The following is a 72,089-nucleotide window of genomic DNA, read 5'->3' on the forward strand; positions in this document are numbered from 1 at the left end:
ACTTTCACATTCGATATTGCTACTATAGGAACACGTTCAAGATATGAATACGTTATATATTTCATTTCAAACATATATTCTTTAGTATTTTTCTCTACACAATTTCAATTGTGCAATTTTAGGTGCATCAATCATAATGAGCTTTTGGGAGAATCACGGTCTTCTGATACACGTATCACTCATTTAAATTATCACACAAAATCAATAGATCTTTTATTGTAAGGTACTTAGTAAAATTATTGATTTAAGGCGATCCTTCATGAATACTTCATTTCTATTTCAAGATTCATTCATCAAGATTAACTTAATTATCATCAATAATTTATAATAAGTATAAAAAAATAAATAAAACTTGTTTGTAAACTATTTAAATAAAAATTAACCACAAATATGACTGGTATGTAAACTATGGGGATATTAATTCACCACAGATATAACTAGTATTAAATTATAAGAATAAACACAAAGTTTTATCAAGTAATAATACGTAATATAATCTTTCATATTCATCTTGGAGATTACAAATAATATATTGAAAAACTTACTTGAAGTAAAAGACCACTAGTTTCACAATCGATAGAGTCTTGTGCTGATAATGTGTTATAAAACTAAAGAGAAGTGACAAATGATTGAAAGATTGTAAGAGAGAAGTAGGAAGATTGAGAGATTGTAATATACTTGACTCTTCAAGTGCTCAATATCATTCACTAATCTTATATTCTTGTATGTTTACAAATGATCCTTAAGACATCCTTTTACTGGCAACTTCTATAGTGGTTTGTTGTGCCAACCAATTAACATGCATAACAACCAATTCACATGCACAATAATATTTAAAACATAATCATCCACCAAAAATACATGTATTTACAAAAGTTCACTCATAGAAGGTCATCTTTCCGCTATATTGTATGCTGGCCTAATCAAGGGCCCAAGCAACATTAGAAACCCGTCTTAATAACGAAAAGAAGAGAGAAAGGATAAGTGACCCGACATGTTAGTTGTAATTAAGAAGATACAAAGTAAAATTGTAGACTGACATACACACGATTCAAATATTAATTAAAGATAAATAATAAACACATTTCATTTTTCATAATATTTTACACAACAATATTTTAAAAGAAGAGATATTTATGTAAACTATCTTATAAAAGTAATATTATTTTATAATATGTATTGTAAAATATGTTGTGAAATACAGTGACAGAACTAGCAATTTTTCAGAGGGGGCCAAATTTTCTAATGTGTGATAAATTGAGATTCAAAAATAATAAAAGCATAACTATATATAAAATTAGATCTTGATAATTTGCATTATACACATAGAAATAAAATTATAAAAATACAACGTCTTAAGATATGTTTGATATTTTTTACGATAATGTTTCATGAAATAATATTAATTTATTATTATTTTTTTAAACATTTAGAATTTTATTTGCTTCAAAGAAACAATCAATTGATCTTTTAAAATCTCATCTTTCATTCTAGTACGTAAGCTAGTTTATTAAGTTTCATGTAAACTCTAGATATTTTCATATCACATTAAGCATAATGCTGTCTATAATTGAGACCTTCAATAAGTTTTTTATTGCTCAATAAAGTCTAGAGTGTAAAACCTCTTAACTATTTTTCATATAAATCTCCATCCTTAAATGATTTTTTTTGTATTTTCACTTTGATTTTTATATTAAGAAACATAATATTATATAACAGAAAACTTTGAGATCCATATTAATAAGTTTATTATTTCTCCTAAACTTAATTTTGAGAAGACTACACTCTTGAAAATAAATAATATATATAAATTATACAAAATTCTAGGACTACAGGAAAAAAATTGGAGAGACATTTCTAAGTACTATATTGAAATTTTATAAAATTTTGTAGAGTATTTAAGAATTATAAATTTTTTGGGGAGCCATTTTCTACATTTATAAAATTATGATTAAAATCTAAGATATATTTTCATTTTTCAAAAAATTTTGGAAAGGCCATGGCAAATGTAGGTCTGCTGCTAGTGAAATATGTTGTATGACTAGGGGTGTAAGAAATAAACTGACAAATCGAAAAATCGACCCGGACCAGACCAGACCGGTTGGTTTGGTCCTGTTTTCGACCAGTTCAGTTTGGAATCGGTTCTTTCATTTTAAAAATTGATCAAATCCAGTCCGAAATCGATTTTATGTTTTTCAACACCGAACTGAATTGAACCAGACCGGTTAACATATTATATATATTTTATTAATTTTTAATATTATATATAATATATTTTATATATAATATATATAATTATGTATAAAATAATATATTATAATTTATGGCATAACATTTTAATCTTAAACATGAATATTTATTTGATCATATGTTTTAAATATAAAATATATATATCAAATACATTTTTTTGGCTAATAAATTTTTAATATATTTCTTTTGATAAATATATTAGTAATACTAATATACTTAATATATTAAAATCGAAAAACCAGACCGGATCGGACCGAAACTGATAAAACCAGACATACCGATTTAGGGGAGTAACCATTACGTAATCGGTTTTTGAAAATACAAAATCGGTACATACCGATTCGGTCTTAAATTTTATTCAAAATCGAACCGAACCGGACCAATTATACTCCTATGTATGACTATCATTACTCGGGACTTCTTCATTTCTGCTCTACATTTCATTTTCAACCTCTCTTCCCTCAACTTTAACTTCTATAACTGAGAGTAAATTAAGTGAGAGGTTTTACAAATATCAAAACTAGCACTGGATTTTCTCTAAACCTAAAGACATACAACTCATGTTGAAGTACCATTTAAATTGCTGCATCTTCTCATATTTAAATTTTTGCACTTTATTTACTGTTTAAACTGGGCAGGAGCAACCGTACCGTGGATTATTCGATTCGATTATACTGTCGACATAAGACCTTGACCAAAACAAATGCATTGACAGTACTGTACGTGTATATAATCTATAAAATTCACAAAATAATAACTCAATATACATTGAAAGTCATGATAATCTGTTCCTCACCGTACGTGCAATATTAGAAAGAGCTAGATTTGACTCATCAGCTCTACGTTACACTTGTTTAGAGAAAAAATAAAAATAAAAGCAGATCATATATGATTATATAGGGCTGCTTAATATAATTTTTATTGCAAGTCTTGTGTTAATTACAATCGTACAGGAAAACAGTGGGATATATGCATCAACTACAACAAAAGCCACTTTTTGCCATGGTTGAGAGTTGTCGGAAAAGGTTACCATTAAGTCGCAATAACATTTATCCCACCAAATTACATTCGTGGGAGGTTGGTGGCATATAATAAGTGGGGAATATTATTTTGTCACGGATAAAAAATTTCATGGAAATAGATTGATATTTACCACGAAATGAGTTCGTGGGAAAATTAGTATGGTGTGGTGGCAAAAACTATTTGGATTTCTTTACCTGTGGTAAGTTAAATTATTTTGCCACACTTATGCTAGGTCGGGATACGTATGTTTCCCACGAGACCGTTCATGAAAAATATGGTGGCAAAAAGGTATATGTAATTATATCCTCTGGTTACAGTTACATAATTCCGACCAAGTTCGTGGTGCCTATTATGGCACAACTCGGGTTGTGATTGTGAAATTCTAACTTTTTCCACCACATGGTTTGATTGGTAATAGATGTTTAATGTCGGCTCGAGTAGTCGGAAAATGGTATGTGCTATGTATACAATCGTGGGATATAATATGGCAAACAATTTTTCCCCATTGGATGCTGTAATGACAAATATTTGTTTCGGACAACTAGTCCTGGTGGCAATAGATTAATACCCATTCTGTAATGTTCTGGCAAAATATTATTGCCCGTCACTTCGATTTATTGGAAATAAGTCCATTCCATTTAACCAAGTAGTCGGGAAAATGCTACATCCATACACCGTGGTGGTCGGAAAAGGTTTCTTCTGGCTATTGATTATTATCCATCCCAGTAAAAACTCGTGGCTATTGATTATTATCCATCTGGAATGTTGTACAAGTAAATCTTTTCACATCAATATTCCTAGTGGGAAAAACATAGTACAGATCCTTTTTTGCCATCCCTTGAAAGTAGTGGCAAAACCGAGTATTTGATAACCTACTTTTCCAGACGAAATGGGAATATGGGAATAACCTGTTTGCCATATTGAATATATAAATTTTACAGTTCATAATAACCATCACTTATTATGAAAACCTCATTCACAATGCTGGAGGTTACCCCATTCAGAATCCAAGTATTTGCCAATTTCTTGCAAAGAAACACATACAAATAATACACTTATCATTGAATTCCATAATAACCTGTCAATATACTATATCTGAGCACATTCCCAAGATATACAAGAAATGTAAACATCCATAGAGACACAAAAGGAGGCATGCAATCTCCCAACTGAATTACAGTACCAAATATGACGTCAACCTGAAACCATAATGTGTATTCATCACATGGAACATTCAATTCTCTGAAACCTACAGTTTTCATTACAACTGATATTCCAAGTACGAGGGAATTATATCTACTGGCAATTAAATGACTCTTTGAAGGATGGGATGAAGGACATATACACAGATTAGAAAGCATTAATCTGATCTGGGTTTCAATTTGTCATGAAGTCTACATGAGCTCAAAGGCCTGTTGCTCCAAAAATGCTGGATTTCTGTTGTTTCCTGAGAATGAAATAGATAAGCTTTCTACTGTCAATAGGTATTATATATACTGCATGCATATTTCATGACATATGTGTCAGAATCTACATAAACAAATATTCTCATTTCCCATATACATTATGAAAGCCTGCATCATTTATATATTCTCCCCATTCATACATAGATTGTTTTTGTGTATCATCTACCTATATTTTTTCATGAATGGTTGTCCAATATTATTAAGTTGCAAAATTGCCATACAACTGCCCCCTATATGACCATTATTAGCATTACCATTATGCTAATAGTGTATATACTGCAGTTGAATATTCTGCAGTATATACAGCTGCTATATCCAAATATTTATAGATATTTTAAGCTGTATATCAGTCATAAGTTTAAACCAATATTACTCAACACAGTTTGGGAATTAGAGTTATGTACTACGTGCAGGAAAACTGATCAATATATTCAACACATCTATAGGTATTCCCATCTACCATCTCGAAGATATTAGGATATGCAAGTACATCCTTATTTGTTTAGCTGATCAAACAACTTGAAAGGTCATCCCTAGGTTGCACCTTCAACAACTTCCTCTTCCCATAATTATGGATTACACTTTTTCCCCACAACCCAACTCTGAAATGTAGTGATTTCTCCCCACCCACAGGTTTTGCTCCCAATAATTATGACATACTGAATTAGTTGGCATAACTACTGGGGATTACCAAACAGTAAACTGCTTTCCAAGGTACAAGAGCCTCACATGTCCTATGAGTACTTCATTATGCCATGATCTGTAAACTGTCCAACTAGCATTTTCCACCTAGAAACTGATGACTCCATTGTTTGATAACTATATAAAATGTTTACTGACTCTCCTTATAACCCACACTGTTTCATGAATTGTAAAACCTGGGTTAACATTGATCATTTCTATTTTCCGAGACATTAAGATGCTATCTATTGATTTATGGTGTCCCTTCCAGGACTCTTGCTTTTTGTTAAATAATCTCCAACTATTAAGATAACCATATAGTAAAATGAGGCTGAATCCCAAGAAATTACCTTCCATCTGAAAATGTGTTAGAGCATGAACCATCCAGGTGCTCTACCATCTACAATCCATGAGGCTGAAATCCCTGCCTATCATCACTGCTTGATGACCCTGTAATTTGGAATGGAAGGGACAGCCAATCAGCATATATATATACTTATTCTGTTTTCCCTCCATTTATGCAAAGCAAAGAAAATGGATTACCTTTTGTGTATATTTGTTTCAGAACTGAACCCTTATACATATAGACAAAAGAAAAGCAAGTCAAACCAAGTTTACCCATCATCTTACCTTTCCTCTAACTATGTGTTAAGATAGCCAGCCTAACTAGTATGTTACAGACCAAAATAACAGTACCTACGGATGTCTTAGCTGGGAATTTAAGGTGTTACATTAATGTGTTCAAATCCCCCCACAAAAAAGACACCCCCCACAAAATAATCCCTCCACAAAAAACTTATTCATTAAAACCAGCTATTCATCCAGCTGAGTCTCTCTATGAGACTTAGTACCGGAGGGTAAATCAGTGTTTCGATAGCTCATCAATAGCTTCTCATGCTCTGAAAAATTCCTCCTCAATTCTACAATATCAGCCAGCATGCCATCCAGTTTGCTTTTGTACATTTCAGCATCGCTTTTGTTCCTTTGATTCTCCTCCGAGAGACGAATGAAAGCTCTACTCTTCTGCAGTGAAGGAGATGGTTCTGGAATCACCATGTGCCCCATACCAGACGTGTATCCAGATTTGTTGCCCAAGACTTCTTTGAAGATGGTGGAAGCCGCTTCTTCAAGATCCTCGTCTGACTCTTTCTCAGCTAACCTCTCCATCATTAAATTCTGTTAATAGCATGGTAAGAAGGAAACTTAGCAGCAATTGACACCTAATTTTTCTATTTGTCAATATACATGAATTTATAGAAGAACCATCAGCTTACATAATTGAGTTCAGTAGCTTCATTTATGAATTTTCCTTTCCGTGTTGACCAATGGGTATCCTTATAGAAGGCCACCATATTTTGTTGCGTCGGTCGCTGAAAACCAGATATGAGCAGTCAGTATTTCCTTTGGGATTTCTACACTATTAAGTACCTAAAACTTTATGGTTGAGTATCACAAACCTTCTCCTCTAATATTCGAATAAAGGATTTGCGACCACCGGTATGCGCAACCTTCAGCTTTTGCCTATTTGAAATGTTTCTTTTCGACTTCTCCTGCATGATGTTGTAAGAAATTAGTTTGCCCCCACAAAAGTACATCACTTTCCCCAAAATCAGAGGTAAGCAACCTTTAACTAAAGATGATTCCCTGAATGTAGCAACACGTGTGGCTAAGCTCATTTCTTATAATGTATTTGAAGATGCAATTATATTTATAATCTGAAAGTTAAACAAAAGTCCAATACCTTGAATGATGCACTTGCCCACCTTTCACATAGTTTTTCCCATACTTGTTTGTCCACCTTGTCTGTCCCACCACGTAGTGCCTCTTCATGTGAGGCATATTTATTATACACTTTGTGTAATGCATAATGAAATGCATTATACTTGTCGGCCAAATGGTTTACAACCATCTCCCGGTGGTTGTCTCTTGTCCAATCCTGTACAAAATCTGCCTGCATGAAAAAATGTAGCTTTTGTTACATGAGTTTGATATCAATTATTTGATAAGCTATCTAATGGAGTCAGCACCAACGAAACTTTCAGTTTATTAAAAATAAGGACTCATACCCTGACACGGTCAATCAGCTCTTGCTTTTCAGCTTCGGGTACATAACTCCACGATGCATGCCTCATGTCAGCATGTATTTTAATGATGTCTGTTAGCCGGCCAGTGAATATGGATGCATTCTCGCAAGATGGCCCTCGATGACCATCTTGAATTACCAAAGGTATCTTGCCCACTTTCCGCATTCTATCAAATAGTGCGCCCTTCGCAGGCCCTCGACCTCTTTTCTTCCTAGGTGGATCTACATCAAGACATCAATTGAATACGATAAATATTCGGTCAAAGTTTCATTGGATACCATGCAGCAACCAATAACTTGAATGTTAGTCATTAATGTATATGAATTTATAACACATTATTGCAGCTAATCGTTTATTTATTGATGACATACCTGTATTTGTTTGCCCCTCTCCAACGACATCTCCACCCATAGCCTCTTGTGCGGCAGTAGCTCCTATATCCTGAGTTGAATCATTCGACTCCGGCTCATCTCGCAACATGGTTTGAGGAGGCAAGGGCGCTTCTGGTATTGGACTACGACATATCTCTGCTCTACCTTGTCTGACTCGGCCCCCACGAAATTTGATACTTCTCACCATGGTTGCAGCTCTCTGCTAGGTGGAAATAGCAACTGTTATTTGAACCATGCAACCATACATATACACTTAAGTTACCATGATTTAATACTGTGACACAGCTCAAACAAGTTGTAACAAATCAATATTTCAGACTACCTTTTTGTATGTTGGAGGAAATTATTTTTGAGTACCATCTAGCCATAATGATTAATAGTATATGTGCCTAATCCCAGGTGTCTAAATAAATTAATTCCTACTAACTAGAGTATGTATTAACCCCTCCTTTGCAATGTGTAACACACATCTGAAATTATTTATTTGTATAACATTTTCAGCTTTCTGGACTTTTTTTAAAACAGCTGAACCAGGAGGTTATACTAAAGCTTTGGACATTGTGTTAGACATATACAACAACAAACATCTTACACGTATCCAACTATGTTATTTATATTACAATCCTAAAATCAAAACCCCCTAACTATCACATCCAACTTTCCATCACACTTTCTGCACAAACATATTTCTGGGAATTTTGGACCCAAACCAGTAATTGCTAATTGTTATTATTTGTGAAGTAAGTTCACAAATAATTTACCTTCTTAAAGTTTCTGCAGATTGATGGTAAGTGCCTTTAAGTACAGATCAGTTTTTGTCTTTGCTATACATAACAGTTTATCAAAAAAAGTCCTTGTAATATTAATGTTGGAAAGTGTAAAACACCTTGACACTTTTCACGTTTTCCTCCTTTGATAAACTGCTGTCCTAGGACAAAATTCTAGTACTAACAAACTGGTTGTCTGGCATCTACACTCACATCCATAACCAACTCTCAAGATGCCATGTACATTCCTCTAACATTAAATAGCAGACATGTATTTTATGAATGCCGTACACAGAAACTATATTTACTTTGCTTCTGACATGCTAGCCTTAAAACAAAACACACACTAACATATTTCCCTTTCAAACTCCCTCAGCCTAATATGGACAGAACATTTTCCCATGTCTTGACATGCTAGCCTTAAACCAAAACCCACTCTAAACAAAGCATACTTTTGAGAAAAGGGGAATGGTAATGTAGCAACAGGTTACTATGAGTGTGTAAAACAACCATTACAAGAAGTAAGTGTTGGCCTTTGTTAAAAGCCTTTAGAAGTAGTGGAATAAGTAATCTGAAACTTAAAGTACCTGGTTGCAGCTCAGATTTGTTGCGGGGCAGAGAATATTGTCCTTAAAGCACTCACTTGTACACTATGTGCTTCAATATTCAGCAGTTATCAGAGTTCTCAATATTTTGTGCAGACCTGGTTAGCAGCTCCACTGAAAAATGCTATCTTCCAACCTCAGTTTGACCATTTTACTTCTGGAAATCAGTTTGTTCTTTGCTGGGTGTGTTAAGATATGGGAGGGAAGGCGTACGCTGTGAAGTTTTAAGTATCTCTGTTTCCTCCTCAAAGCTGATACCCATCTACCAACTTTACCACGTGTCAACCCCAGGTTATTTTGTATTCTGCACAAACAGCCTAGCTGTGGACCCCAGCTACTCATCTCTGGCGCCATTTCCCACTCAAACTACTCCCCCCACCCAATTTTATCCCGCCCAAAAATTTCAGTGGATAATGCTAGAAAGTCACTACATCCAACTTTCCAACTTTACCATGTATCATGTGGGTACCACCTACTTGGTCAACTATCAAGTACGCTAGATATATATATATATATATAACATAGGGTATATACATGACAATTTACCATAATCAAATTAAAGCCACCTATTATTTAAAAAGTACGTTGTTTGTTGTGCAGTTACTAAAAGCTGGATATATGATATGAATGTTGACATATCATATATATATATATGGCAATATATATATATATATATATTTCATAAACCATATTTTCCATAAAACATATTATATCATAGCAAATTAAACTCCATGTAGCCATTTGGTAGGCTACCATCCCACTCAACAAATATTTTACACAAACGTATTGAAATGGATGCTTCCAGAGAATGCATCACCTAACTTGCCATTTACATATACAATCATTATTCCAATATATTGCATGTATCCATATTTACTCAATAGCTGTGAGTGGCCGACTTGGATTCCTTCTATTGGATTATGGTTTGGACTTTGTGGGAATTATTTTATGGAGCATTACAATTGGATAATTTGCACCCTCAATTGACATGCTGCATAACCAAAGGATTAAACCCGTAGCTTTGTGTTAGTGCCTACTAAAACAATCACTCAATATTGTCCTAAGCATTTTCTCAACAAATCAGTTGAGAATCCCAAAGCTCTGCATACTGTTATATATATATATAGGTATATATAGGTATATATATATATAACAATATGCATATTGGATAATGTTAGAAAATTACAAGCCTTACCATATGAATGCCCACGTAGGACTTCCAGTTCATGTATCATTCCTGCCCACTACTCATTATACAGCAAGAGATTTCTGAACTTACCCTTGAAGCCTACTTTAGACAAAACTGACACTCATAAATTAAACAAATTTATTCTAAATTCCAGCTTGTAGAGTGTTGCAGTGAACTAAAATCTTTTTAAGTTCAGCTGGTTGTGTTCCTAATATATAAAGTAGTCATCCCCATCAATCGACAAACATGGTTATACCCTACATGAGCTTACCATTCCATGTTGAATTTCCAGCTTTGCACCATATTTATACCCCTCATTATAACCCCACAGGTGATATAAATTAGCTTTCCCTTATACTACCCCATGCTAGTGCATTTCACCCATATGTGATCACACTAAAGTGCCTCTTGCATCAACTCTATCAAGTCATTCATATGCAGTCTTAGCATGCTATTTTGCCAACATGTTTATGCCATGGAAGTACAAGCCATGTACAAAATAAGTGTCACTAAGTCAGTTACACAAATTACACATTAAGGCCAATATTTAGATTGACCTGAATAACATAATGTTCTACAACTACATCTCCTTAAATCACCCCCCTTGCTGGTACTTCAAAGAAGATCCAACCTCATCTCACAGCATCAAACTCCTTCCATCAACAGTCGAGCAATGGTGTACAATTCTGAAATTTAATGCTTGAAGGTGCAACCAGCTAATCTGCACACAATGTTAAATTCGACTATGAGTATCTCTTTACTTCCATAGGAAAGCTAACAAATATACTTAAAATCTTATTAAGTATAAACCGCCACCCAAAAAGGCTACGAACTAAATACCATATTAAGGACTAAGTAGGTTATACCCACATGTATAATGTCCTAAATGTGCATTTCAACTGTATCGCTAGCCTTTTACGCAGGAATATTTACTAGCTGCACCAGCTTGTAACCTCAAGTCTAGGCTAACACACTTTTTGCCCACTATACAGTGCATTATAATTATAACGCCATAGACTTGATAAGTATACTAATTATCAAGTTTCAGTTTTATTCTTATTCCTATTTTACATACATTTTCTCAACTACGAACATTTTGTAATATAAAGTTAAAATATCGGGTTGTGAAATGCATGGCATATAGTTCGATATTTTTATGCAATCCTAACAAACTAACAAATATGGATTACCGTCATCATCATCTGTCCCCCCATTTAGATGATCCACGGTCTCGGTATCAGAGTTATCGTTGGCACTTAGGTCCATTGTTCCCATGTCTTCACGAATTGGGCTATGGTCATGCAAGACATCCTCGTCAACTGGTTCCCCAGGTTGAAGACGCGAGAGGTGTTCTACGTCTACGGGCAAAGTCTCTTCATCGACTCGGTTTAAGGGATCAAAGATGGCTTCATCGACATCAAGGATAGGGGGATAGTTGGAGTGAATATTGTGCTCCTCATCCTCAAAATCACCCATGTCTGAATCATCATCATCTGGGGCTACAACTACAGGAGGGATGTTGTAAACATTCCTACTTGTAACCTTTTGGACTACCTGCCAACTTCCACCCAAAATCGGATCAGGCAAATAAAAGACTTGCGTCACTTGGCTCGCAAGGGCGAACGGCTCATCTTTATACCATTGCCTACCAGTATTCACTAAAGTTAGATGGTCCCTTACACGTATCCCCCTTCTCGGGTCCCCAACATCATACCAGGTGCATTGAAACAGATAAACCTTACGCCAACCCATGTAACGTATTTCTATAATATCATGCAACAAACCGTAGAATTCAACTGGGGACCCCTGATGCTCGCCATGAACAACAACCCCACAGTTTTGAGTGCGCCGATGCCTTTCACGCTCTTGAGTATGAAATCGGACACCATTCATTATGCATCCGGCATAAGACGCGACACACGGATCTGGACCACATGCTAATGCATATATCTCATCGGTTACCTCAGTTGGGCTAACTGCACGCAGCTCTCGAATCTACCACAGAAAAGATTCGAATATGATCAGATTACTTCTATAATAGACAATTTTTTTTAAGTTCATTTAGTGTAACAAAATGTATTAGGAATATATAAATTATCTTACGAGTGATCTAAACCACGATGGAAACTGACTCTGGTGCCTACGGTCGATGTTATCAGGGTCCTCTTCTTTCATCTTATTATAGTGCGTCCTGCTAATACAAGGTAATGGTTATAAGGCATGGGTAGATTATATATAAATAAACGCTGAACTTAACAATTTGAGCATATAGTACTTACTCAATGTATTGATCAACCTCTGGGCAATTATTAAGTACATACCATCGGGCCTTGCTCAAAAGTGAGTCGGGTAATATGTGCGAGTGCGGTGTCCCCAATGGTCTAACCTTTTGTGAGAAAACAGATAAGCTTTCAGCATTTCCCGTCTCAACTTCTCCAATAAGTACATCACTATTGCGTTCGTCCCGATTAAATTTCGTTTCTATATCATGGAGGTACATTGAGCAAAATGTTAGGCACTCGAGATGCACATATGCCTCAGCAATTGAGCCTTCAGGACGTGCTCTATTGCGGACGTAACGCTTGAATTTCCCTAGATACCTCTCAAAGGGATACATCCATCTGTATTGCACGGGTCCTGCTAGTAGAGCCTCCTCTGGCAAGTGAATAGAAAGGTGCAGCATTATATCAAAAAAAGCTGGAGGGAATATCATTTCTAGTTTGCATAGAATGATGGGGATATTAGCTTTAAGACGATCCAATACAGATATGTTCAAAGTCCGGGAACATAACTCTTTGAAGAAGCCACTCAACTCTATCAATGCTTGACGCACATCGGCTCGTAAGAACCCACCAATCACAACCGGCAGCAGTGCTTGCAAAAAGACATGACAGTCATGGCTCTTCATTCCACTGATCTTTCCGTCATTGGCATTTACACACCGGCCTATATTCGAGGCAAACCCATCAGGGAATTTAACTTTTGACAACCATGCACAAAAAGCCTTTCGCTCATTTCCATTTAACATGTAGCAACCAAGGCCCATAGTTACACGATCACCCTCATGTTGTAAGTGCAACTCTTTCCTTATTCCAAGGTTTGCCATATCCCTACGCGCATTGGCAGAGTCCTTAGTTTTCCCTTCAATATTCAATAATGTTCCCAAGATGTTATCGCATATGTTTTTCTCAATATGCATAACATCCAGGTTATGTCTCAAACCCAAGAATAACCAATAGGGAAGTTCAAAAAATATGGATTTTTTGGTCCAATTTAGCTGATTGGGCGTTCGTTTCCTCTTTGAAGTAGATTTACCAAACTCAACATGTGATATCAGACTTAGTTGTTCAAGCAATTCGTTTCCATCGACTCTTGATGGTTGGAGTCTGTGCTCTTCAAACCCATTAAATGCATTTTTTTTGCGTCTCCATGTGTGCCCTACGGGCAACCATCGTCGATGACCCATGTAGCAATGTTTGCGGCCATATACCAACCATTGTGAATTTGTGTCAGCTGTACAATATGGGCATGCCATCTTGCCTTTTGTGCTCCACCCGGAAAGATTGGCGTATGCAGGGAAGTCATTGATAGTCCAAAGTAGAGCTGCATGTAGTGTAAAGTTTTGCCCACTGTATGCATCATAGGTACGAACACCCTCTTCCCATAACTCCTTCAACTCATCGATGAGAGGACGCAAGAACACATCAATATTATTACCTGGTGACTTAGGCCCAGGGATTAGCAACGACAACATGGTGTATGGATCTTTCATGCATGACCATGGGGGCAAGTTGTAAGGTACAAGTAGTACGGGCCAAATGCTGTATGGTCTACTCATGTTGTTGAAAGGATTAAACCCATCACTGGCCAAACCAAGTCTAACATTCCGAGGATCTTGGGAAAACATATGATGTTTTATATCAAAGTCCTTCCAAACCCTAGAATCCGATGGATGTCGCATGCATGTTGGATCGTCAACACGTCCTTCTACATGCCATCTCATGGCCTGGGATGTCTTATTTGACATATATAGCCTCTGCAACCGAGGCTTCAGCGGAAAATATCGGAGGACTTTTTTCGGTATCCTTCGAGCGGGACTTGTGCTTTCCTCCCACCTAGAAGCTTGACATTTAGGGCATTCATTGTAGGTGGCATTTTCCTTCCAAAACAAAGCACAATCATTCGGGCACACATGTATCTTTTCGTAACTAAACCCCAAGCCACGCTCCAAGCGACGGGCATCGGCATATGAATCAGGGAATAGAGCTTCCGGAAATGCCTCTTGCAAAAGCTTTATGACCATATCGAAGCTCTTCACGGTCCAACTACCAATGCTCTTGATGTGAAGCAGCTTGACGATGAATGACAACTTCGAAAACTGTTTACATGAAGGATAAAGTGGACGTCGTGCATCAGCGACCAACTCCTCGAAAGTAAAGTTTGATTGAGAATTAGAGGTGGATGGTTGATCATCCATGTTTACATCTCCGTCCCGTTGCCAGTCACTTCCCATATACGAGCCATGACGAATGTCATCTAACATCTCGTCCAGATCATCTGGGTATTCACTGAAATCTCTGGTGTCATCTTGTTCTTCATCAGACAAAGGAGTGGAAAGGAAAGGATCATCTTCTCCATGGAATATCCAGGTTTGATAAGTTGGATCAAACCCTCTAAGGAACAAATGATCTTCGACAGTACGAATGGAGTGGAAAGCTCTATTCCGACATCTTCTACATGGACACCTAATCTGATCAGTGGTTGGAGTGTGTGCTACGGCCATAGCGAGGAATTGTCTAACACCTTCTTCATACTCACGGGAATGCAATCTATCATGAATATGCATCCAAGGCTTATCCATCTTATGCAGCTGACCAGGGAATGGTAAAAAGTGGAGTTAGGTGCATACTGAATTGTAAACCAATAACTAGGTTACGAAACATATATATATAGTGCAAAGTTTGCAACCTCTGAGACTAGTACCACCTTTCTAGCACGCAAGAAGTTGGAGCTAAATATCCAACATTAACCACGCTACTAGTTATTTTCAATTAGTGTATATAAGGTCTACGAACAAAGAGGCTAATTATGCCATAGATTAGGCCGACATCCGGCATCGAGGGAAGGGAACATGGGAAGAAGAAGATAATGTAGAACAAAAGTCAGGTCTAACAATTTCTGAACTGGGAAATAAATAAGTATAATGCCTTGTGCTGGAATTTTGAGGATAAAAGACAACCCAAGGGATAAAACAATGGGTTGGTAGGTCAAAGTGATAGGACACACGTAGCTTCAATACAGCCTAACTACTAAAAAGACAAAGTTGAGAAGATGCATTATGACTCTTTATGACCTTGCCTATTAGAATGTTAAGACAATTTACAGTATTGAACATGTTCTCCAACAATTTTGATCATTGTCTAACACTGGGCTAATATGTGTAAGTAGAGTATAGGCATTACACCACATAACTGTGCACTTCCTATAGCAGCAATTGGACATGTGTATGATCACATGTCCAAACCATACACGTACCCAATTCTATTAATGAGTAAGATTTTATTTGAAATCCTAAATGGCTAAACAAATTAAACCATCTACTTTAACCAATATTCAGTTATACAAGAGGTTTGTTAATGATAGTAAACATATGTCCTCCAACAAGGTGTCTTCAAATCCACCCTTGAAAAAATTAAACGATGGCTCTTCAAGATCAAGTCAACCCAAGAAGAGCACAACAATTTGAACTTCTAACATATGTAACATATGTAACACAAATAAGTTTAATGAAAAATTGCAATGCCAAAGAAGCCCCTCACCCAAAACCTCAAAAGAAAACACAAAAAAATCGGGTACGTGTTACAACAGGATGTTTAAACAGCCATATATAATTGCTTAACACCTATATATATTATGATTTAAAATAGCTACACATGGAACAAGGAACAAAACAGTTAAACAGATAGGCTGAATTAACAAAACTGATGGGTGAAAAAATCACTCAAAATAAGATACAAGTATGTAAGCATAAACAGATATGACACAAAAGAACTTCCAGTTTTGTGTGGCGGTTATATTATATACTCTCAAAATGTACAAATGATAGTAAAACCATACCATATCATATGCCTAGACTGCAGGGAGGTTTATTAAATTCTGTTTACTCCATCTTTTTTAGCAATGGTGTGAAATATACAGGTTGTTGCAGTAGGAATGCGTGGGAAAATTGTCACTCAAAATGATAACATAAAACAGATAAAAGAAGATACGGATGATTACCTTTTGCCCAATAGTAAGTTGAATACCTATCTACAGCAGAAAGATGAATACAATCTGAAGCCAAAATATAGGAGAATTATTTCTTTTGGGATTTTCATGATAAGATAAACATACAGCATATATATAAGAAGGCCATGGACAGGTAAAAATGCTAGGACAACCAGCTCAATATGTTCAATTCTCAGATAGCATGTATGTAACTGCCTTGCAAAAAATGGCCTATTTATATATATTTATATATATATATATATATAATGCAAGCCGGCTAAAACAATTTAATTAAGGTTTTAAGCCTATTTATTTAATTTATTCGACTGTGGTACTAGTAATTAAGCTTGCATGCATGGGAAAGTCCTCGATGGGTATTATATATATTTACATACATCTAATTTATATATATGCAGAGGGTAGACTTTTGTATTATGTCAAAGCTAGCTAAGCGTAGTTTATAATATAAACTATATATTATGCCATACCTATACATGATACATACATATAATATAGTTGACTTGACATGCATGCAGCAAGCACTATTAATATAATAATATCATGTACAAACCTCAAATAAATACGTTCCCTACAAGTCTTTTGGCAAAAAATAAAAAAATAGGTCACATTAAATTTTTTTTTTTTTTTTTTTTTTACACTTTCCAGTTAGAGACAACTTGATTACCTTTTTTTTTTTTTTATAGAATTGTTAAAGAAACATCTCTATTAATTGAGATTTGTACAAATGATTATTTATTTTATTAATAAGCATGGATGGGTCAGGAGAAAAGCGTATCATATGTTAAATCTACATTTCTAGGCTAGCTAGCTAGTTGTTCAAAAACAAATTAAAAAAATTGCTTTAATTAATTCTCATGTCAACCATGCATCTACTGGCTTTTAAGCCACTTGGTTTACCGTGTTAAGTCACGCTAGCATGTATATATATGGTGGCATTCATCATATCCCAAATCACCAGCTTGCACAACACAAAATCATATCCCAAATCAAGGCTAGATCTGGAAATTTTTGGAATTCATGAATACAATAAAGATTGCACCGAAAATACACACAATTTTAATTAACACGTGAATAGAGGTTGGGAAATTACTCAAAAATTGTTATGTACATGAGCAGACAGTACAAAAAGACCAACAAATAATTAAATATGTTTAAAAAAGTTCAATCCAACATGAGGGGAATATATCGCTGAAAGAATCTAATTGTATATTTTGATTGATGGAGTGTTCAAATGCAATTCGGGCAATATTTTCCTTTGATCATCCCCTACACTTAAGCTCAAAGGCTCCTATCCTTGTATTTTACAGTTACACACCAGCAGCTGATTATCGGCACATATCCATCCAAGTTCATGATCTCCAAATATTTATAAACGTTGGCAAACCCCTTCACAGTGCCTATTACATTACACAGATTTATATTGCAAAATATAGAAATTGCAAAATGCCAGAAGTACCAAACATGCATATATATATATATAACAAATTTACAGGAAAGAAAACGAAGGGAGAATATAGAGAGGCTTACCGTGGCAAACGAGCCTCTGCGAGACACCAAACCACTGTGGCCTGAGAAACTGGAACCTGGAGGCTAGGGCAAATCGTGGGAGAATGCCCGGCGAAGATGATGAGTCGGTGAGCTTCTATTTGGTTGGGGCTTCCGGGGATTAATCTGAGCGGCAAGTGTTGCAAAAAATTTCAACTCAAGATGCTGCTTTATGGTTCAATTTGCTTATCCAAAGTTTGGGGGAGGGGGCTGGGGAAGGGGGTAAACGGCTGGGTGAGAAACGAAACAAGAAGGGGAAAAAAAAAAGCTGAAAACAGAGAGTTCCAGAATCGTGCGTAAACCCGGTTTTATATCCTTTCTTTTTGCGGCGACATCTACTCGTGGGAAAAACCTGTAATTACTCGTGGCAAATGCCCATTTACTCATGGGATCATTTGCCTATCATCACGTGCAAAATAGCGAAATATTTGTTCTGACGTTAAAAGTTTTAAGCCACGAAGAATATTAATTATTGGATTCTTTTTCGTGTTAAAAGAATTTGGTGGCATTAAACTGCGTAATTCGTGGCAAATATGTAATTGCCAGTAAAATATTTGTCACCACTATGATCTCATGGTAAATGACCTGTTTCTCTCCCATGGCTTGCTCTGGTGACAATACCAGACTTATTGTCACCAGAGTAAGCTGTGGAACAAAAACTCATGGCAAAAAGCTGCTTTTGTTGTAGTGATATGCTTGCATGTTTAATTACTACGTTCGTTTCGTTCCCTACACGTGCAAACAACCAGAAGACAAACAATTTCGTTAAGTATCCCAGGATGGACCATTCTGATTAATTAATAAATAATAATATTAATATTGCTTGTGAAGTAATTAAGGTGGCCTTCTTGCACCTGAGAAACATCAAACATCATACAATATTAATTGCACGAACGACAAATAATGTTCAGTGGAGAGGACGAGCTATTGTACGTCTGAAAAGCTCCGAACGTTTTCTCTCTAGCGTTCTCCGTCCGGTCACCAGTATCCAGTCAGCCAGTCAGTCATAACTGCTCTGCCAGGGGTGGAGCTTCATCTCCTTCCCCTCTGCCTGTCCAATCTCGTCAGGCTGTATTTATACAGTCTTTTTCTATTTTTTTTTTAAAGTTTTTGCGTATAGCACAATAGTATCCTGATCTGTTGCTCGCCACTTCGAACACCAACATGCATCCTATCTTTAGATTAGGAGTGTCAAATCATGTTAACGGGTCATATTCGTATTATATCAAAGCATATATATTATACTATATAGATCAACTTTAACCCGATTCGTTAACATTATCGTGTCAAAATTTCAAACCCTAACACGACCCGTTAATATAATAAGTTGTATCGTGTCAACCCGTTTTAACCCATTAATGAATATTACGAAATATGTTAACACGACACAATACGACTTATTTGAAACTATTTATGTAAATGAGTTGAATATATTTGTAATTAACCCGTTTGACCTGATTAAATTTAGCATAATTTTATATAAATGTTAAAATCACAATATCTATAAAAATTATAAAACTAACTACAAGTCTAAAATTACAATTCAAATAATAAAAGTATCGAAATTAAAATTCTAACAATTTTACTTTTAAGTATTAGGGCATTCTTGTAACTTTAACTTTCTTAACCTGTCATAACGGGTTGACCCGTTATTTTGACGCGAACCCGTTAAGAATAAATCATAACCCGCTATTATCGTTTCGTGTTCGTCTTGGATTAACTAGTCGTATAACACATTGCCACCCCTACTCTGGACTCCCCAGCCGCCGATTTGTTGGAATGCAGGAGAAAATTGCCAATCTGTGTGGCTCGTTCTTCTCACGTGCGCTTGTCTCTATGCGTGAAACCCAAGTGCAGCCGTGAATGGGAGTGTCCCCTGCTGCCACGTGTGACTCCGTTTGGGCCAATGGCCCCAATTCTCTTAGAACTGGTTACCTTTTCTTTGCTTATGTGCCACCATCGCCGATGACGGTCTTTTGTTGGTGTATCGGCACATCAACTAGTTGTTATATTCCTATGTTTCAATTTTTTCTAACCAATGATCAAGATAAAGTGGTCGTAGAAATCTCCTTCAGTCGGACCAGATAAACAAAAAGCAACACATTGTTCTTAACTACGGCTTTAAGTTGTAGTTTAATAGTCTATTCATCGTACTATTTTAAAACTGCTTTAAGCGGCATATGTGATGACCCGGTTTTTTATGTATTTTCACTGAATGGGTATTTTTAATTTAATTAATATATTAGCTCTTTTATTTTAAATTATTGTATTTTAATTGGTTTTATTTTATTTGATATGGTGTTTAATTTATTTTAGTCGTTTTATATTTTTAAAATCATTTTCGGCGGATCAGTTTTTAGATTTCGGAGTGAGGACTGGACCTCATTTCTTTTCCCTCATCTTTTCTTTTTCTTTTCTTTTTTTCTTTTTTCTTTTTCCTTTTTCTTTATTTTCTTTATTTTCTTCTTCTTCTTTTTCCTTCTTCTCCTCCCGTGCGCCCGTTTCTCTCTCTTCCTCTCCCCTTCGCCTTCCAACTTCGGCCGCTTAGTTCGCCGCCGTGCAGTGCACCACCCCCACCAAAATCTTTCCCTCCGATCGGTGATCACCCCCACCAATTTTCAGGGCCATCCATAAAGCCGTTAACTGCCACGCACGACTGGAAGTCATGGCACTAGCTCTCCCTCCTCTCTCTATCGTCGGTTGCTTTCTCAGCCCAGAACCCCCGCTCATCGGCGACGTGGCCAACATCACCCACCCAATTTTCTTCCCCTCCCACCAGTGAACATCCCCACCAAGTTTCACCTCCATCCGAGCCACCGTTAGCCGCCATGAGCTCCTCCAAACCACATGGTTTTTGAGCTTTTCCGGCGCCATCGTTCCACTTTCGGCTACCACCTCTTCACAACTTCTTCTCCTACCTCTTGCCTAACTAACCCACCCAATTCTGGCCCTGATCCGTTGCCGGAGCAGCTCCCACGAGCTCAACTCCATTCAGCCCCTTTTGACACTTCCACCATCGTTTCCACCGCCACCCACGGCCAAAGCTCACTTCCTTTACCTTCATAAACAACTCAAGACCATTCCCTATCAATTTCGTGTCTTGGTTTGTCCCCGTTCGAAAGTGGGTAATTTATTACCCACGGCCACAGTGTAAAATACACTGTTATGTTGCTTTCCTCTATCGTTTGCAACGCCGCGAGCTTTCAAAAAATACCGTATAACGGTGTAAGTATTTTTCAAACTCTACTTTTAGATTTAAATATATTTTGCTCTTACAATAAATTATCTGATTGGTTGGTTGATTCCGGACTGAGTCCGAGGAGTTCGGAGGTTGGATGGATTGAGGACAGAGTTGATTGGTTTTGTTGGTTGTGATTGGTTGGTTATTTGTGCCTTGACGCGTGCGTTATATATTGCATTCATGTGCTTTTTATTTAAATTGAGAAAATCATGTTTTATTGGCGTAAATGGATTTTCGGGTGCGTGTGTATCATGACCCCAAGCCGGGATGTGGTATTATATCCTTAGTGGGATTGAGTGGAAGCTAAATTTTTTGCTCTAAAACCCGCTTTTTTATTTTATTTGATGTTACTTTTGTTTATTTTTAAATGATCGTTGGAAACTTCTACGCCTCTAAAATCTTGTATATTATAAACGCATAGTTTCATATATATATATATACTAGGTGGGAGTAACGTGCTTTGCACGTTTGTCTAATTTTATGAAATGATTATTTGTAAAAAATAATATATATTTTATAAAAATTATTGATGTCACTTAATAATTTAAGGCATATTGGAGAAAATAAAAAAATTAATTCAAAGTATCATATAATCCAATACATGTTTATAACATCTATAATTTTAGTAAAGATGTATATGAAAAATTTAATAAAAGTCTAACACAAACGGTAGTTCAAAATATGTGTCGTTTGATGTTTGTATTATATTTTATCAATTTATGTCATCCTGTAGACAATCAATAGAGATAACATTAAAATTCTTATTTTGTTGTTGGTTGAGTCGATCAGGGACAACGTAAAGTTAAAACATAATCTTTTTATAAAATTTGTGGTATAATATTTTCTATATATAGCATATATATAAATCATAAAATATATTTTGAAATTGTTGGCCGAATTTACTCTTTCTTGATTAGCTCAAGGATCACGGCCTTTGTCACGTGCCTATCATAGCAAGCCCACGTATGAAATATGACTTAGCGGAAGCTATGCCCTACTACCATGGAGAAAAAAAAAACACTTTGATTAAACACACTTATATTATATATTATATGAGATTTTTAAATTTGAAATACTCAATAATTTGAGTTAATGAAACGTATAATACACGTATATTATATTTAGGGATTCACTTCTTATCCACTTAATACACGTGTATATGTTAAGAAGAGAGAGAAAAATATAATAACTAATCTTTAATTACTTATTATTATATAAACTATTAATATTATAATTATTGAGATTAATAAATCATATAACAACATTGAATGCTATCTCTCTCAACATTTATGTCTTTATTTTATGTACCAAACCGTTAAAACAAACGGTGTTAACTTTAACAGAAAAATAAGATTTTCCGTTTCATACACACTTTTTATATATAGAAGATATATAAATATATATATACACACATTTGAAGACCGGAGAAGATCAACTTTGGCCATGGAGGAGCAACAATAAGATCTAATTAATTGGCAAGTTCGAGAAATAGCACGAGCTTTCTCTTTTCCAGCCGATTTATTTATTATTTATTTATTTTAGTATTTTAATTTCTTGTTCAAAGGTACTAAAGCAGTCAAAGTCAAAAAGGTTTGAATCCCAAACAGAGTTTCAAACGCTACGAGGATAGGATCTTTGGCTTACATAAAATCAAAGATGAATGAAAACCCCAAGAAAATTAAAAAGAAAGACAAGAATGAGCATTCCTAGGCTTGTTTGCTTATGAGAGGATCCTATTTGAGATCAAAGCTCTAAGGGACAAACACACAAGCACGAGGCAGGCATGCAATATTAATATTTAAAATTTATAATATTGGTCAAGTGGAGGCCCAAATCCCATCTCTCTTCTCACCTCTCATATTGATCATCAGGATTTTAATTAAAATAGGGTCAATGTGGGTCCACACCACAGCCATAAGCTTTTATTTGGAATTGGGGCAGCTTGGATTCGGGTTAAACGGGTGAGCATTAATGCTACATTTTTTTACCAAATTAGATGATCTAACGTAGAAAGATTGACACAACATTAAATAATTATTAAGGTCGGTCCACTCTCTTTTAAAATTTTATACAAACATTAATATCTATTCGATTATCCAATTCGATTAGTTGATTGAAAGACTAAATAATATCTATTCAAATTATTTTTAGAATAATATTATATACAATTATAAAATACACAAATGACATGCAGTCGTTTTAAAAAATAGTTAAGTTTATTATTTTAAAAAATAGTTACGTTTATTATTAAAAAATTAATTTTTTTTTATAAATTCTGTATTTATTTATTTTTTTTAGAATGATTATACGGTATTTATATATAATTATTATTTCTCACATATATATATATATAATTAAAAACTAAAGCAAATTGGAAAACCTAGACTAATTAACATGGAGACGAGGCATGCATGGGAGCAAAAAAGGGGCGCATGGACTGCGGAGTTTAGACCCATTAATTAATTAATTATATTAGTAGCTTTAAAAAAGGTCATACTTTTATTGGAAATCTCTTCTTGGTGCATGGAGAAGGGTGAAAAAATGGGGAATTACATACATAAATCACGTCCGTTTGTTTGGTAGTGGTATTGTTTCCAAGAAGGCACGGGCTCTCCGCTGATTTCTCCAATGCAAATCCCACTTCCCACCACACCCTTTGAATATTAATTGCCTCCACCTCGGTTTCCATGCATTTCTACTTATGACTTTACCCAATTAATTAATTATGTGCGCTTTAAATTCTACTACTTCCGGCCTATACACTTCAATTAATTTAGGGGAGGATTTAATTAGTATGAATACTTATAAGGCTTTTAATATTTAATTTTATATATATATATATATATATATATAAAGTGTTATTTTTTTTTTTTGCTATTTTATATGTATCTCATGTAAATTATTTATGATGTTTTCCTTAATTTACAAGGATGTAAGATTCTTTTTGCAGGAGTATTTTATGCTTTCATCATCACTTTAAACATTAATATTAAATTCTGCTAAGAAAAAAAGTATATTAAATCCATATTTTATGGCCGTTTTTAACTCAAAATTCTGCAGCTGGTTGACTCAACTAAACTAATTAATTGCTTATATTGGGTCTTGAAATAAGGAAACAAAATAATAAAGTATTAAAAAAAATTAATTAAATTAGGCCTGAAATTCCTGTTAGAAACCTAGCTATCTAGCTTTTACATCATGTGATTTTATGTCACAACCTACAAAAGTGCTGTTGGTCACCTATTGCATCTATATATATCTTCACGCCTTTCTTTAATTAATTTTGATCTTTTGTAAATAATTATTAATCTCGTTCGGACTTTCAAAATTTATTACAATAATCCTATTCCTATATATAATCTGCATTCGTTATCAATATTATCTTCTTTTTGCTAGCGTGTCCTTAAAAGCGTTTGTGTCACATGTTTAACAGGTGCCACGTCATGATCTCTAAAGGAAAAAAAAAAAAAGTATGACTCCTTGCATAGGGATTTTTGGGTAGTGAAGGCCGGAAAGGTCCCTACTCGGCCGCCACTTCAAGGGTGGTTGAGTGCGCGCAATACAGCTTGAGATGGATCGAGTTGGTTCAATAGTCTTTGGATTATTCCCAAGTGATGATAAGAGTACGTTGACTATCCTACACCATCTCGACCCATCTGCTTGTAAAATATAGATCAGTTGGAAATGTTTAACACATCAACTCGTGAATTTGACATGTTATATTATGCTCAAATGTAATGTGACACATTTTAATTGCTATATATATATATGTATATGTTTGTTTATCTGGATGAGTGTTATTTATTTTGATTATAAGAAGTTTTGATAAATGATGACAAATTGGATATGTTTTTTATAATGGTTATGGGTAACGAGTATTAAATTTATTTTGTCATGAGTTTAATTAGTTGTGAATATATATATACATGTATATAATTGATATAACTTATGCTTATAAGCATAAATTGTGTCAATGAAAACGGATCAATCATCTAGATCATGAATTCACCTTAATTATATTATACAATTCAAAATAATTAAGTTGAAATAAGTCGCGTTCAAGCCAAGCTAATACAGTCTATTGCTCTATCAAAGAAAAAAAGATACACAACTTCTTACTATTCACACAATTTCCACACACTTTATTTTTTTTTAATTTTTTTAATGTTTTACTTTTATCAAATATTTAATATATAGATAATGAATATAAGAATTTAATTAGTTTAAGAAAAATAAATTTAAAAAAATTGAAATTATTTTTTTAAAAATTAAAAAAATATAGTGTGTAAAGGTTGGAAGGTTTTGTAATATTGTTCATTATTAAAAGAATTGTACAAGAGACACAGCATGACCATGACCCATTTATTAGAGGGATTAACCATATAGTAATATACCTGTTTATTGGAGGAATTTGAACTATCTCACTTTTACTCGTGAATCTATTTTAATTTAGGATGGTTGAATTTATATTATGATAAATGAGTTGTTGCAGATACAAATGTACCTAACAAACTACCCTGACACAGTTTCACGTCATCACAATTTTTTTTTATTTTTTTTCGGTTTTTCATTTTTGTTGTTTTCCTAGGTCTCCTGCATTCCCCATCATTTCACCGCATCTTTTTTTTTTTTTTTTTTTTAGAAAAAAAAAAATTGATGGGACCAAAAACTAATTATTTCTAAGTTATTTTATTTAAAAACTGGCTAACAAGGAACCTAGGAGGGGCCATAAATAAATTGAGTCACGTCAAACTAGAGCTTAGCTAGCTAGCTAAAAGGGGCCTTTTAAAATTGAATAACAAGTGCCGGGGCCATGCATGGCCCTTTCAACCTCCCTTATAATAAGTTCATCAGTCCCTGTATGCATGGGTAGTAGGGTACTCATGTAGAGGCCGGGAAAGGAACAACCTCCCCCCTCCGCCACTAGCTACTACTACTCGATCCGATCCTGATCACTCCTTTTAATGTTATTATTATTCTGATATGTTGATTTTATCTATATACTTTTAAAAATTAAAAAAAAAAGAAAAAAAAATGGAAGAAGCTTTTAAGCTCGTTCCATTGTATCAAATATGGAGGAGATTCCTCCACAATAACAATTATATCATAAATAAATAAAGCTTCTTTTGCCAAGACATGTGCAATTACATTGACATTTGATCTTCTGATATGAAGATCATCCCATTTGAAAAAATTCTTTAAATTGTCCTTCGCAATGCAAGTCCAAATTAAAAGCAAATCGCAGAAAAACATCCTACATTGGCGTGGCTATATTCAAAAAGTTTGACATATTAGCTACAGTATATCTTAGGTCTCTTCATTTCTGGCGAACAACTGTACAAGGATCAAAATGTTATTTTAATATTTTTCTAACTGCCACTCGCTCCTTCGCTCAGTTTTTCTCTGTCTTCATCCTCAAATCACTCTGTTTCATCTTTCTTTTTCCTTCGTTCTCCCAAAACTCACTTCTCTGTCTTCATCGCCTTCTTTTCATCGCCATTTTCTTCTTCAACCCGTTGCTTTCCATCCCTTCTCTGTCTTCATTCCCTTTCCAGCCACCATCTGCAGGATGTATATTGAACCTCTGTTTTGCTGCTAAAAAACAGAGCTTCCGGGAGCCACTAGCTGCAGCCACCTCCTCCTTCGACCACCATTGCGCTGCCTACTCTTCCACCGCAGGGACTCCTCAGTCCAACGATGTCGCACGCCTTTTTCTCCTTCGGTAAGTACTACCGTCAACCTCTCAGTCAGTTTCTCTCTCTATCTCTCTCATCACTCACTCTCTCTCTATTTGTTTTCACCGTCCATATTTCAGCCAGTCGCACGCCACCTTCATCTCAGCTACATCGCCATAGTTCAGCTCCCAGTTGCGCCGCTTTATTTCTCTCGGTAAACTACACTGGAACTTGCCCCCTTGGCCTCCTCTTTCGGTAACATGCTACACACTTCTCCTTCTTTGTATGAATTGCTGCACAAACTGTTGTTCTTAGATGATGTTTGCTGCCAAGGGGAGGGGAGGGGAGAGGGGGCGTTGTGAGCTGTTGTGAAGTGTATTTGTAAAATATTAAAAAAAAATCAAATATTATTAAAATATATAATATTTTATTAGTATTTAGACTTCAAGATAGCTAGTCCAATGTAGACTAATCTATCTAAAAATCTATTTTAGATAGATTTGTTGACATTCTAGCTAAATTATGGACTTGGCAATGGCTAGGCCATTGCCAATGCTCTTAGCTTCATACACAAACATTCCTACACTAGTCCAAGCAACATCATCCTTCTCCAAGGCTGAATGATCTGAAGGGAGTTCCCTTCAAGTATGATCATTCTTAGTCCCAAGTTTAAGTCAAAAGTTGTTGCTTGCAATGCTCCATATGCTTTAGTGAGCAAAGGATTTAGAAAAAGACATTGTTTTTCCTCATAGGTGCAATAATCCTTCCTTCATAGTCTCCTACCACAACCCTAATTTCGATTCTAGAATGAATCTTGTCCATAGCTGCATCCCAATTTAATTTGTAAGTATGCATAGGAGGGTTTCCCACATGGTTTCAATACTGCTACTTGGACCCTGAGGTATGATTCTTTTGCTCCTCCACTTCATGTAGCAGCTGTAGAGTTTGATGAGTAGTACTCACTACTTTGTTAGGATGGTTGAACTCTTTATTGAATATGAGTTCATTTCGTCTTAACCAAATCCTTCATGCTACCACTGCAAACTCCTGCAACAATTCAATTTCCATTGTATACATAGCCTCTACTAGTTCCAACGGATTCTTGTGATAGAAATGATTTTTTTGGAGCCTTTATGAATATTGACACCAAACATTCTTAACAAATTCACATTCCCAAATAGCATGAATAACAATCTCTTCTTCATTAGAACAGATGGGACACTTTGAATGCTCTACTATTTTCCTTTTAAACAAATTAGCTTGATTAGGTAAGGCTTCTAAGCATGCTCTCCAAAGAAAGACCCTATCCCCTGGAGTGACCTTCAAACTCCAAATTAGCCGCCACACCTTTTGAAATATATTATTACTCGAGACCTGGCCTTTTGCAGCCAAAAGCAATTCCTGTTGCATATGGTAGGTATTCTTAACAGTGAAAAGACCAATAGATGTGCCTTTCCAAATTAGTTTATTAGGACTATTGAAGGAACTAAGAGATATTTGTGCTATCAATATTTATGCTTCTTCATTCTCAAAAAACTATTCCACCAGCTCAGTTAATCATTTCTTATCACCTTCCTCAATCAATTCCTGGACTTTGGCCTTGTTGTCTAGTATCAACACTGGATTGTGAACCTTTAATGGTGTGAGCTTTGAAAGCCATGCATTTATCATCCCAAATACTGACTATTTCACTTGTGCCTATTCTCCAATAAGTTCCAACTTCAATTAGATGCCTAGCTGCCATAATACTCCTCCAAATATAAGAAGGCTTTTGTCCCAACTTTTAATTTTTATTTCAACTCATCTTATCTTAACTCACTATCCAAACCTCACCTTACTAACTAATTTTTGCTCACCAGACATGATTTTCTCACAAAAGGATGATTTATTTTTCGGCAAATGCAGCAAGTGCCATTAGCCAAGTATTTGCCTCCAGCATAGATCTAGAAAAAAAAAAATCTTGGGAAATGGGCAAATATGTTATATGCGAACTGCTCATGAATCTCAGCAAGAAACCTTGTAAAAATTTGCATGCTTGATTGCAAGTTAGAACCCCACTTGCTGGGGGACCAAAATTAGTTAGGAGCCTATCTTCCCTAGCTAGCTTGGCCATTTAACTAAACATAGAATCAAGAAAAGAGAATGAAAAATGGAAATTAGGAAATCAGTAATGTGTAGTACTGTGTACAATAACCTTTTTTGCACCTAAAACATCCTTTACTTTTGGGTATCATTCCATACTGTGAAAGCTGGAGTTGCGTGGCAAACAGCCAAATTGCTTGACCTTGCCGCCGCGAGAGTTGGAACTGCAGTTGGCACCGGCCAATTGTTACATGTCGAACCCTGATCATATGCGCTAGCCTTAACCACACCCGCCGCCGATGCATGTTGTGAGAGATAATAAATGTTCCTGGCATGATAAGGATCTGGTGCGAAATTCACATTTTGATTATACGAAAGTGCCTTTACTACCTCGCTATCCCCGAAAGTACTTGCGTTGTTTCCTTGATTTTGGTTGCCATCGTTGGTGGCAATTACTGTACTCACAGGGATTGCATAGCCAGCACCATTGGCTCCATACCCGCCAATTTCAGTGCTGTTGTTGCCATCTCCGCCTCCTTGACTGCTATAAATGACAGAGTTAGAGCCAGAGCTATGTTCCATGGAGGCGGAGTCCATACCCATGAGGTTGTGCAGAACTGAAGAATTAGGCTGGAAGAAATTGTGGGTATTTCCAAGTTGTAAATGGTGATCAAAATCTTGAAAGCTGTTGGGGGGAAGATGATCAGAATCTTGCTCTTGCTTGCACCAAAGCCTTTGCCCATGATATGGGTAGTGAATGGTACTGTAAGGCTGAGGAGGTTGTTGGAATGCAATAGTAGGCCAGCTACCATGGTGTGCTGCTGCAGTCCCATAGCTGTTGATTCCATGGGTTAGCTGAGAACTAATGTTGTCATGATCAAGATGTGTTCTAATTATAATTTGTCCCTCAAGTAAAGTCATCTCAGCCTGCTCATGAGCATCTTTCAATCGCTTTGCAGCCCCACCAATGGGCAAAGTGCTGCTCTCGAGTATGCTTTTAACGTCATATCTGCTCATGTCAAAGTTCGTCACTGCATTCAGTCCTCGGAACTTAATGGCAGCAACGTCGTAAGCCTCTGCTGCTTCCTCTTGGGTGCCTACATTTTAATAAGAAAAATAATTTTTTTTTTTTGATAAGTATTTTAATAAGAAAAATAAATGATGTTAAAATTCTGAAGTACGCGATCGATCTGGTAATAAAAGAAGCTAATCAATCAGGGTGTTCTTTTGATGCACAAGTTTCTTTACTTTTTCATCGAATCTAATTGATTTACATGCACGCAGATCAATGTATAAGAACTCACTGAAAGTTCCCAAGTAAAGGTCTTTGTTCCCTGCAACTCTTCCAATTCTTGCTTGCCATCGTCCATGCTGGTGGTGTCTGTCACAAAACCAACACCAAGCTGGATAAGAACATGCATGCATATGATGCACCTACATCGATCATCATGCCCTCTCAAGATCATGAGCGTATCCTAAATTATCTTCTTCGTCTTTTTTTTTAGTAATTTCAAATGAATCCAAGGGAACATGAGAGGGTACTATATATGGACATATCAAACATTTATCGATAACATAAAACTGGATCAACTTAAAAGTTGTGAAAAGCTTCCAAACTTGCAGTAACTTAAATCGAGATATATATATATATATATATAGTATCATGTTACGCATTCAATCAATAGACTACCTTGTAACTCCTCTATAAATAGATGCACCCCGAGAAAACCCACTGCTTTTCCTGCACCAAGAAAAATCCAACAATTTTGATCCGCGCATCAATGAACTGTAGCGTAGCGTAGAGATCGAAGCGTTGTTGACATATATATAATACAATTAATATTAATGTACCTTCGCAGAGACGCAACATACTCTAGCCTGGTCATGTGCTTCATTTCTTCCAACTCTTTTTCGTAGTTACTAATCTGAAATTTTTCGTTAAAAAGGAAAGAAACATTGGATCAGAATTACCAATATTCTGAAGGCCTAATCAAACGTGATGAACAGCTTTAATTTATTGAAAAAGGGAAGTACTGGAAAGTACTTACTGGGAAATTTGTTGTGGTAGTGGTACCCCAATATTTCAGCGCCGCTAAATCATAAGCTCTAGCTGCCTTTTCTTCTTTGTCATAACCTCCTACGTAAAATCAAACCGGAGAGCCATAAAAGATTTTTTTTATTTTTTTATTTTTAAAAAATCTTTTAATTATACTAAAACTTTTCCAGAAAAGTGTAAAAACAAAAAAAAAAGAAGAAGAAAAAAGAAAAAAAAAAGAAAAAAAAAAGGGAAAAAAAAAAAAGAAGAACAAGGAAAAAACACAAATAAATTTAAAGGTATGATCGATCTGACGAGTAGTCCTTTTTATACTCACCCAAATAAACTGCGACCGGGGAAGGTTGAGGATGCCCCACAACAAGATTCAAGACATGAGAAAAAAAACCACATATATGAGGAAAGGATCCTGGATAATACAACGAAAAGAATATATAGGAAAGAGACCCTTTCTATTTTGAAGATACTTCTAGTAGAAAAGCTATACAAAATGCCTTACCTTGCCTGCCTTTACGAGTTTGTCCCTCTCTTCTGCAGCTATTATCCCATAGATGAGCCTCATATCTGCCCGTCCATCTGTGCCTGGAAAATCTTTAAAAAATTATAATTAAAATACCCATTCTGCCAAAAACTTGGTTACCAGTCCATAAGCAGCTAAGATCTAGCTATAACAAAAAATGGATCTAATTAGAAGTGAAGAAAAAATAAAGTAGAAACATGCAAAGATCATACAGACAAAGATATGTATAAAATCTAGTAGATTTTGTGAACAAACCTTGTTACACCACGGTATATAGAAGTTCTCTGTCCAAAGGTATCAATGGACTTTCTGGGCACTGTTGCTGCCTCAATAGCACTGGTACTTTGGGTATCATGCCCCGATGTTGTCTTCTGCTGCTTATTATCCGATGAGGAATTACTCTCTCCTCCACTGCCAGTACTCGCCGTAAGAAGTGGCAAATTCGAGCGAGACTGTGGCGGCCCCGTGCCCATTGAAAGCGACAAGGTTTGTGCGCTTGTCATGATGCAGCTTCCATTAATATTATTGCCGCTACTTGCACCACCACAACTATCGTTCTTGTCGTTCTCCGGCTGAGGCGGTGCCGGCGCCGGTTGGTTCCTCAACCATGTCTTGATCATGGACAGACCAATATTAGAGCTATTCTCGTGGATGCCGCCGCCGCCAGTACTTCCAGTACTATTTACCACGCCGTTTGCTGCTTCGGATGGAAGCTGTAATGAGCAATTGTTGAACATGTAGTCACCATTATTGTTATTGTATGCGGCATTTTCGTGATGACCGAAAGAGTGTCGGCCGAGGAAGTTCTCGAGCTTTGGTCGGTGTTGGTTTTGATCATGGTTTTGGCTATTGCACGAACTACCCATCAGCATAGAGAGGTCTGAGGTGGTCTTGTAGTTGGTGCTTGAGTTCATCCCTAAACCCTTCATATTCCAATCTGCAAAAAAGGAAAAACATCATAAAATCAATTAAAAATAAAAATAAAAAGGTTATACCTTTCTGCTTGTCTGATAACGTTTTTAGTTTTGGTTCTTAGACAACGTGAAAAAATACACAAGGAAAAAAAATGCTCCAACTACTTGGAGAACAGGATGCCATTTTTTTATGCCCTTTTCCACGGCCCATTTCTTGTACTTTCTGATTATAATCAAATAGAAGATCAACAGGTTTCTCGGACTTTTAACTTTCACTAAAACGAGAAAGAGTACAGTGTTTGGGGGGAAAAAAAAAAACCTTCAACTTGATCGTTTCTATTAAATGCTTCAAGTATTCCAAAAGGGGGAGGGAGGTAGAGTGATGGAGCGGTTGAGTCAGAAGCAATATCAAAGCACTGGACGGAGACGTCAGCGCCGGATATGTTGTCAGAGTTCGTGAAGCCAAGGCGAGAAGCTGTATTTTGAGAATGAGCATCTTGATCTGCAGTCTGCGATGGGAGTTCTTGAGGGGAAAGAGAGAAGCCCAACCAGTTCATGGGAGCCATATATAACTATTTTGGGACTTTGTGGATGAAAGTATGGAGTTTAGAAACGGGAGATGAGGGACTAGTACTTCATGCATGAACTAGAAAAGGTGAAGCAGAAAGAGAGGGAATCCAAGAGTTGAGAAGACAAGGACGAAGAGGAAAGGTCCAAAAAAAAAAAAAAGAAAAGAAAAAAGGAAAAGAAAACAAGAGGAGGAGAATATGTGAAATCCTAGTTCCGAAGCAAAATAAAGATTTATATCCCTCTCTCTCTCTCTCTCGCAAACACACACATATTAATCCTATAGGGGGGCGCCTCTCATTAGGGCACTTGGGCTTTTATTAAACTGAAACTTGCAGTGTCATAAGTGAGAACAGGACATGGTTGGCTGTTGGGAGTCATATATATATATATACACACACTACACATACATATTATATACATATAATAATATTGTATCAATTAAGAAGAAAAATCCCTCGTTTTGGGTTGATTAGATCGCCCAATCTTTCTCTGTGAACCTTATCTAAATAACAATACATATCTAAATACAAGAAATGTCAGAAAAAATTAATAATGAAGAGGTACACGAGCAGTTAGCAATATTAGTACTTAATTTTGAATGACGCATGTTGTTAATTTACTGCTGTAGGGAAACAGGAAGAGTTTAAGGACGGATTTGGTTATATAAAATTATTTTATTTTATTTTTTATAATTATTATAATTTTTTAAAATTTTTATATAAAATATAATAAATAATTTAATTTTTTTTAATTTTGAAATAAAATTAATATTAAAAAATTATATTATAATAATATTTTATTTAATTTTCAATAAACTATCTGATCTAATCTAAATTGTAATTAAAAATTCTTTTAATTGCGGAACAAAAAAAGAATATAGGGTTAACATTACATGCATATATGGGTCATATATATAGTTCTACAATTAAAAGCATCATTAAAAAAAAAAAAAAAAAAAAGCCATCATGTGCTTCCGTAATCTCTAAACAAGTTACTTGTTAATGATCTTCCGGTCTTCTATTCCCCTAGTTGCATTTACCCTTGCTTCTGTTCACCGGGACTAATCGTATTTAATTATTAGACTAATTAATCAGACTGCATTCCCACCCGACCCCCCCCCCCCCCCCCCCCCCCCCCCGCGGCCGATTCTCTTCTCTCTATCTCTCCTTGCTGTGAAAGTTGAAACACCTGTGGGAAGAGGATTATATTTTATCTGATAAAATGTGACAAGAAACCCACACGCAGCCCTCACCCATTTATTCACGCCCACCTGGACGTACAGTAGTCATTTCATGTCAGACAAATTATAAGCCTCTCAGGCAGCCCCTACAAATTATAAGCCTCTCAGGCAGCCCCTTCCTTTCCATTTCATCTCTCTCTCTCTCCAAGAGGGGACGCTCTGACTGCAAACAGACGCCCATGTCCTACTCACGTTTCATCCATCCATTTCGTATTATTTAATTGTTATCCCATCGTCCTAATCATGAACAGCTCGCCCGCTACAAACGGGACTCTTTCTCTCTATCTCTCTCTCTCTCTCTCTCTCTCTCCAATGAAGACTTTCTCTCAATCTCAACTGTGCACAAAACAATAATTCATGCATGACTGACGCTTCATGCATGACTGACACTTTATACAATGAAGGGAAATGCTGAGGAGGGGAATCCTAAACCGCTAAACGTATTCTTATAAAAGGTGAAAAAAAGAAGTGAAATAATGGAGATGGTTTCGCAGCAGCTTGCACTCCCATACGACACTAACCCTTGTCTTCTGGGTGTGGGGCTTATTTCATTCTCAAGTTTTAGCTTCAAAGGGACAGACGGGAAGAAAATATAAGCATCCAAAAATGGCATTCTCATTGGGGTAGTCAACTGAAGTACTGTTAATATTTGAACTTAAATGTTTTACGGTAGGATAATTATAATTAAGAGTAGATATACGTTATAACGTTATTTGAAAAGAAGAAGTTTTTACTCTTTATAATAATTTAATGGAATTCTAATTTATTATTGACTAGTTTTTTTAAAATATAAATCATGCGGTTTAAACCTTCTATTAAAATATTAGAAATGATATTATAGCCTATCTCAATAAAAAATATGAGATTTGAGTCATGCTACTTACAACGAATTAGTCCGACGAGGATATTGAGAATTTAAGAGAGGAAATTATGATATCTTATATAATATTTAAGGGTAAGTGGTGTATGGGATCCTACATTACTCTTTATAATGTTCTAATATGACTCTAATTATATCATTAACTAATCATTTTCTAGTATAGAATATATGGCTTGGGCTTTCCATTAGAGAGTTACAAATGGTACCAGAGCTTATTCCAATAAAAAAAAATGTAGGACTTGAGTCATGCCACCTATAATGAATGAACCTGACAAGGAAGTTAGGAATTTAAGGAAATGAGATTGTGATACCTCATATGATAAGTAAAGGTAGGTGGTGTATTAGATCTCACGTTACTTGGGAAAAATAAGTTCTTTTTATTTATAATGTTTCAATAGAGATCCAATAGAATTAATTTCATATATTGAAATCTTTCTATTCTTTTGTCACTGTTTTTTTTTAGTTTTACAACACATTATCAATAAAAAGTTGAAGCCTATTGTTGTTTTCTTTTGATCTTTGTTAATGATAATTATAGGGTGCATATATATGTGCAACGTTGTTTGATCACTATAAGTTTCTCTAAGATTTTGCAATGTTACTCATGTCTAATATACATCATGCTAACTTGTGCTTATAAAATTTTGACATCTATATGTAGGCCTGTGCAGAAAATGCTATAACCTAGTCCATCCGTGAGACTCGAACCGACTCGTTCGAAAAAAACGGGTTGAAGGAAGTTGCGAGTCAAAGCCGTTGAAACCGATCAGCACTCCAGTGATTTTGAGACCCTTGATCGTGAAGCTAAAATCGTGGAGCTCGATCGACCTCATCGAGTACAAGGTTGAGTCTTCCAGTGAGTCAACCGAAAAGGCTATCGCTGACCCGTCGAAGCAGTTGTGCGCAAAGAGAAAACTCAACGTGGAACGACCAGAGTCGAAGCACGGAGCAAATCAGGGATGAGATCTCACCTCTGCCGTCTAATTCGAGCCCTGATAGAGTCTTTGATGAAGGCCGACGGAAGGCTAGTGATTTGCCCAAGTGGGGCTAATCGTGACAATTCGAATCCACTAACGGCAGAGATTTGAGAAGCAACGAAGGCAACGAAGGTGTCATTGGTTCTGATGCAATTGATATCGTGCGGGTCAATCTCATTCAAGAACTGTGGGAGCATGGCAACGAAGGATGAAGGGTTCTCGTTGAGAAGCAAGTAGGCCCTTAAGATTCCATAGCCACCTTCCATTTCCTCTCCCTAGCTAAAATCATTAGGTCTGATCCGCCATTGACAAAGTTGTAAATGCTTGCTGCTTCCAAACTCGGGTCTGGTCGGGTCACATCGGACTGAGCCTCCATGTCAATGGGTCAGATCGGTTCAAGCCCAAACACAAAACGGGTTGCTCGGGTTGCAGCCCTATCTATATGTTGGATTTTGATTTTTATTATAAAACGTAAATATGCTCTACGTGATATTCTATGAATTAGCAGATTCATGTTCTTATGACAATATGATGAACATAATTTCTCAGAGTTATATTTTAAAATTTTGTATAATATCTCTTAATTTTATTTGTTTTAAGTGCAGCTTACTCATGCATTTAACATATTAACCACTACAACAGATGTTGATTTTTCTAGCATCAATTTAGGCTGGAAATGGTGTATTAAAAAAGTCTCAACAAACCATTTGTGGCCATTTTTTATTGTCAATTGCTCGCCCCTTAATTATTGTCCCAATTTCCACTTTTACCGGCCATCCATCTCCTGAAACAGTTAATCAAGTTTTTTGGGCCATCAAGTTCGCCCCAACCATTCTTCCATGCCGTTGAAAATGAAGGGAGTGCATCTGTAATAGCTCATTAGAAATTCATTGTTGAAATTTTTACTGACTTTAGGAATCTTGTGAAAATTTCATAAGTTTTCATAAATTGACCAATCGCACAGATTTTAGTCTGTCAATATAGTCAGTATTATCACTTACAATGATGCCCATAAATGCGATTTTAATTATTTAAGATAGTTAGAAGTGTCAGAATATGTTATGGTCTGCGCCACTAGACTCAATTGATTATTTAAGATTTTGTAGCGTAATAATTCATTTTCATAATTTCTGACGAAACACCTGTTTGAAACTGTAAAATTATTTTTAGGGGTACTTCAGAGTTGAGTTTTGGTAAATAATTTTCACTGTAAGTTAATATGAATATTTATGATTTTTCAGTGCTAAGTTTATTACGCAATTTTTTTAGTGAATAGTGACCTTGATAAGCATACTAAGTGCAGTGTTTTCAAAATCACAGTGTGGAATGTCCAAATTAGGTCAGAGAAGTTTTATTTGGATACTTGACAAGATCTTAGTGACATATAGTGAAAAGTATTAGATACTTGAAACAAAGAGGAACTATTAGATAGATTTGTGGAGGAAGTCAAGGTGTGAGATAATGACAAGATCTTTCCCTTTCATCACTTCTTCACCCCATTCTTAGAGAGAAACTCAAAAGAGCTCTCTCGAGTAAATTTTTAGGTCTTTTTGTGTGGTAATTTTTGACCATTTGTAAGTATTTACACATGATGAGTCCTCATAAAAGTTGTTCATCTTTGAATATAGTTTCCATAGATATATTATTCATCTCATTACATAGTCATTTGGTTGGTTAAAAGTATTTTTAACCATAGAAAGGTCATTCTAGACATAAAACTGAAGAGTATGTTATGTTTTAGAATTTTTGACCAAGCTAATGACCGGACATATCCTGGTCAAAAAATTTTATGAAGTGTTGTTAGCATATGTTTATGAATGTTTATTAGGTTTTATTTTATGACTAAAGCTTTTGATGATAGATTTTTTTAGATCTAGGAACTTGAAAACTGGAAGTGGAAAAACAGTTTTCATTTTTAAAAAGTTTGAATATTTCGTGGTTTAATTTTACTATAAAGGTTTTGATATTTTTATGTGATGATCCTAAACCTCTTATATACATGTTAGGATGTTATTTTGAAAATATTTAGTATTATTTTTAAAGATATGATTTCTCTATATAAGAGAATTTTGGTTAGGCCTAAGATATGATGTTGTTGGGTTAGATCCATATTTTATTGAGTTTTAGCCATGTGATTTTAAGTTTGATGGTTGAATCTTCTTTGTGACACATTTTTAAACCATATGATGTTTTAGTTTGAAAATCTTATTTTTTAAACCATGGATCAAGAGATTGATCAAAACTAGTTAAGAAAAAATTTTCTGTTTTTAGACTAAGTGTAAAACCAAAAACTTCAAGTGTTATTTTATAATTTTGGTGATTTTAGTTTGATGATTTAAAATATGGCTGGTCTTAAGATGATGTTATGAATATGTTATAAGTAATATTTGATTTTGTGAAATTTTTAGAGATATTTTGATTTAGGGTCAAAACTTGTGATTCAAGAGTTTATATATTTTTACAAAAAGTTTAGTGCTGATTATTAGCTTTTTCTAAATTGTTTTAAGTATGGTTTTAAACTTAGGATAGGAAGATCTTTGTTACAAAATTTTAGTTTAAACATGAGTTTTGAAGTTGGAAAGAATTGCAACAAAAATCAATAGAAATAACTTATGGATGTTTCGGTCATATTGTGTTTTTCATAGTTATGATTTGTTTTAAATTTTTTTGAGTTGATATTTGAGTTTAGGATAAAATTTAAATGAGGAATGTAAATTTTAGAAATTTTTGGAATTAAAATGTAAAATCCTTAAATTAAGAGTAAAATGGTCATTTTTCCACATGTAGATAGTAAAATGATAATTTTACTCTAAATTGGTTTATTTTCATGCTTATAATTATTAGTAATCAAATTTTAATTTTTTTAGAATGACTATTTTCAATTTCTTGTGTTTCGCGCTTTATTGTCGTAAGACGCGATGATCAATTTAAGTTAACTCTTAACTTACTATCAGTTTACTATGTATGTGTAATGGGTAAGGGAACTACAGTTTATGTTCGTATGTTATTATATATGCCATGCCATGTCATGTCATCACATGTTTATCTGTTACACAAATTATTCTGTCATGAAATTTTTATCTATTACACAATATATTTTGTCACATGTTGCTATCAATTGCAAGTATGTTACATTACGTATACTATCTATTAAATGTATATCATGTCATGTAATATTCACTGTCACATGTTATGCCATATTACGAAATTGTCTGTTATATGTTATAAAATATTGTATGTTACATGTATGACATATTACAAAATATTGTCTATTACATTAATGTCTCAAAGTATGTCATGTCTGTCCTCTTACGTTCATGTCACATTACACTACTTCAGGACTTCTGTCCTTTCATATTCACGTCAAGTTTGATCTCGAATATAGTTTGTGTATATCGAGAATAGTCATGTTAAGTTATTCATGTCAATCACAACCCTAAGTACTAGGATGGAGTAATGTCTTAGTGAAACTCTTTTGTTCACGCTGGAATGTCTAAATAAGTGTGAAATTTCCTGGGTTGACGAAGTATAGTCAACAGGTTGCGAATGAAGCCTAACTAGCTGTCACCAGAGCACGCTAGACACTAACACCAATGGAGCCATATTTTATTTTACGTATGTTCACAACAATTGTAGCACAAATAATTCATGAGTCACAACAACTGTGTTGCATAAAGTAGAGGGGCACAACAACTATGGAGCATATACTATATGAGATATAGAAATTGTGACATGTAGAATACGTGAGACCACAATAACTGTGGAGTATGTATTAACGCACTCACAGTTGATGTAGATACTTGTGTTATGATACGGTAATTGATATGGACACATGGCTCAAGGAGACAGCTTGTAGCACCCATATGGTCACTTTATTAATTAAGTCTATTTAACAAGATTCCAACTTCATGTATTTCACATTCAAATTATGTTTCACATTACTTTATATTCAAGTTTACGTTCATGTCAAACTTTAAGTTCATGTCTATGTTACGTTTCAAGTTTACGTCCATATTATGATTCAAGTTCATGTCACATCAAGCTAAGTTTTAGTTTCAGTTCAAGTTATGTCAGCTCATGCCATATTATGTCAAGTCACGTTATGCTTATTATTTCATGTCATGTTATGTCAAGTTATGTTATATTTACTATTGACTTTGATGGTGCATTCATACCTTTATTGCTATGCACATATCATTAACTTGTGTGGAAGTTTCCTGTTAACCTGTTGAGATTTGTAATCAAATCTCACCGTGGTAGTCCTAACTACCATTCCTCCTGAATGGTAAGTGATGTGTTAGGATCAGAGCAGGAAGTGAACACCAATAGATTGGAAGAGGTTGACTAGACGCAACAGATGCGATGCGGAGCTTATAGCTTCTATAGTTAGTTTTTTTGGACAGTATTTTAGCCTCGTTAGTCGAGTTACACGATTTACTTGATAAATTAGCTTAATAGTATATTTTGGTAATGTAAATATGAAGTTTAGTCTCTCATGTTTTAAGAGTACAGTCTTCTGAGACCCGTACTGTAATTGTGGATGTTTATTTTGTTAAGTATGCATGGATTATGCTTTAATTATTTGGGATATTATAAATTTGGTGTATAATATTGCTAAAAAAAATTATTCGATGTGAACATTTGATGGGTCGTTGCGACTTTGTATCAATTATAGAGAACTTAATAGGGTGACCGTTAAGAATCGGTATCCTCTACCACAGATTGATGATTTATTTGATCAACTTCAAGGATCCCAAGTATTTCAAAGATTGACCTCCGATCAGGGTACCATCAGTTGAAGATTAAGGCGGAGGATATTCCAAAAACTGCTTTCAGAATGAGATATGGACATTATGAATTTTTTAGTAATGTCCTTTGGATTGACCAACGCCCCAGCGGCTTTCATGGACTTAATGAATCGTGTCTTTAAGAAGTATATTGATAAGTTTGTAATAGTATTTATTGATGACATTCTTATTTATTCAAGAACCCCGGAAGAACATGTGAAGCATTTGGAGGTTGTTCTTCAAGTTTTGAGGGAGAAGGAATTATATGCTAAGTTGAATAAGTGTGAGTTTTGGTTATAAGAGATTTCTTTTCTTGGCCATATAATTTCAAAGGATGGTATTTCCGTAGATCCTGCAAAGGTGGAGGCGATAGTGGAATGGCCTAGACCAAAAACTATCCAAGAAATTAGAAGCTTCCTTGGTCTTGCGGGGTACTATTGAAGATTTGTTGGAGGGTTTTCTCGCATCACAGTTCCTTTAACAACCCTGACTCGAAAGGGTGAGGAATTCATATGGACTGCAGAATGTGAGAAAAGCTTTCAGGAGCTCAAGGAGAAACTTGTAACGACACCTGTTCTTGCTATACCTTTGGGTACGGAAGGATTTGTGATATATAGCGATGCCTCACACAAAGGGTTGGGGTGTGTTCTTATGCAACATGGAAAAGTTGTAGCGTATGCTTCGCGTCAACTTAAGGATTATGAGCTCAACTACCCAACCCATGATTTAGAGTTGGCCGCTGTGGTATTTGCCTTAAAGATATGGCGACATTACCTTTATGGAGAACCTTGTGAAATTTATACGGACCACAAGAGTCTAAAATATTTCTTCACTCAAAAGGAGTTAAATATGAGACATCGTAGATGGTTGGAGCTATTGAAAGATTATGATTGTAATATTAACTATCACCCCGGCAAAGCTAATGTAGTTGCCGACGCCCTTAGTCGGAAGTCTTCTTCTGGCACTCTCAGGAGTATGTATACTCCCCAGAAATTTGTTCTTCTAAATATGGAGAAGCTGGGAGTGGAAATGGTGAAGGATGTACAAGCAAGGCTGAATAGCCTAGTTCTTGGCCCGACAATATTGGACCAAATTAAGGCTGCTCAAAGTGAAGACCTTAACCTCCAGAAGATCAAAGTAGAGATTTTAAAAGGAAAGCAACCTGATTTTGTGATTTCTGGTGATGGATCATTGCGATTTAAAGGAAGATTGTGTGTACCAGCTAAAAAGGAGCTAAGGGATCTAATATTGAGGGAGTCACATCGGTCTCTATACACAGTGCATTCAGGTAGTACCAAAATGTATCAAGACCTGAGACAACACTAGTGGTGGAGCGGAATGAAACGAGACGTGGCCAACTTTGTAACTTAATGCCTGACATGCCAGCAAGTTAAGGCTGAGTATCAAAGACCCTCAGGAGCACTACAGCCACTACCAATACCAGTTTGGACATGGTATGAAATCAGCATGAATTTTGTAACTAGATTTCCTAAAGCCCAAGGAGGACAAGATTCTGTGTGGGTGATTGTCGTTAGATTATCGAAATCAGCTCACTTCATACCAATTCAGATGACTTACTCGATGAGTAAGTTGGCAGAGATATATGTCAAAGAGATAGTTAGGTTGCACGGAGTTCCGTCCAAAATAGTATCGAATAGGGACTCACGATTTACTTCAACATTTTGGAGGAGTGTGCAAAGGAACCTAGGGACAGAATTGACTTATAGCACTACTTTCCACCCTCAGACAGATGGGCAGTCTGAGAGAACAATTCAAATTCTTGAAGATATATTACGGGCATGTGTCTTGAATTTCAAGAAAAGTTGGATAAAATACTTACCATTAGTTGAATTTGCCTACAATAATAGTTACCAAGAGAGTATCAATGCGGCACCATATGAAGTTTTGTATGGGCGCAAATGTAGATCGCCCATTTATTGGGACGAGGTTGGTGAGAAAAAGATGCTGGACCCTGACTTAGTTCAAAATATGCAAGAAAAAGTAGCTATCATCAGAAAGAGGCTTGCCCTAGCTCAAGAGAGGCAAAAGAAATATGCCCATCATAGAAGAAGGGAGTTGCACTTTGAGGTAGGAGACAAAGTATTCCTTCGGGTAGCTCCAATGAAAGGAGTTATGAGATTTGGCAAAAAAGGCAAATTAACCCCAAGATACATTGGCCCATTCGAGATTCTTGAAAAGATAGGAGCAGTTGCATATCGACCCGCACTACCCCTAGAATTTTCAGTCATGCATAATGTTTTCCACGTTTCAATGCTTCGAAAATATGTGCATGACCCTACACATGTTTTGGATTATGCACCTCTCTAAGTGCATAAAGATTTCTCATACGAGGAAGCACCAGTCCGAATCTTAGATTGGGAGGTTTGAGTACTTCGCAATAAAACCATTCCGATGGTCAAAGTGCTTTGGAACCACCACACTGAGCAAGAGGCAACTTGGGAACATGAGGACGACATAAGGATTAAATATCTCACTCTTTTTCTTTTAGGTACGTTCAATATCGAGGACGAGATTATTTTAAGGTGGGGAGAGTTGTAATACCATAATTGTGATGACCCGCTTTTACGTGTATTTTCACTGAATTGTTATTTTTATTTTAATTAATATATTGGTTTATTTATTTTAAATTAATGTATTTTAAATTGGTTTTAATTTATTTGATGTTGTGTTTAATTTATTTTAGTCATTTTACGGTTTTTAATATCGTTTTCGGCGGATCGGTTTTTGGTCTCCGGAGTGAGGATTGGACCTCATTTCTTTTCTTTCCTCTTTTTCTTTTTCTTCTTTTCTTTCTTTTCTTTCTTTTTCTTCTTCTTTTTCTTCCCGTTTTCTCTCTCCCCGCACAGCCCCCTTCTCCTACCCCTTCCCGTCGCCGCCCCTTTGACCACCCAGTTCTCCGCTGTCCGGCCACCGTTTAGTGCACCGCCATCACCATTCTCTTCCCCTTCCACCAGAGATCATCCCCACCAATTTTCAGAGCCATTGGACCAGCCGTTAGCCTTCGAGAGCCGCCGGAAGTCGCTGCACCTGCTCTGTTTTTGCCCCTGTCGCCGGTTGCTTTCGCAGCCCAGAACCGCCGCTCGCCGGCGGCGTGGCCTACACCACCCACCCAGTTTTCTTCCCCTCTCATCGGTGAACATCCCCACCAAGTTTCACCTCCATCCGAGTCACCGTTAGCCACCACGAGCTCCTCCAAGCCATACGGTTTTTCACCGTTTCCGGCGCCGTCGCACCACCTCTGGCCACCATCCTTTCACAGCTTCTTCCCTTACCTCTTGCCGACCTAAACCACCCATTTCCGGCCTCGATCCGTTGCCGGAGCAGCTCCCACGAGCTCAACTCCGTTCAGCCCCTTTTTGGCCTTCGACCGCCATTTCCACCACCACCCACGGCCAAAACTCGTTTCCTTTAGTTTCATAAATATCTCAAGACCATTGCCTATCAATTTTGTGCCTTGGTTTGTCCCCGTTCAAAAATGGGTAATTTATTACCCACGGCAACAGTGTAAATTACACTGTTACGTTGCTCTTCCTCCGCCGTTTGCAACGCCGCGAGCTTTCTAAAAATACAATATAGCGCTGTAAGTATTTTCCAAACTCTACTTTCATATTTAAATATATTTTGCTCATTCAATAAATATTTATCTGTTGGTTGGCTGATTCCGGACTGAATCCGAGGAGTTTGAGAGTCGGATGGGTTGTGGACGGAGTGCTTGATTTTGTTGATTTATGGATGGTTGATTATTTTGTGCATTAATATCGCATTTACATGGTGCATGCACATGCATTTTTATTTAATTGAGAAAAGCCTGTTTTATTGGCGTAAGTGGATTTTCGGGTGCGTGTGTATCACGACCCCAAGTCGGGATGGGGTATTATCTCGATGGAGCTCCTCTGGTCACTCGGGAGCGGAATAAACTGAGTGATGTCCCCTGAGTTGTCGCTGGGCGACGACGGGAGCGGGGGCTAGGGGTGCTTGGCTACGAACGCGCCGGGCACGAAACCGGGCATCGCTCTACGCACCGACTTCGTGGCCCTTCGCTAGCGAGGGCTAGAGGATGCTTGGCTACGAACACGCAGGGCGTGGAACTGGGCATCGCTCGTTAGGTGTCACATGCGTGGTGGTACTCTGCGGTGTGGCACTGGAGCCAGGGTGTGCGGATGACCCCTAGGGGAGGTCATGGTGCATACGGATAAAATGGATAATGGTTTGAGTTGAATAAAGGCCAAATGTGACTTTTGGCGTGATATTTGAAAATGATATGTTTTTGGGCCAAATGGGATTTTTGGCGTGCGTGGTAAAAATATGATTTTATGGGTTTTGCGCATTGGCATCACTTCATGCATATTGTTTGAGTTTTATATGTTTTTATCTGGTGGTGTTTGGATTTTACTTACCTGCGGTACCATTTTTGGTTCCGTAGATTTTGGTGCAGGATTCGAGGAGGAGGAGGAGGCTGAGCTCGAGGATGCGGTTCCGCCGGAGTTTTGAGTTGAAGTAATGTTTTGTAGCTGTTTTTAAAACTATATTTGTGTTATGTAATATTTTATTTATGTATGTTTTGAACATCTTGTATTATATTAAGAAAAATTCTGGTACTTAGTTATATGACTTTCGTTATCCGCTGCGTTTCCTTTGCACATTTGTTCCTTTTACATACACTTGGCACTCGTCGTTAGGGTGGTGACCCGGGTTGTCATCATCCGGACGTCTCGATTTCCCCGTGTCCGGGCATGGGGATTTGGGGGCGTCACAAGTGGTATCAGAGCGGTTTGACTCTGGGTAAAACCACATGTCCCGTAGGTAGTACCAAAATGTTTTTAAAGTTGTGTTTTAAAATTTATTTTAAGTAAAGTTGCTTTTGAATATGTTTTAATTGTTTTATTTGTTTGAGCTTGTTTGCTTGTTTTTATTTATTTGGTTATGTTTTTGCATGCTGGTTTCTTTTGTTTCTTGCTGTGTGGTGTTGGTTTTGGTTTTTGGTTTTATGATGGTTTTATTTGTTTTTCTTAAAGGGGTCAAAGGTTGTGTTGTGGCAGGAAGGCGGTATAATCGAGGATACTATTATTAGGCTTGAACCTTTAGTGTAGTAGGCTTGAATTTTTTTTGCGATGTGGTTTGCTTGTATGATGATTGAGGTCAAGGTTTTATAGAATTTATGTAACGGGGCTACAGTATAGGAGAGTGTAGGTTCAACAAACTTTAAGGATGTGTTTAAGGAAATTTTGTTTAAGGATTGGGGTCATTGCCACTGTGACCTGGTAGCGCTTTAAGAAAGAATTTAATGATCGCTTCTTTTCTGCTCCGTGAGGCGGCAAAAAGCAAGGGAGTTCTCAAGCTTGGTCCAAGGGAGCATGACCGTGGAACAGTACGCCCGAAAATTTATAGAACTTGGGCGATTTGCTCCCCACCTCATCGCCACAGAAGAAATGCGAGCCGAGCATTTCTAGGAGGGTCTACGTCCTGATATACGCCGTATGGTGGTCAGCCACCGGATATCCACTTTTCAGGATTTAGTGGATGTGGCCACTCTTGTAGAGCGAGAGAATAATTTGAGAATGGGCTCCCCTCCAGGACATAAGAGGCAGAGTTTTTCTGGTGAAGGAAGTAGTTCGGATTTGCCTCAGAAGTTTGTTTAGCAGACTGGGATTCGACCATTAGCAGCCTCGGGAGTGCGTATGGGAGGACGAGTGTCAGTTTGTGGAAGATGTAATAGAGCTCATGGAAGCGAGTGTAGTCTGGGTAGTAACCAATGTTTTGAATGCGGCCAGACAGGACATCTTGCTCGTGAGTGCCCTAGTCGAGTTCAAGAAAGCCGTGGAGCTCGTCGCAGTGGTAAAACTAACCAGAGGCATTTAGCTCGGGCTCATGTGCGCAGTGACTCTTGGTACCGTTGGAGGCGAGGTTACGGAGACTCAGAATGCTAGAGTCATGACAGGTAGGGGTCTAATCTAATCTTTAGTGATGAACGCCTTGTGTGTTTTGTTTTTCTTATATTATAGAGGCTTAGAGAGAGTGGCATGATCTGGGTGATCTTTTAGGGAAGTAGAATAATTGAGTTCTTTAGTTCCGTGGAGTTTATGAAATGGTCTATAGCGTAGTAGTTTGTAAGTTCAACAAATTTCAAGGATAGATTTTATGAAATTTCATTAAAGTTTTAAAGTTTGGGGCCTTATAGATTTTAGGAAAATAAGTTTATGGTAATTAAGGTGTTAGGTTCGACAAGCTTTGGGGGGGGGAAATAATTAAGTTTCGAGTTTTAGATTTCGTGATTCGAATAAGTAATTTGGTGGCAAATAGGGCTTTAGATTTTACAAGCTTTTAAGGTAAATGTTTCGGATTAAAGCCACCAATCTTGAGAATTTCAAAAAATGATTTATTATCTATTAATGTTTTAGAATTTGAAAGATTTGAGAAGTCGATTTTTCTATTATGGGATGTAAGTTCTTTGATCTTAGAGATTCCAGGAGATGATTCTTGTTTGATTTAAGGTTTTAGAATTGTAGAATTGAAGGACTGATTTATAATTGGAATTGAGTTCTTAATTTTACAGACATAGTGCTGTAGCTTGATCTACTCTAGTGAGTGATTAGTTTGTAACCATTAAAATGGGGTTGATTAGAGTTGAGTTATTGGTATGAAAATTTTTTCTAGAGTAGATTCCTTTGAGAATTGGAGGTAATGATCTAGTTCGTGTTTTTCTTTGAGGATTGAATATATCGAGCTAGTTTAGAAAAATATTTACTGTTAACCCGAGGTTGTAGTGGCAGATTTTAGGAAATGATTCTATCGACTCGAAAGATATAGGTCCATCAGGGTGTTGGAAATAGTAGATTTTGTGTTGGTATTAAATACGATTGAATTTGAGGTTATATGATCTGCAGACTTTTGGGAATGGATTCTTAGCAGGTCTAAGGTCATTCTCGGTACCAAACTTTAAGCAATGGCTAGTTGCTGATTTAAGGATATAAGTTGAGTAGATTCAGGAATGATTCTTGTTGAGTTGAGGATATAAGTCCAGGTGATGGAAATGGATCACTTGTACGTTTGAATGATTTGTGGTTTTGGTTAAGAGTACATGAGATCGATGAGTAGTAATGGTAAGTGCGTATGGATTTCGGGGAGTGCTGGTTCTAGTCTCATCTATTTTTGGCTTGGTAGGAGTTGAAGAGGAATCTGTGTGATAATACTAAATTCAAGAGATTTTGGCTCAGAGTCATTTGGTAAGTTGAACGGAATGTACAGTCGAATCGGGTTACCCATTGGGATGATGGTTTGAAACGACTGTTGTATTCATCTTGAGAATTAATTGCGACTTGAAGTCATAGGAATTTAAATTGGGGAGGCTATACTTTTATTTGGAGATCAAGTATCCAGTTGGGAGAATTGAGGATATGGTTATTTAACTTGAAAGGAGATCGTTAGGTCACCATGTGGGGTGTATCAAGTAATAAATCTTGGAAGTTGAAACTTATGCATCAAAGGTGGGTAGCATGATCATATGTATGAAGTAATAAAGCAGTAGGATCTTAGAATGTTGTTTAATAGTTTTTGATGGATTGAAGATTTAAACAGTATGACCTGTCTTGAGATGTTTTTTTTTGCGAAGTGCTATGAAGGAATTAGTTGTGCTAAAACTATAGTTTTTGAGAGTACAAGTAGGTGGGTGAGTTACCAAGAGCGTTTTGATTATGTCTAGGTGATGTCAATGGTAGTTTATAATGAGTTTGAAGTATGGGATATCGGATAGAAGTTATAAGCGCTCTCGTTGGTTGGCTAGGAAGGACTTGGGCCTTTTGGAGATGTTCCTTATCTTTAGAGGAGACAGGTGTATTTTGGAATGGTGTTATGTGTTTTCAAATTGGGGCCTGGAGGTTGATTAGTACTGGTTTCTGTCATCAATCAATGGATGTATTTTTGCGGAATGTCGATTTTCGTTTAGGGCAGCGATGGCTAACTGAGGAATGAGTGGAGATTTGTGGTTTTTGGAAGTATATGATTGTGGTAAACGTTTTCTTGTGGTTAGGTGTGGATTGAGCTTGTACTTCATGATATTAATTTTAAGGATATAGCCTTTATGTATATTGGTGAGTTATAAGAGTGCGCGCGAAAGCATGATTTTTGGAGATTTTTAGAAGTTCAAATTTTGTATCGATTTTGAGGAATTAGTAGTAATTCAGAGTTTTAATGGGAGATTAATCTTTTGGTCTTGCAAATTTTATTTATTGATGGTTAATTTCGGGAAGTGGCTATTAGGTTACCAAGGTTGGAATAGGATGAAAATTCGGAAGGTAAAGCAAAGGCGTCGTCGATATTAGCAATTTATGGTGTAAAGTTAATAACCATTGGTTTTGTTGGGAGTTGTCGACATTATGTATCTCTCAAATATTTTCGTAGTTGTACCTTGTATCTGTTTGGCGCTGATGGTTGATCTTGCAAATTTTGAGGACGAAATTTGTTTTTAAGGGGGGAGGATGTGATGACCCGCTTTTACGTGTATTTTCAATGAATTGTTGTTTTTATTTTAATTAATATATTGGTTTATTTATTTTAAATTAATGTATTTTAAATTGGTTTTAATTTATTTGATGTTGTGTTTAATTTATTTTAGTTATTTTACGGTTTTTAATATCGTTTTCGGCGGATCGGTTTTTGGTCTCCGGAGTGAGGATTGGACCTCATTTCTTTTCTTTTCTCTTTTTCTTTTTCTTCTTTTCTTTCTTTTCTTTCTTTTTCTTCTTCTTTTTCTTACCGTTTTCTCTCTCCCCGCGCAGCCCCCTTCTCCTACCCCTTCCCAGTTCTCCTACCCCTTCCCCGCGCAGCCCCCTTCTCCTACCCCTTCCCAGTTCTTTTTCTTACCTTTGACCGCCCAGTTCTCCGCCGTCCGGCCACCATTTAGTGCACCGTCATCACCATTCTCTTCCCCTTCCACCAGAGATCATCCCCACCAATTTTCAGAGCCATTGGACCAGCCGTTAGCCTTCGAGAGCCGCCGGAAGTCGCTGCACCTGCTCTACTTTTGCCCCTGTCGCCGGTTGCTTTCGCAGCCCAGAACCGCCGCTCGCCGGCGGCGTGGCCTATACCACCCACCCAGTTTTCTTCCCCTCTCACCAGTGAACATCCCCACCAAGTTTCACCTCCATCCGAGTCACCGTTAGCCACCACGAACTCCTCCAAGCCATACGGTTTTTCACCGTTTCCGGCGCCGTCGCACCACCTCTGGCCACCATCCTTTCACAGCTTCTTCCCCTACCTCTTGCCGACCTAAACCACCCATTTCCGGCCTCGATCCGTTGCCGGAGCAGCTCCCACGAGCTCAACTCCGTTCAGCCTCTTTTTGGCCTTCGATCGCCATTTCCACCACCACCCACGGCCAAAACTCGTTTCCTTTAGCTTCATAAATATCTCAAGACCATTCTCTATCAATTTCGTGCCTTGGTTTGTCCCCGTTCGAAAATGGGTAATTTATTACCCACGGCAACAGTGTAAATTACACTGTTACGTTGCTCTTCTTCCGCCGTTTGCAAAGCCGCGAGCTTTCTAAAAATACCATATAGCGCTGTAAGTATTTTCCAAACTCTACTTTCAGATTTAAATATATTTTGCTCATTCAATAAATATTTATCTGTTGGTTGGCTGATTCCGGACTGAATCCGAGGAGTTCGGGGGTCGAATGGGTTGTGGACGGAGTGCTTGGTTTTGTTGATTTATGGATGGTTGATTATTTTATGCATTAATATCGCATTTACATGGTGCATGCACATGCATTTTTATTTAATTGAGAAAAGCCTGTTTTATTGGCGTAAGTGGATTTTCGGGTGCGTGTGTATCACGACCCCAAGTCGGGATGGGGTATTATCTCGGTGGAGCTCCTCTGGTCACTCGGGAGCGGAATAAACTGAATGATGTCCCCTGAGTTGTCGCTGGGCAACGACGGGAGCGGGGGCTAGGGGTGCTTGGCTACGAACGCGCCGGGCACTAAACCAAGCATCGCTCTACGCACCGTCTCCGTGGCCCTTCGCTGGCGAGGGCTAGAGGATGCTTGGCTACGAACACGTGGGGCGTGGAACTGGGCATCGCTCGTTAGGTGTCACATGCGTGGTGGTACTCTGCGGTGTGGCACTAGAGCCAGGGTGTGCGGATGACCCCTAGGGGAGGTCATGGTGCATACGGATAAAATGGATAATGGTTTGAGTTGAATAAAGGCCAAATGTGACTTTTGACGTGATATTTGGAAAGGATATGTTTTTGGGCCAAATGGGATTTTTGGAGTGCGTGGTAAAAATATGATTTTATGGGTTTTGCGTATTGGCATCACTTCATGCATATTGTTTAAGTTCTATATGTTTTTATCTGGTGGTGTTTGGATTTTACTTACCTGCGGTACCATTTTTGGTTCCGTAGATTTTGGTGTATGATTCGAGGAGGAGGAGGAGGCTGAGCCCGTGGATGCGGCTCCGCCGGAGTTTTGAGTTGAAGTAATGTTTTGTAGCTGTTTTTAAAACTATATTTGTGTTATGTAATATTTTATTTATATATGTTTTGAACAGCTTGTATTATATTAAGAAAAATTCTAGTACTTAGTTATATGACTTTCGTTATCCGCTGTGTTTCCTTTGCATATTTGTTCCTTTTACACACACTTGGCACTCGTCGTTAGGGTAGTGACCCGGGTTGTCATCATCCGGACGTCTCGATTTCTCCGTGTCCAGGCATGGGGATTTGGGGGCGTCACAATAATCTTACTACGTGAGTCTTTACATCATTTTATTTTAATCTTTAAGTCAAATATTTTCATGTAAAGATTTTATTAGTTTATTAATTCAATTTATTTTATTTTAAGATGCGAGTGTTTTTATTTTATGTGAATTATTAAAATGAGATGAAAGTATATTTTTATATCCTTAATATACTTTCTTTTAAGTCCTTCACATTGAATTAATTATGAATAAGCCCCTTTGAACTTACACCCTTGGATTGAATTAGATATAAGCTTTATCTTCTTAAACTTAATCTAGGACGTCCAACATGCACCTCAAAAGATAAGCTTTGACCCCTTTTCATTTCCTAAGGAGTTTCCACTTTTTCAAGCCATCGTACATCTCCTTCTTCCTTCACTTTCTTCTAGTTCAAGAGAAGAACCAATCATTCTTTCTATCACCTAAACCATGTGAGCTCCCAAAAGAAATAAAGAAAGTTAAATCTTTCCAAACCGTGCACTTTGTCTATTTCTTTACCACTTTGAGGTTTCTTATAGTTGAAATTTCCAAGTGTTTTCATCTTTCAAGGAGGGAAGAAATTTGGGGTAAGGGTTCCTAACTCATTTGTTAGTGTAAGTGATATATGGATTTTTTTTATACATCAACCATCTTATAAATATATATATGTACATGGTTTTGAGGTGTTGTTAGGATCAACTGAACGATGTGTTGTATTGTGTCAATTTTTATTTTATTTTCATCTCTTTATGTTGTGGTATGTATATATGTGCATGTGTTCTGTTTTGCCAACCAAGTGTATACAAAATTGTTTTGAGGTGGTATTTCAGATATATAAATACATAAGGTTGTTTGAGAGGTTGCTTTCCATGTAAATAGATTTGAAAGGCTGTTTCAATGTTCTATTTTGCATATATACATATTTATATTCTGTTTTAAGTATAAATATATATGAGAGGCTGTTTTAATGTTCTGTTTTGTATATATATATATATATAATTATGTTCTGTTTTAAGTGATTAAATGCATATATGGAGCTGTTTTGAGGTTATGTTAACTATATTAATTATCTTCTTATGTTACTCTTGTAAGGATTTGTTGAGAGGATAGTTATTTGAAGTAACATTAAGGGTAGAAAACGATATTAGATTTATAATATTTTAGCCATCGTTAAAAGGGGGTCTAAACGATGTTGGATGAATTTTAAAACACTTGTTATTTATTGGATTAGGATTTTCTAAAGGTAAAGGGATTGCAGCGGATCGAGGTAAGTAGATATGACCATGCGCCCACGCCAAGTTCTCTTGTGGAAGAATATATCTCTATTTCTTTCCAAACGTTCCTCTAATTAAAGAATAAATGAATTTATATTATGTACAAGCCTTTCTTGGTAGCTCCTGTTAAGTATCCTATCGATTATAATTGATTGTATGTGTATATGGTAATGCATGCATGTAGATTCTAAGTCATGAAATTTTCATACATGCTTCTTGAAATAACTAAGATTTTATTTATATGTAAGCATGACATAAAATGCTATTTTTCAAAATAAATGCATATTCATCGGACTAAGGAAGATACTGAAAATGTTAATTTCAAAGAAAGAAAATGAATGAATTAATGTATGAAAATATGTAATGGCCACATGAAAGGAAATGATATCAAAGAAATGGGCAGATTGCAATGCCGGGTAAGTAGTACTGGTAGTGCACCCAGTGCTACTCCCTGACAGAAAGGGGTTCCTAACCTGTGGCCACGGGTGGAATCCAGGTCCAATAAGACCGCTAATCCCAACACACGGGGCGTAATAGTGCGTTGACCAAAAGAAAGTGAAAGATTAAATTAAGTGTATGCATGAATATATGATATATAAGTATGTATGAAAATAAGAAATAAAGATTTTGTATGAAAGTATGAAGTGAGTATATGCATGATAGTAAGAAGTAAGTGTATGCGTGATGTTATAAAGAAAGTATATGCATGGAAGTATTGTCAGAATTAGTATTGGTTTATGGATGCATGTTTTCAAAAGAAAATACTATATGCTTATTAAGTTAACAGCATGGTGTACTGCTTATTGAGTATTAGACTTACTTTGTGTTTATGTTTTAAACGTCCAGGTACAGACGAATCTACTGAGGAGCTGAGTATTGCTGAGGAGGGAGGGGCCGACGTTTAGTAGTCCCTGGGTAGTTTGGTTTCTTTTTATGACAACATATGTTTCTTACGTTTTAATACTGGACCCCACACGAGGATGTTTTATTGAGTTAACTTCTAGACAAGATACCTTCGGGTATAAGGTGTATAGTGGGGTAATGGAAACCCCTCCTGTTTGAAGTTAGTTTTCTTTTGTAAATACTGAAGGGACTGAGTCCCTTTTTGTTTAAAGTAGTTATGTTAAATAAATGGATGACGGACTCTGAGAGTCCTTTGTAAAGAAATGTAAAGGTATGTCTATTAGATGTTTCTTTCAGTTAGAAATTAGAATTTATACGTGATGTGTTCGAACTGTCACGCATTATCTTTTAAAAAAAATTAATAATAATAATAATAATACTAATAACAATATGGACATTCATTTATAAATAAATTTACGTTATAATAGGAAAAAGAACAAGTACGGGATCGCGGTCTCGCTCTTGATAGGGTGGGGTTGTGACATGTATATATATATATATATATATATATTTATGGTAAATAATGAATGTCACACGATGATATATATTGTACTGATCTCTTTTTTGTCACTGGTTTTTTCATACTTTGTTTTCCTTGGCAAGTTCTTCACGAAACGTACTCTTTGTATGATGACCATCCAATGGGAGTGTTATGAATGTATCCATGCCATGCATTGGGGGATGACCATTTAGTTCGATCTCTTAAAGTTCTTACGCAAATATAATTTTATCTCTTAAAGCTTCTATTTACATTCTTGTATCACACTTTCATATTTTTTATCCTCCCATTATAACTATATGCATATAAAAATGGGACCTTGAAGAATATTTGAGATAAATATATATATATATATATATGAATGATATAAAGTTCTTGAAAAACTATTTCATATTTTCATATATTCAACCTTGCTATTCTCTTGATATTTTACAAGATTTAAAAGATTACAAAACATGTATGGAAAATCTACAAGCTCATAAGGGGAATGGGGTTTGGAAGAGATTAGTGAAGGGATGAGGGATGCAAGGTTGGCTTACGAGATCAGGTCATGCGGCAAGACATGGTCTACAATGGTCCACGCTTTGGTCAATGATGGTGGAGATCGGGTCGTTGGGGAGCAACAAGCAAGGGAGCATTGTTGGCATGCATGAGGGCTGGTGTACGGTACGGGGTGATGATAAGAGTTTAGGGGCCTGGACTTGAGTTTTTAACGACAAGAAAGTGGGGCATGTGAGACCCATTCCAAGATCGTGTGGCTCGCCCGCCTTTTTTTTTTTAATTTTTTTATGTAAAACAGAGAAGATATGCATTAGTTAAATAAGGTTGTGGCTACCAGCCATTACAAGTGATAAAACACAAGGAGCGACACAATCTATGTCAACGAGTTCAGTGTCCCACAATACAGCCTCTCGAGCTAGCTTGTGTGCTACGCAGATGATCTCTCGCTTAACATGCTAGATCTTCAAGTAGAGGCTGCCATCAATTGGAGACAGTCAGTGATGATACAGCTCATCTGACTATCATGGGAGCAGCGGATGAAACCGCTTGAACAACCACTATCACCTTCAAAGACCAATGAATTTAAGCCAAGGTACTTACAAAATGCAACCGCTGCAAGCAAAGTACAAGCTTTAGCTATGGAAGGTTCAACACAGTAATGCAATGGTTTCATTAGGCTAGCCAAAACAAAGTGGCTAGAATCTCTAATGATTACCCCAATGCCAATCTTGTTTGATTCTGCTTGAACAGCCACATCCTAATTAATCTTGAGCCAATTATCAACAAGAGCTTACTATTGCAAAGGAAGAGGGGGAAAGAGGGGTGGGGGGTAAGGGAGGGATGCATAGCTTTGAGAAAATCTGCTTGGGCTGGGACTGCATTCTAGTAAATAGAAGATGGTAGTCAAAAACTACCTTCATAAAGAAGTGAGTTCCTCTTGAACAAAAGCAGTCGAGACAAGACAGCAAACAAGACCAAATCTTGTTGCACCAGTCTGCAGCACAACTACTTAAAATACTTTACCAAAATCACTGGTTGTGATAGCAGCTTTCTGGAAGGATTTTGCTCCTAATAACTAGATATCCCTGACTGAGGGGCACAATCACAATATGACTCGGGGTTTCCTCTTCAAGCATACGAACTAGACACAAGGAGTTAGCTACTATCTTTTGTGAAACAACTTTTTCTTAGTAGGTAATGCATCAACACATGCCCTCCAAAGAAATACTTTTAACTTTATTAGTGGTTGGTAGAGATCAAAGTGTCCTCCAAACTACCCCTTGTTGACCTCGCCAGGAAATACCACCATTTGACCAAGCAAGTAGTAGTTTTTGCAAGTAATGGGCACTTCTTACTAACAAATGACCAGTAGAAGTACCTCTTCATATCAACTTATCTGCCTGGGACAACATGCTTACAGGATGTAAGGTAAGGTTTTTTAATAGAGTAATGTTATATATAAATCTCAAATAGACAAGTCATGTGCAAGTCTTTTGTAATAAAGTAGATTCTACTAAAAAATAATAGGTTTTTTTATACTTTTTAAGTTGTGGTCCACTTTTTTATAAAATGATTGTGTGAGATTTGTCTATTTGAAATTTGTACAAATTCTTTCTCTTTTATAATAAAGAAGACGGAGAGGAGAATGCATATACATAATTTAGGTGGCTTGTGGGAACGTGGTGATGGGGAATGTATAGGGAAGTGTAAACTTGATATTACGGGGAATAAAAAAAAAATAAATAAATAAAAATAAAAGGAAGAAGAAGAAGGGTTACATGACACATCAAACGAAAAATCTGATATTTCAAGCATACAAAAAATGAAAAATTTTGAAAAATGGGGATTTTTAAGAATATCAAATGTACATTGTACTATTATTGGGGATCATGAGGTTAATTATTTTTTTAAAACTAATTATACAGTGACGGTCAAAAACCTCACTATAAGTTTGACCGTCAAGATCAAAGGAAAGATAGGAGGCAAAACACATGGAGTACTACTCTTGATAACCTAGTCAATAATTAAGCATGCCCGACCTTAGCGCCAAATATTAGATAGAGAAAGAGATCATAAATATTAGAGAGATTTCTTTATATATAGAAATTATATTTATAGTTATAAAGTGGTACAAATGTCGCGCATTTTTTGTTTAAACTAAGTAAATATGTGAACCCATATAAAAATATTAAATTTTTAACGATAGATCTCACTAATCCTTTTTAAAAGAAATGCACAGCACTTATACAATTTGTAACTATATCTAGCATTAGTACCTAATATGCTAACTACCAGCTAGCTAGCAGCATATATCTTGCCTACCGAAATCAAAATGCAGCCATGTGTTTCTCATGTTTAGTTTGTTTCGGCATTGACCAGGTAATTAATGAGTACAGCTATGGCATTTTTGGATGAACCAAATCATATTTGGATGATTTAAATTCAAGCCATTTTTTTTTCTTGGAGTTTGTCTTACATCCGGTTAAACATTCACGGGATATATTCTGCTGAAAAATGAATGAGTAAGATTGAAATATTGATGGAAAAGTCAACTTTATTTTCTACTTAAAGCAATCTTGTCTATTCATTTTTCAAAGAGTGGTGATGTAAGGATGAAGCCCGAAAACTCACCAGCTAAAAAGTTTTGTTTTTTTCTTCTTCTTTTTTATTCATTTTTTTTTTATATTCTTAATATTTTATTAAAAAAGTTTTTTACAACATCACTAAAAAATACTTTTTTAATCACTAAGTCAAAAATTAAAAAAAAATTAAGAAAAACCCATTTAGGATACTACTTGGACCCAAATTCGGGTTCCAAAAATATTTCTATTTTTCAAATAGGTCGATGTATCCAGTGAATTTTTAACGTGATGTAACAGTATATTTCAAATGTTGGATAATAAATAGAGTAAATAGAGTGTACAAGTATCGTAGAATTACTTTATAAAAATTAAATAAATACGATACTTACATGAAAATAAAATTAATTTTTTAATAATAGATCTCACTCTTTTTTAAAACAGCTACATGACACTTATACAATTGACAACTATATGTAGCCTTACTCATATTGTAACATTATTGATGATGTAACTTTATAAGACCAAAATATCATATTTGGAAGATTATAAATATGAAGATATAAAATAATGATGACAAAAAGGATAATAAATAGCATTTTTAATAAGAAAAAATTTGGTTGTAAGCGATTTTACACACTAATATATGCATATATCTAATGTGATTAGTTAGAAAGGTAGACTTTAATAAAAATAGTACTAATTTAAATTTTAAATATGAGATAATAGTATTAACATGTAAATTTCCTTATATATAGTAAAATTCTTTTAATAAATATATAGATACGAAAAGATTAAAGATTAGTAAAATCTAGTCCACTATCGCCGTATTGGGCCAATGTATATAACCTGTGACTGCGTAAACTCCAGCCTAAGTACGATGCATGCAACCCATGCTTTGTGGCAGTAGCCCATGCCCCATTACCAAGAGTACAGAGAATCTGCCCTACTTTCAGGATACAAACAATCCAACACTTCCCCCCCTAAAGAAAGAAATAAAGACAAAAAAAAAAAAAAAAAAAAAGTATGCGGTAATGCACATATGTTAATTTTTTTTTTTACCTATGATTTATTTATTTTATAAGGAAAAAAAAGTACGTAGGAGAGAGCAATTAAAACTGATTTTTTTTTTTTTTTATTAAAAACTTGGTTGTGACCATAATAGCAAACTTTTTTTTTTATTAAAAACTTGGATGTGACCATAATAGCAAACCGGATAAAAGAGACTTAGGCCCCATTTGGAATTTGGATTGAACATAGATCATTTAGTCCAGTCTAATTTTAAGTTAAATCTAATGTCCAAATACTCAACTCTCAAATCACCAAATTCAACTTAATTTAAAACTTTTTTACACGTGCGACCCATAATATTTTTCAACTCAACACATCTTTATAAGTGGGGCTTACAACATTTTTCAACTTCGTATAAATACATCTAAACTCATTTTGATATTCAAATATATCTAAATTTATTTTAAGTGAACTCCACAGAAGTCACTCTAGTATTTCAATTCATTACTATATATAAAGAATTCAACTCACCTCAACTCAGTTCAACATCTAAATAGGATCTTAGATAATAAAAAATTATAGGCATTTCCTCAAGTCAGGTTTAAGTAATGGCTTAGACCTAATCTTTATTAGGAAATATAATAAATCTTTAAATGGATAATACCAATGATTTAAAGGTGAGTTTAATAAAGCTGTTAACACTGAAGAAACCCATCTAATAAAGTGAGCCCTTCATATCATATACATTTTAAATTTATCAAGCGGTGATGTTTTGAGTTTTTCTTTCTATACAAGCGATTATTATATGTAGATATGCATCAATGAATTTAAATAATTTAAATTCTTTTAAAAAAATAAATCAGAACTTGGTGAATCTAAAGTTCTAAGCCACTGAAAAGGAAAGTATATTTTTACCTTTTTACCCCTATGCTAGTGTTGTAGATAGTTGAGGCAAACATAAAACCGGGGTCCGGGTAACAAGCAGGAGTATTGTGACGCCCCCAAATTCCGTTTGGGATTGGACGGACATTTGAAGCGTCGAGACATGCAACACAAGGTTACCTGCCCCCGTTTATAACATATAAGATGCAATAATCCTAACATGCATCTAACATTATGCAATATTCGCAGCGAATAATTTTTTTCTTTAGCAATACTATGCACCAAATTAAAATATCCCAAATACTTAAAAACATACTTCATATATAAAGATACATTGAATAACTAAGATCACAGAACTATTCCAAAATAGTTATGATCTAAAAGTACTGGAGATGCAACTCCATCGTACAAGTAGTAATTTAACTACTATATTAACCTTAACGACGCACCGTCGTTCAGTCGACTGTACCTAGTTGGTCAGCTCCTGATCTTCTTTTAGGTCCTGTAACAAGATCTACCATTCGGGGGGAATGGTAGTTGGGACTACCACAGTGAGATTTGATTACAAATCTCAGCAAGTTAACAAAAAACTTCCATACAGACTAATGATGCATGGATGACAGTAAAAGCATAAATGCATAATCAAATTCATAAGTAATTAAAGCATAACTTAGTGTACAACATAACATAATTGACATAGCTTAAATTGAATCATGAAGTGAACTTGACTTAGCATGAACTTGCTCTGAAACTTGAATTAACATGAAAAATACATACTCCACAGTTGTTGTGGCCCCATGTATTCTACGTGTAAATACATACTCCACAGTTGTTGTGGCCCCATGTATTCTTCACAAACTTGACTTAACATTAAAAATACATACTCCACAGTTGTTGTGGCCCCATGTATTCTACACAAACTTGACTTAACATGAAAAATACATACTCCACAGTTGTTGTGGCCCCATGTATTTTACGCATCACATTTGTAGTTAAATACATACTCCACAGTTGTTGTGGCCCCATGTATTCTACACAACTTGACTTAACATTTAAAAATACATACTCCACAATTGTTGTGGCCCCATGTATTCTACACAAACTTGACTTAACATGAAAAATACATACTCCACAGTTGTTGTGACTCCATGTATTCTACGTGTAAATACATACTCCACAGTTGTTGTGGCCCCATGTATTCTACACAAACTTGACTTAACATTAAAAATACATACTCCACAGTTGTTGTGGCCCCATGTATTCTACGTGTAAATACATACTCCACAGTTGTTGTGGCCCCATGTATTCTACACATCACAATGCAGTTAAATACATACTCCACAGTTGTTGTGGCCCCATGTATCCTACATAAACTTGACTTAACATGAAAAATACATACTCCACAGTTGTTGTGGCCCCATGTATTCTACACAAACTTAATATGAAACGTGACTGGAATACGAAAGGATTGAAGCCCTAACGTAACATAACGTGATTTGAACATAACTTGAAATACATGACCAACTTGAGATAGAAACATTTCATAACATGGCATAACATATAACAGACAACATATTTAACATGACATACTTGTAATGTACAGTAATACATGACAGAATATATTATGTAACAGATAAAAATTGATGACAGAATAAATTCTGTATAATAGACAATTACGTGATAACTTGGCATGGCATGACATATTTGATAACATACATACATACACTGTAGTTCCTTTACTTAGCACACATACACAGTAGACTGCTAGTAAGTTAAAAGCTAACTTACCTCGATCTCCGCGTTTCTTATAAAACTTCAAGTGCGATCACGAGGAACTGTAATTAGTGATTCTAAAAGTTAGAACTAAATCACTAATAATTTGAAATATGGAAAATACTAACTTAAAGAGTAAAATTTTCATTTTACTCTCTACATGTGGGAAAATGACCGTTTTACCCATAACTTAAGGATTTTGCATACTAACTCCAAAAGTTTCCAAAATTTACATTCATCATGTAAATTTTGTCCTAAACTTAAATATCAACTCAGAAAGATTTAAAACAAAACACAACTATGAAGAACACATTATGGCCGAAACATCCATAGGCCATTTCCATTGATTTTTGTTGCAATTCCTTCAAATTTCAAAACTCATGCTTAAACCAAAATTTTGCAACAAACATCTTCCAATCCTAAGTTCAAAATCATACTTAAAACATCCATTTAGAAAAAGCTAATAATTAACACCAAACTTTTTTGTAAAAAGATCCAAGCACTTGAATCACAAGTTTTGACATTAAATCAAAACATCTCCAAGAGTTTCAAAAAATCAAATCTTACTTCTAACATATTCATAATATCATCCTAACATCAACCATGCTTTAAATCATCAAACCAAAGTCACCAAAATCACAAAATAACATTTGGAGTTTTTGGTTTTACACTTAATCCAAAAACAGAAACTTTTTCCTCAACTAGTTTTGATAAATATCTTGATCTATGACTTATAAATATATGATCTTCAAACCAAACCATCACATGGTTTAAAAAGATGTCCTAAAACATATATAAGCTTCTAATTCAAGATCACATGGTTAGAAATTAACCAAAACATAAATTTAGCCAAGAATATCCACACTTTGGCTTGTTTGAATATCTCTTTGCATAAAATTTCATATCTTTGAAACTAACATCAAATATCTTCAAAATAATAATATAAAATGTATATAAGATACTTAGGATCCTCCAATAAAATTATTAAAGTCATTAGAATAGGTTTAGACCACCAAAGAGTTAAACTTTCTCAAAACAGAAACTGTTTTTCTTCTTCCAGTTTCTAAGTTTCTAAATCTAAGTAAATCTTTCATCAAAACCTTTAATCATGCAAAAATCCTCAACCAATAGTCACATATACATGTTAACAATACTCCATAAAAATTTCGGACCAATATCTATCCATTAGCTTGGTCAAAAACTCCAAACTATAACATATTCTCCAGTTTATCTCCTAGAATGACCTTTCTATAGTTTATACAATATTTGACTGACCAAATGATCTTCAAATGGGGCAAATAAGATATCCATGTAAACTAGACTAAAAAAGGAACAACTTATATGAAGGAGATTTTATGATAAAACACTTACAACAGCTTCGAAATGGGCGTGCAAAAGACCTCCTAAAAGCTGTCCGAGAGAGAGTGTTTGATAATCTTTTATTGGAAGGTGTAATTAGATAATTTCGTGGGGAGAGGTGGCTGGAGATAATTATGGATGAGATATGGAAGAAATGAGGCTGGAGTTGAGAGTTGAGTGTAGTTTTCTCCTACCCAAAATATCTATAAAAGATTATCTCATAATATTTTATCTAATAATATCTATAAAAATCAACTCAAAATATTTTTACCCAATAATATTCATGAAAATTACCTCAAGATATTTCTTTTTATCCAATAATATCTACAGTTTTAAACAGACGTTTTGACCGAAAATATGAAAAAATGTTATTGCGCCATAAGACTTTAAATAACCCTCCGAGTCTAATGGCACAAACCATAATACATTTTGACACTTCTAACTATCTCCAATAATCAAAAACACACTTCTGATACCATAGTAAATAATAACACTAACTATGTAATTAGACAAAAACCTATATGATTAATGGATTCGTGAAAACTTATGGGGTTTTCACGAGGTTCTTAAAGTTAATAGAAATTTCACAATTAAATTTCTAGCGGGCTGTTACAAGTATGGTACGCCGGTGCCTAGCAGTAGCTACATATATGCCATAGGTTGTCGGTTTAGTGTTGGTAACTGGCCGGTGAGCTTTGATTGTGGCCAACATAGCATAACAAGGTTGCTCTCAGGAATGGTGCAAAAACCACGCAGACTGATATACCTGCCTCTGTTATAAAACCGGCTATTATAAATAATAATTTGTGTTTGAAAGGCTACATTCCATTTTTCTATTTGGAGCTTTATAATAGATTAGGTGAGTTTTGGGGGCATATGTTGTTATACCTATGACTAATACGTCTCCGTTTTGCTTTGTTTGATGGTATCTTTATGATTGACGTTGGTAGCAAACTTGAAATTGCGTATTTATAATCTTAAGTAATGCTACTCAACTTTTCCAATTTTCATATATCACATTTTTTTAAATTTTTAAATTTTTTAATATTTAAAAAAATGAGTTTATTCTTCTTAAATTAATTTAGTTTTTCTTTTCATTAGTTATATATTAAATATTTGATAAAAGAAAAAAAAAAAAAATTAAAAATAGTGTGGTGTGTGGAGGTTGTGTGAATGGTAGGAAGTTGTGTAAATTTTTTCTATAATCTTTATAGGATGTGAAAAAATGTGTGACTTTGTCTAAAATAATCGTGATTGTGTAGCGTGAGATGTGTCTTTGAGGCATTTTTTGCTTGCGTCGGAAAATGCTGCTGTGCTGCTTCCTTTTGCCCGCTTTGGATGACCGCTTGAGGTGGCATATGCGTGTAATGTGATGTGGCATGTGAAGTCAAAGGGACAAAATTCCCTTCCCACGTCCATCCATCTGGCCGTAAAGAAAACCCATCCGCTCTCCATTTGCCCCACCTGGCCCACCATAATGACTCTGACCACCACCATAATGACTCTGACCACTCCACCGTAACGACTCCAGCAACGAAAGGATCCAAAGATTCACTTCCGGCATTTCAATTGTTCATGCAGAAAACAATGACCCCATCTGCCTCCGTTCTGCCCCACTTGCCCCCACCGTAACGACTCCGACCACCACCATAAAGAACGGCGACCACCACCATACTGGGCCCCCATCTACGGCGTCAAGATAGATTCGGATCCATCCATCTACGACCCATCCATCCACCTGCCCCTACACCCACCATCATGGCAGCAACCACCACCTTACTCAACCCCATCTTCAGCGACTTCTGGATCCACACAAAAACTCCACCACCAATTGACTCCACAAGCTCGACGCCCACGCCGGCTCAAGGTAAAGATGATTTCGGATCCAAATTTTGTCTTTCTTGGCATTTACATTTATCAGATCATCCAGCTCCTTGATCATTGAATTTGTCTTGCCTTAATCTAATACATGCTAATGAATAGATTATAGCATACGACTGAATAAGACTTCTTATATATGTCAGCACTAAGAAACTTTTGATTTAGTTAGGAACAACTTATAATTACATACTTAAATTTCAAAAATTTTGCAAAACATATGAAGCCACTACAATAAATCACGACTTTCAGTCCCTTACCAAGTTAAACCATTTGGACCAAAGATGGGAAAACAATGGCTATTTATGCTCTAGATAATTCAATTTCAGCGTTTGTCAAAGGGGTAACTCTATCTACATCCAATCATAGAAGCTCAATCTATGTTTCAAGACTAATTGTCTTGTGTAGTTCGACAACAGATTTTTTTTTTTTTTTTAATATGTAACTTCAACGGCATATGGTTACTGAATTTGTAAGTTCAAAAAAATAGTTTGTAAGTTCAAGTAATGCTGTGATTAGTTTGACTTTTGAAACTAAGATTTTAAATAGTTTGTCATTGGTCTATGAGGTGAAACTTTATGTAAGAAATAGATACAATTTTTATTTAATTTCATTTCAACTAGTGTGTTGGATTTGTAAATTTAACAATCATTTTGATAGGAAATTTATAGCATGCCTGAACATTATTGTATCTTTTAATATAAAATAAAAGTATATTCTAATTCAATTATTGGATGCTACTTGTAGGTTCTCTAAGGTTGAGTTGATATGGCTTCCTTAGTAGAGTTATCGGATAATGAATATGATGAAGTAGTGGTTGATGATATTCTTATTAATGATGATGGTGGCGAAGAACCCGAGGTTGATGATGGTGTCGAAGAACCCAAGGTTGGAATGACATTTTCTAGTGAGGAAGAAATTCAGTCTTACTACATGAAGTATGCTAAGCAGAAAGGGTTCGGGGTGCATAGAAGGAATTCTAGACAAAGTGATGACGGGAAGGTTAGATGGTTTACATTATTATGTAAGCGGCAAGGCATAAAAGAGAGTCGAGCTTCCAATGTCCTCAGGCCAAGACAAACAGAGAGGGTAGGGTGCAAAGCAAGAGTTAATTCAATTTTGAATGAGGACGGCGGATACACCTTGTCTAGTGTCATATTGGATCACACACATGTATGTAGTCGGGGAAAATCGAGACACTTTAGAATTTAGATGTTTCGAGAAGGTGGATGGGAGGGTGAAAAAAAGTCTTGAAATAAATGATGAGGCCAAAATATGTACGTCAAAGACTTTCAAGAGTGTAGTTGTTGAAGTGAGGGGTTATGAGAATGTGCCATTTGGGGAGAAAGAATGTTGAAACTATATTGAAAAAGCATGACAACTTCACCTTGGAATTGGAGGCGTTGAAGCTCTAATGAACTACTTCCAGGATATGCAAAAAAAAAAAAAAATCCTGATTTTTATTATGCGATTGATGTGGCCCTTGACATGAGGTTAAATAATGTCTTTTGGGCAAATGCTCGAAGTAAAGCTACGTATCAATCATTCAGAGAGGTGATCACTTTTGATACAACATATCTTACCAATGTATATAAAATGCTTTTTGCACCATTTGTGGGTGTCAACCATCATGGTCAGTCAATCCTATTCAGGTCTAGATTGATATCCAATGAGGATACACATACTTTTGAGTGGTTGTTTGAGTCATGGTTGAAATGTATGAATGACCAACCACCAAATGCAATCATTACTAACCAAGATAAAGCGATGCAACTTGTAATTGCGAGTGTGTTCCCATCGTTGAGGCATCGCTTTTGTTTGTGGCATATCATGAAGAAGCTTCCGGAGAAATTTGGGTCACATTTTCGCTATGACGAGATCAAGAGTAGTCTACACAAATGTGTGTATGACTCGTTAAGTGAGAATGAGTTTGAAGAATGATGGTGCGAAATGCTTGACACCTATGATCTACACGATAATGCTTGGTTGGGATCTATTTATGTTGATAGGCGGTTTTGGGTGCCGGCGTACGTTAAAAACACATTTTGGGCTAGAATGTCAACTACACAACGTAGTGAATGCATGAATACATTTTTTGATGACTACGTTCACTCTAGGACCACATTGAAACACTTTGTTGAGCAGTATGATTCAGTCCTTATGAGGAAGGTAGAGAATGAAGCAATTGCTGACTTTAGTTCATTTAACACTGAGATTCCTTGCATCTCCCGCTATCCTATCAAAAAGTAATTTAAAAAAAAATACACAATTGCCAAGTTTAAGGAAGTCCAAGAAGAATTCTAAGGGTTTTTATATTTGAGTCACTTGTATTTAGGGGGCGATGGTGCAAAATATACATACGTTGTCGCGGATGAGATTAAAGTTAGTGATGGATTCATTAAACATGTAAACTACAATGTGAGCGTAGAGGAAGAAGATCCCTATATATTACATGCAGTTGCAAATTGTTTGAATTTAGGGGAATATTATGCAGACATGCTCTTCGTATTCTGGCACAGTTAGGTAAGACTGAAGTACCACCAAAATACATTTTGTCTCGTTGGAGGAAGGATATAAAGAAAGATTATTTGAATATAAAAAGTAGTTATGAGGCGACAAGCAACCCTATGAGAAAAATGTTTGATCGGATCCAAAATTGCTTCTATTCATTGTGTTCAAATGCCACAAAGACAGAGAGAAACTCTGTGAAATTAATTGGTTAGCTAGAACAATTAAAGCAAAAGTATCTGGATGATGACTCATATGAAGGTACTTTCACACCTGGTCCAGCTACTCCCATGGATAGCATGAGAGGCAAAGTTCTTAGTCCATTGGTGGTTTGGAGTAAAGGGAGACCACCAAGTAAGAGAAAAACGCATCCCGTTGAGAAGACTCTCAAGAAACCGAGTACTAGAGGGAGATTGCCCACAACTGAGGTTGTATATTTCACCATTATTTTCTTAACATATGTACAACACTTAAAAAGAAAATATTAGTATTTTAAGAAGTTCGAAATCATATAGTTTTTTGAGTCATGTTAGAATTTCCATATGTTAAGTCTTCAGTGGTTGTTTGTAAGATACCATTAACTTTGTTGGTATTAAGTTACATATTAATAGATTATTCTCGATTTATGTTGGTATGCATAGAGGAGTAGTCACTTATCAAGAGAAGATAGACCTATGTACAGTGTGTCATACCAACAAGATGAAGTGCTTCCACAAACCCAGGTATACCTAAAAAGTCAAGTGTTCTTTATTTTTATTCGTATTCTTTTCTTTCCTTTATGTATAGAATCTTAAAATTGATATTTGATAATTTTTCAAGGTATCTTGTCTATATGATCAAGGAAGCCAAGTTTCGACACATGCGCCAAAATTTTTTTGTACTCCCTCAACTGCTCCTCCACCTCCAGTAGAAGCACAACCTAGGCGATTGAATCTATCGGATCAGGATGATCTATACGAGCCTAGATGGTGGCAGCCATGATGGTGATCTCTTTTTGTAACAAACTAAAATTGATCAGGTTGTATTTTTGTAAGAAACTGAAAGTTTTCAGTTGGGGGGTTGATCTTGATTAGGTTGTATTATTGTAAGAAACTGAAAATTTTCAGCTTGTATTATTGTAAGAAACTGAAAATTTCCAGCTTGTATTTTTGTAAGTAATTGAAAGTTTTCAGTTGGATATAAGTTGATCTTGATCATTGTAAGAAACTGAAAATTTTTAGCTTGTATTATTGTAAGTAACTGAAGGTTTTCAGTTGGATATAAGTTGATCTTGATCAGGTTGTATTATTCTAAGAAATTGAAATTTTTCAGCTTGTATTTTTGTAAGTAACTGAAAGTTTTTAGTTGAATATATGTTGATCTTGATCAGGTTGTATTATTGTAAGAAACTGAAATTTTTTAGCTTGTATTTTGTTAAGTAAGTGAAAGTTTTCAGTTGGGGGGTTGATCTTGATCAGATTGTATTATTCTAAGAAATTGAAATTTTTCATCTTATATTTTGCTAAGTAACTGAAAGTTTTCAGTTGGGGGGGTTGATCTTGATCAGGTTAAATTAATCTAAGAAACTGAAAATTTTCAGCTTGTATTTTGTAAGAGGTTTATGCATTTTTGTAAGAAACTGTTATGCATTTTTATATATACAAAGAGGTTGATCGTGAGTCCTTCTAAAAGATACAGGATGTTGGGTAAATATGTATACAAAGAGTTACACCAAAATACACAAAGCTTCCACATACATTAGGAATATTCAAGGTCTCTACAAATACAAACAGTTTTCACAAAGGTACAAAGAGCTGCCACAAAATACAAACAACTGCCACAAACAGTTTTCACAAAGGTACAAAGACTTGCCTAGTTGCTAACTTCTAAAAAACTATATTAACATTTTCCTTTGAACCAACCACAATTGGATATAAGTAACCCAAAAAAGAATAACCACGACAATGAAATTGTTAGAACGTAGGTAGCCTTCTCCAGTTGCCTCTTGTGCCTCTCGGCCTTTATTTCTAGTCGATGATTCAAGGTTTAGATATCCCTTGATGTTTGGATCTTTTCAACTTCAATTTTTTATTTATCAATTGAGTGTTGTAATCGTTTGATAGTCTTTTGGCAATATCCTGGAATTTCAAGATCATACTAGTAGAAGTATCCACAAGACTTTCCAAATTGAAAAAATTCCCAGTAAAATTATGGCAAACAAGACTATCAATGAGAATGAGATACGAGGGCGAGAAGAGAAAATTTCACCATATAGTTTTGACATCCAAAAATCTGCCGCCCATCATTTTCCTCCGTATGCGCAGTTCTTTAACAAGTTTTAATTTCACAGTAACAAACTGGGTACTCAATTATTGACTTTCCTTTGGACAAATCACTATTTCCATTATGTGACTCAGACATTGTTGTTCATATACAAAGAGATGAGATAACTGACTGCATCCATAAGATCTTATGAAGTAAATAGGCATAACAACAATTCTCGGAAACAGGAAAAAAAAAAAAGAATTAAGGTAAATGAAGTCGACCTGGATTTTTTCCTGATTGATAAGTAACCACAATCATTAAAAAACTCAAAGTGCATATTCCAAGTAGACAGGTCATATACAAGAGAGATACCACAACTAGAATGAGGATAAGATAAAAGATAATCATGTAACTTCATCACCTTAAAGTCTATACAAGTAGTCCAAAGGAGTAGAGTATTGAAAAAAAAAAAAAAAAAGTCTTTAGGAAGTGCATATGAAAACTCAACCTTTTGATAACCACACGTAGAATTTTCAACCTACTCAAGCACTTTAAATCACATACATAGAATCAAAAGATGCTTTAGGTGTGTCAAATCCTGTTGAATTAAATCAACATAGCTTCATAGAAAGCTTAAGGAATATAGAAGTCACTAAAAAGATACGAATTTTGGTTCTTTGAAACCCCAAAAAATATAATTATTCACTTAGCTGAGTTTGCCTAAGCTTTTTCTTTTATTTTTCTTTTGATAGCAAAAATTACTTATAGAAATACAATGGCCCATTTGGTAACAATAACTAGCTAAACTCACAACGATAATGCAGAAGAACCAATGACTCAGACAACTCCAATTGATGAACTTCAGTAAATAAGCTTAATCATATGAAGAAAAAAAATTATAACCCAAATTTTTTAAGTTAACAAATTTCCACAAGAATAACAATAAACATGTCCATTCAGTTACAATAATCATGGGTAACTCTCAATATTTTTTCCGAATGTAAATTATGACAGGGTCCAATCAATATACTTAAGGAACTTAGAAATCGTGTCCATGGTTACAATGGAAATGGACGATGCATATTTCCTATCAGAAATCTTATGGATGCAATTCAAAACCTTAAAATGAAAGAGACATAGAAATCTCACAAAAAATACTACAAGTAACAGTCACAAGCTAACTCTAGACTCAAATATTTTGAACAAACCGAAAGCCCTAAGAAGCGAAAAAACATAAATTTAGCATCATCTATCTATGAAGAGAAGCGTCTATTTGTGAAGAGAAGATCTGTAGCATCGATGGGGAGAAATTGGTGGATGTTACCATAAACAAACCAAAAATGAAGAGGGAGCTGATGTTCGACGATGGAACGCACTCGTGGAGGAGGGAAGCTCTACCGCTATGACGGAAGGCTCTTGGGGAGGAGGGTAGAAGATCTGTGCTACGAGCTCGATCTTGTGGAGGAGGGAACTGGTGGTCAGCGACAGAACCACTTGTGACGGTGCTCTGCGATGGGATGGCCATGGGGACAACGAGCGAGGCTGTTAGACTAGAACATTAACATTGTTTGAATTGCTAAACTTATTATATATGCTTGGAATTATAATTATAATTTTTCTTGAAAAACTAACGCATATTCTCAGGGGGAGCTTAAGTATTAATACAGGCTTCAGGTTCTATCAAGTATTTGTCATCATCAAAAAGGGGGAGATTGTTGAACCCAAGGTTTCAAGTTTTGTGTAATTATATATCTACACATGAATTTTGATGATAACAAATGAATTCAAAAAATAAAAAAGTCTCAAACTCCAGTTGTCTACACAATGGAGTCAAGCACATTAAGGAAACAAGCATGAGTAAGAAGGGAACAAGTTCACATTAAAGTTATAGAGTAATATTGTAAATCTCTTCAAAATTCAAAATTAGGATTAATGCTCAAAATTAATATTTCATCATAAAGCATTAAAATACATTTTTCACATGTGCATGAATATTTTTGAAAGATTTCCTTGGAGGAGTTCTATTTTTCTTCAAGAACCTTTGAATTCTTCTCGGTATCATCACAACTTCTTCATCTTTATCTTCATTTCCCTCATCTTCATCACTTTCACTTTCATGAGGAACAGTTTTAAGTGCTAAGCTCTTCTTTGGCTTTCCTTCTTCTTCTCCTCTTTTCAATGTGTACTCATGGGTGATAAGTGACCCGATGAGTTCATTGACTTCGAGCTTCTTCAGGTCTCGAGCTTCTTCAGGTCTCTAGCTTCAAGAATCGCTGTAACTTTTAATTCCCAACGTTTTGATAAAGAGTTGAGAATTTTTCTTACTATCTCCATCTTGGAATAAATTTTGCCAAGAGCTGTTAAGCTGTTTATGATGTTAGTAAAACGAGTGTGCATACTAGAAATAGATTCATCATCATTCATCTTAAACATTTCATATTCATGAGTAAGAATATAAATTTTTGACTCCTTGACTTGCGAAGTTCTTTCATAAGTTACTTCCAAGTTATCCCAAATTTCATTTGCTGTAGCTCAATTCATTATTCTATTAAACTCATTTCCATTAAGAGCATTATATAATAAATTCATAGCAGTTAAATTTAAAGTATAAAGTCTATCGTCTTCACGATCAAACCCTTCTTCTTTCTTTTTGACCTTTACTCCATCAACCACTTTTGTTGGAATATAAAGTCCATTTACAATACATTTC

At 35.8% G+C, this 72,089-nt stretch overlaps 2 protein-coding genes across 3 annotated transcripts; both read right to left on the minus strand.

Annotated features, from left to right (window-relative positions):
- Positions 1 to 11,621: 11,621 nt before the first annotated feature.
- LOC122316221 lies at positions 11,622 to 15,318 on the minus strand. Its single transcript, XM_043132757.1, has 3 exons — positions 12,779 to 15,318; positions 12,561 to 12,648; positions 11,622 to 12,452 (listed from the first exon to the last, which is right to left on the minus strand). The coding sequence occupies exons 1-3, from the start codon at positions 15,316 to 15,318 to the stop codon at positions 11,622 to 11,624; spliced, it is 3,459 nt and encodes a 1,152-aa protein (XP_042988691.1).
- Positions 15,319 to 29,334: 14,016 nt separating this feature from the next.
- LOC122315310 (AP2-like ethylene-responsive transcription factor BBM) lies at positions 29,335 to 33,532 on the minus strand. 2 transcript variants are annotated; one of them, XM_043131153.1, is made up of 9 exons: positions 33,095 to 33,532; positions 32,117 to 32,798; positions 31,841 to 31,932; positions 31,661 to 31,669; positions 31,337 to 31,425; positions 31,140 to 31,213; positions 30,979 to 31,029; positions 30,593 to 30,669; positions 29,335 to 30,385 (listed from the first exon to the last, which is right to left on the minus strand). In XM_043131153.1, exons 1-9 carry the CDS (start codon positions 33,339 to 33,341, stop codon positions 29,424 to 29,426), a joined length of 2,283 nt encoding a protein of 760 aa, XP_042987087.1. In that variant the 5' UTR covers positions 33,342 to 33,532; the 3' UTR covers positions 29,335 to 29,423. The 2 variants fall into 2 exon arrangements, with proteins under 2 accessions (XP_042987087.1, XP_042987088.1); XM_043131154.1 differs by having other exon boundaries at positions 31,841 to 31,923; positions 33,095 to 33,530.
- Positions 33,533 to 72,089: the final 38,557 nt, after the last annotated feature.

This window comes from Carya illinoinensis, chromosome 7, assembly GCF_018687715.1.
Source record: "Carya illinoinensis cultivar Pawnee chromosome 7, C.illinoinensisPawnee_v1, whole genome shotgun sequence".
NCBI classification, from domain to species: domain Eukaryota; kingdom Viridiplantae; phylum Streptophyta; class Magnoliopsida; order Fagales; family Juglandaceae; genus Carya; species Carya illinoinensis.

Excerpts from the sequence above, each read along its gene's own strand:
- LOC122315310 (XM_043131153.1), bottom strand. The coding sequence starts at position 33,341 with ATGGCTCCCATGAACTGGTTGGGCTTCTCTCTTTCCCCTCAAGAACTC. Across the intron at positions 32,799-33,094 it reads TAGAAACGATCAAGTTGAAG|ATTGGAATATGAAGGGTTTA; the intron begins GTTTTTTTTTTT and ends CCTTTTTTGCAG. Across the intron at positions 31,214-31,336 it reads CTACCACAACAAATTTCCCA|ATTAGTAACTACGAAAAAGA; the intron begins GTAAGTACTTTC and ends GAAAAATTTCAG.
- LOC122316221 (XM_043132757.1), bottom strand. The coding sequence starts at position 15,318 with ATGGATAAGCCTTGGATGCATATTCATGATAGATTGCATTCCCGTGAG. Across the intron at positions 12,649-12,778 it reads CTTTTGAGCAAGGCCCGATG|GACGCACTATAATAAGATGA; the intron begins GTATGTACTTAA and ends TTGTATTAGCAG. Across the intron at positions 12,453-12,560 it reads CATCGTGGTTTAGATCACTC|ATTCGAGAGCTGCGTGCAGT; the intron begins GTAAGATAATTT and ends TTTCTGTGGTAG.